The sequence below is a fragment of the Parasteatoda tepidariorum genome, chromosome 7 (assembly GCF_982258835.1).
Source record: "Parasteatoda tepidariorum strain Cologne lab strain chromosome 7, Ptep-v5.0, whole genome shotgun sequence".
NCBI lineage: Eukaryota > Metazoa > Arthropoda > Arachnida > Araneae > Theridiidae > Parasteatoda > Parasteatoda tepidariorum.
This window is the reverse complement of record NC_141761.1, coordinates 92,434,905-92,506,061: the sequence shown is the minus strand read 5'-3', so window position 1 is coordinate 92,506,061 and position 71,157 is coordinate 92,434,905. Positions and strand designations below refer to the sequence as shown.

The 71,157-nt window shown below is 28.8% G+C and overlaps 4 protein-coding genes and 1 long non-coding RNA gene across 8 annotated transcripts; 2 read left to right on the top strand and 3 right to left on the bottom strand.

Annotated features, from left to right (window-relative positions):
- Nucleotides 1-10,607: 10,607 nt before the first annotated feature.
- LOC147807318 (uncharacterized) lies at nt 10,608-15,579 on the top strand. Its single transcript, XM_087168272.1, has 4 exons — nt 10,608-10,721; nt 11,917-11,995; nt 13,091-13,297; nt 15,440-15,579. The coding sequence occupies exons 1-4, from the start codon at nt 10,716-10,718 to the stop codon at nt 15,523-15,525; spliced, it is 378 nt and encodes a 125-aa protein (XP_087024398.1). The 5' UTR covers nt 10,608-10,715; the 3' UTR covers nt 15,526-15,579.
- A 476-nt stretch (nt 15,580-16,055) lies between these two features.
- On the bottom strand, nt 16,056-37,261 carry LOC107442012 (glutathione S-transferase 3, mitochondrial). Its single transcript, XM_087168271.1, has 6 exons — nt 36,924-37,261; nt 26,799-26,932; nt 24,913-24,977; nt 22,209-22,266; nt 18,934-19,006; nt 16,056-17,401 (listed from the first exon to the last, which is right to left on the bottom strand). The coding sequence occupies exons 1-6, from the start codon at nt 36,952-36,954 to the stop codon at nt 17,301-17,303; spliced, it is 462 nt and encodes a 153-aa protein (XP_087024397.1). The 5' UTR covers nt 36,955-37,261; the 3' UTR covers nt 16,056-17,300.
- Nucleotides 37,262-44,801: 7,540 nt separating this feature from the next.
- On the bottom strand, nt 44,802-54,527 carry LOC107442011 (uncharacterized). Of its 4 annotated transcripts, XM_071183147.2 has the most exons (8): nt 54,185-54,523; nt 51,250-51,721; nt 51,025-51,105; nt 50,230-50,329; nt 49,483-49,543; nt 47,286-47,308; nt 46,397-46,475; nt 45,647-45,786 (listed from the first exon to the last, which is right to left on the bottom strand). In XM_071183147.2, the coding sequence occupies exons 2-7, from the start codon at nt 51,677-51,679 to the stop codon at nt 46,430-46,432; spliced, it is 741 nt and encodes a 246-aa protein (XP_071039248.1). In that variant the 5' UTR covers nt 51,680-51,721; nt 54,185-54,523; the 3' UTR covers nt 45,647-45,786; nt 46,397-46,429. The 4 variants fall into 4 exon arrangements, with proteins under 4 accessions (XP_042901161.1, XP_042901162.1, XP_071039248.1 ...); XM_043045227.3 differs by having other exon boundaries at nt 44,802-46,475; nt 54,185-54,527; XM_043045228.3 differs by having other exon boundaries at nt 45,518-46,475; nt 53,462-54,527.
- Nucleotides 54,528-54,654: 127 nt separating this feature from the next.
- On the top strand, nt 54,655-60,033 carry Pfas (phosphoribosylformylglycinamidine synthase). Its single transcript, XM_016055452.5, has one exon. It carries the CDS (start codon nt 54,928-54,930, stop codon nt 58,885-58,887), a length of 3,960 nt encoding a protein of 1,319 aa, XP_015910938.3. The 5' UTR covers nt 54,655-54,927; the 3' UTR covers nt 58,888-60,033.
- Nucleotides 60,034-60,274: 241 nt separating this feature from the next.
- Nucleotides 60,275-61,730, bottom strand: LOC147807317 (uncharacterized). The gene is made up of 2 exons (XR_015435612.1): nt 61,588-61,730; nt 60,275-60,348 (listed from the first exon to the last, which is right to left on the bottom strand). It is a non-coding gene; the product is annotated as an uncharacterized LOC147807317 (long non-coding RNA).
- Between the last annotated feature and the right edge of the window lie 9,427 nt (nt 61,731-71,157).

Genomic DNA, 71,157 nt, shown 5'->3' with positions numbered 1-71,157 from the left:
GAAAAAGGAGTTTCGAAGTTTGAGTAAAACCCATCTCTCATTGACTTATATCTAGTAGTTACTTATGAAACCAATCGTTTTTGCAACTAACAATGCCTCAAGAGGACTTATCTCAAAAACTGTTTTCAAGATACTTTCATTATTAATGTTAGTTGTCTCAGCTTCAGAGCCAAAATTTGATTATACAATTGTTCTTTTTGAAATAAATTCTTCAATATTGAGAAAAGCACAGGCTATTGGATATTTGGGAGATTAAACTTTTCTGTCAATATTCCTTTAAAAATTTGCAACATAACTTGTGAGATTTCCTTCTCAAGCTTCTGAAGAAATAGCGCATCGTTACTCTCGAAGCATGTGTTTTGTTGAAAAGTTGTCTTGCTCATTAACTCTTGGTGTCTGTTTTGCATGCATTTGTTACAGTCAACGTTTTCTACATCGAATGAAAAAATATCGCATTTCATAAAAGCATTTTAACTTCATCAGTTGAAGCCTCAAATCTTATTTAAAAATGGATTTAAAATTTTCTAGACATATTGTTTTACAATTCTTTTGTTTTCAAGATCTAACGAGATTTCCGAGAATTACGTAGAAAACTAAACCAGAAAATTTGTTTTGAGGAACAAAACTTGCTCAGTTTCAAATTGATATGAGATTTATACCTATCCGGAAGAAGCAAAATTAGGAATTTGATTGCATTTTTAATTAGCCATGGGTAGAAACATTTGCAATATATTTGTAAAATGTTGCTGCGGTCATCGTTTCATTTCATGAATAGCTTTTTCCAATGAAATATGTAGCAGGGATTGATTCTGTAATATCTCTACGAATTCTTCTGTAAGGAAAAACTACCAATGGAGGTACTTTTTCTTTTCTAGGTACTTTAGAATATGAATCCTTATAATTTTTAAGGCCGCAGATTTTTCCCGTTTAAGGGCAGTATTCAACTCTTGTTTCATTCGCATTGTAAATGCAATCACTTTATAAAAGGATGCCAGGGCTACTTCCCTCCTAAAGATTCTCTGAAGTTCTTAAAACCAGTATTTCGAATATTATTCTCTAAGGGAAGTTTTGCCTTTTGAAATTATCTTCGCATTGCACTGAGTTATCGGTGGATGTCACCTTAAAAAAACTTCACCCATTTTTCACCTAGATAATTGTCTTTAAATGAATTTTTCCTACCAGTTCCCGTTAGGACATTAAAGACGGCAATAGGATAATAATTTAGCTAATTATTGGCACAAAATCCTGCAAAGATTCCATTCAAGCTTTTATTATTATATTTAGTTGTTATATTTAGTTAATAAACATAGTTTATTAAGGAGTCTAAGGTATGATGTAATAACTAATCACTACATTTATAAAGATAAATAATAAATTAATTATTATTATAATTCTTTAAATAAATTTAGCAATTAAATTTGCATATTTAAATGAAATAGTTATAGGAACTATTCATACAACATTTAACTGAATTTTAGGAGTCCTCTATGTCGCTGAACTACTAATTATCCAAGTAAAATCATATATCTCACATACTATTCATTCACTGGGAAATCTATTCTCAGTGAAGGAACATGTCTGTTCCTTCACTGGTTAGAAGTTGTTTTTTTCTATTTTTAACATAATTTTGATTTATAATATGACAAAAGGTACAAGAAAATTAAAATTTTTCCTTTATTTTCATTAACTTGAAAAAATCCCAGTAAAGGAACACTTGTTTATACATTGGTTTTTCATCGTTCCGTAATCCAGTTAATAAACACCCCCTAATCTCAGTACTTGCTTATGTTATGATGCTTAAAATAAATAAAACGTAACTTCAATGACCATATTTTGAATTCTTTTTTTCACAATGAAAAGAAAAAGCATTATTATATGCAATTAATTGTAGTTTAAACGGATAACAACAAACACTGACCTTATAATTTTGTCAAAGAAACAAGGCGTTGAACAGATACTAACAAATTCAAAACTTTTTCCAGAGAAGACTCAAAGACCAGATAACTAAATGCATTGTTAGAGGACTTCCTATTGTTAGGTAGTAAGCTACTCTTACCAATCAATCTAAATTAAAACGTTTAAAATCTTATTTCTAAGAAATATCTATGAAATGCTCCTTCATTTGTTGGTTTACCCTATATCATCCTAATCTTAAAAGAAATTTCCGGAAGTGTATCGCAGAACTATTTTACCAACTATTTAATAAAATTTTAACATTTTAAAATTCTTATTCTTTTCCATTTTACGTTTATTATTTCTTCATTAATATACTAATAATTTTTTTAGAACTTTAATTTAGGTTTCCTTTTCAAATTATAGCCAAGTTTTTTTTAAAGAATTATTGTCTACTAGCTAAGAATAAAACCTTGTTAAGAAATTAAAAACATTCAGCTGTTTAAAATTATTTAATGCAAAACAGGTGATTATTTACTTAGCATACTATTTTTTTTTTTTTTGAAAAAAGAATATAAATTATTGATTGTCTTTTTTTTGTTTCTTGTGACTTCAACTTAGATTATCTAAAATAGTGTTGATGTTTTATAAGTCACTACAAAGAGGATAAAGATACCGAACATTAAAAGCTGTGGAATACGTAGCCAATTTTTTTAGTGTCTTAAAATATCTCAGTATCTTAAATGTCGTCCTACTATCTTAGTTGTGAAATTAAATTTTTAATTATCTGACCACGTGTGATTCACTAATTATTTCATTATATCTTTTACTCTTTATGATACCAAGTAGATTTTTTTTCTGATAATATACTAAACTATTTAGTTTAATTTTTTTACTTTAGCATGATGTAGTATAATTTGTAATCAGGAAAATGCCTTATTTTGTTAATCAGGAAATACTAAAAATTGAAATTTGTAAGGATTCCGAAGCTGTGCACACAATACACAATTTCCGACCTTATTTTAATAAAAAAAATTTTTAAAAAAAACGTGGCAAGTAGGCTAACATACTTTTTACAGAAACTGTGAAAACTAATTTTTCCTATATTTCGTCAAAAGAGGATAAGAATGATATTGCTCCAAGGGACCTACTCAATAATTTCGCTATTTCCAGAATGAAATCTGGTTGATCGAAACATATTATTCCTTGAAAATTACACGAGGGAAAAATTAACTTTTATTATTTATCTAAGCTTATTCCATTTACTTAATGATAGCGGTATTAAGGTTAAGGATATGCGCCGGAAGCTCCGTTTATTATTATACTATAAATGCATTAAATCATGTAGCTTGAATAATTTATTTTAAGTAAATTATTTAATAATTTTAAGCAAATAAGGGTGTAAAAATAAACTCGATCGAAATACTCCGAAAGTATACCCTGAAATATATGTAGAATAAACTTTGGAATCGATATATAAAAAATACCTTTTCAAACAACTTCGAGTAGGACGGAAACGCAAACTTGTTTAAAAAAGTTGTCTTTGTTACTATTTAATTTCGATTCCTGGTACTAGGGGACATTCTATTCTCACATTCAACTTTTGAAATTTCAATTGTAAACGGAATTTTTTTATGACCTTAATTTTTTTACAAAGTAGTGAATTATTATTTTTTCAATCTAAGAACCTGTGCCTATAACATATGTAAAACTTATTTTAATATCGAGTGAAATAATTTAATATGTTGTGTAACTAAATGGATAATCCCAAGAAACTGAATCGAAAATATTAAAACTTCATTGATTTAAAAAAATAATAGATGATAATAAAAATAGACATGTTTTGAACGTCCAATAATAAAAGTCACAAATTATCCAAGCCTGACAAGTCTTGAGAATGGGCGATTATATTTGAAATCTCGAAATATTTCGACTTTTACTTCCCTCTTCATATGTTTTGAAGCCAGTTGAGTTTTTATCGTCAATTATACTGTTTTACATTTGGGTCTTGATCATTATTTTGATAAGGATTTTACACTCGTTAAAGTAAACATATGCATTTTAATATTTTATCAGGATTCATATGGTCTTTAAAAATGTAAGAACATCAATATTGTAAAAGTTATATTTAACTTAAAAATTAACATTTTAACACCAGATATTTTGAGTTAATGAAATTAAATATTTTATCTCTTAAGTTTTTGTGCCCCCATTTCAGTATCTTAAGGATCTTACGAGCTCTGTTTAAAAAGAGATCATCAGATATATATAAGAAAGCAAAAATAACCATAGTAGCAGTATTTGGTGGTAAATGTAGCTTATCGTAATTGAAGAATATGCTGCGCGACATTTTATGGTGAATTTGCGAACGTATAAGTTTCAGAATGTGTCGAAACATGAGGATGCTATTTGCCAATCATCTTTATCCAAAGGAAACTATGTAACCTAAATATCTAGTAGAATGAAGCGATTTTTTAAAAAATGAATCCTACAATTTGCAACATATTATTTCAATATCTTATTCTTAAACATAACATATTTCAATCTTTTTAAAATGCCACTAAACATTGAGCAATTCCTTGAGTTATAGAAAAAAGAAATATCGTAAATTATAGAAAGCCTTGTGAATGTGCATTAGAATTATTATACAATCTCTATTTTATTTTTCAAGCACTTTTTTTTTCCTTCAAACTTTCTTGCCTAGAAGACTCGATTAAAACTGTAAAAATGATTATCCCTAAAATTTTGTATATAGCTATAATAAGTTATGCTCATTTTATTTTAGTATAAAATCCTCGAATAAATATAGTAAAAACAGTGTAATCTGAATAATATCAGATAAAAAGTTAATGTATTTAAATTCTAAAAACTATCATAAATAATTTATAAATCGATTCAAATTTACTTTTCAAAGGAGATTAAAATAATATTTTTTTTGCTTTTTGGACAGAAATCCCCTAAAAAAATTGTTTATGGCCTGGAAACTTCGAGATATTTTCTATTAACAATAAATTAAGCCCCTCCGAGCAATCACTGAACATTATTTCAATTTTTTTACTATCAGAGTTTGGTTGCGTAGCAACCTAGTAAAATTAAGCACTCCTCTTTTGAATTAGTCAATGGGTTATCTTAAAATATTTATTTACGCAGGCGACTTTTTTTGGCGGTTTTCTGGACTATCGCCAAATATATAAACCTTTATTGCGGCCCAATTTACCACCCAATTTTTTTAAAATTTTTTCTACCCCCACTAATTCAAGGGTCTAGATTCCAAATATGTAAAAAAAATTATATGTTTATTCAGAGAAAGTACGTTTTTGTGTCTGATTTCGTAACTTAATTAATAGTTAGCACTAATTAATTAACATATTTGAGGTCACCCCCAGGAACCATTAAGATTGACACTTAGTTCGTGAAAATCCGATCATTAGAACGAAAGTTATTCAGGGTGATTCGTTTTTTTTTTTGCGGACTGTACTTGATTTATAAATTTAAAATGCTTTAAGAGATAATGCGAAATAAATGTTCCCACGTTACTGTTGTTGCGTATGCCGGTTAAATCAGAGGGGTGCGATTATTCTTGTTTTCCAGTGGCGCCATCTATGGCCAAGAATTCTTCTGCCACACCAATACGTCACGCCCGTTTATAGGGCGGACCCATTCATACAACCATTCATTCATCCGCAGATCATAAATTAGACCTGAATCAGAGAACGATCAATCTCCAATTCAGTACCCCTAGAGATAGTTTTGTTATGGGAACATGGAGGACTTTGCAACTCGACAGATTTAAAGTGCACCAGTCACTTTTTTACTACATGGGAGTCTTCTACCGGCGGGGTTCGAACCCACGAACTCTCGAACATGGGCCCAGTCCCAGTGCCCTACCGACCAGGCTATCCCGGCCTAGTTATTCCTGGGACTTAATCAGTTAGAAAAAAATAAGTTTATTCAGAGAAAGTGCGTTTTTGTGTGTCTGAAATCCTAACTTTATCGTCTAACTAATTAATTAGTATATTTATTTCTCACCCCTCAAACAATTAAGAATGAGTCCTAGATAGAGAAGATTCGATAAATAAACCAAAATTTATTTAGGATGGGGCGTTATTATTTATTTATATAATATTTTTAATTTTTTTTTTGCGCACTCTACAATTCGATTTCAAGGAATGAAAATATAAGTTTCGATTTTTCTTCAGTTTTTAAGTGTATTTTTAAACAATTAATTATGAAAAAAATTTCGTCGTATTTTTTTTTTTAAGCTTCTCATTCCTAGATCTTCGTAATGTATTTACTAACATTTACTTGAGTAAATATTCGAGGATTGTTTTCATGGGAATTATGTTTTCTTTTCACTATGTGCAATAATGTGCCACTTTTTGATATTTTTATGCATTCAGTACAATCCGGTATTTCAAGTCCAGTGGTAGATTTTCAAGGGTTGTGTGATAAACAAATAAGATAGCTTAGATTTCTTACACGTTCTATTGAAGCATGCTGAAAATTGGTATGTTACATTTACAATTAATCAGTAATGTAAAACGGATATTTCGAATGAAATGGAACCTATAGGTTAAAAATTATAAGAAAAATAAATATAAATATTTTATCATATTTTACTTAAAAATTTATACTTAAAACAAATCCGATAAAAAATTTAAAGCTCGAAGCAAATTGAAAGTTGTTTAATGCTATAAAACAAAATAACTTTAAACGATACTAAAATCTTTTGACAGTGACAAAAAACAAACAGGTTTTTAAGAATTATTACATAATGTTAATAGAAAAATTGAAAAAAAATATACATATTGTGCAAAAATTAAGCTAAATAAGTAATAACCACATTTATAAACTATATTAATACTTTTCGATTTACCACATCGAAATCGTTAAATAATGATCGAAAATTTTTTTTAAAAAATCAGGAAATGTTTTTCTAGATACCACTTACGCCAAATAGTGAAAAATCTAGAATTATTCCGCTAAATTATTAAGAAACTAACTACAGATATTACTTTTTGTTTAAATAAAAACAGTTTTTTAGTGTTTTCTTTTAAAGTAATAATTTCAAAAAAATTCTGAAATTTTGAAAAACTATTGAGGGACACGTGACCCCATGTTCTTCCCCCCCGACACTATGCCTATACAAAGAAACCACTCTTTTGTCTCAAACTTTTCTTTTACTGCCCTCTATAATGATTCGTCAAGTTCTTATGACCTTTTTATTTTATATTTAAATATTAATTTGCTATTAATAATGTGTATAGATTTTTAAAACTTCGATTTTTGAAAGCATATTCTAGAAATACATAGAAAAGTATATTTCCTTCCATCATAAAACATTGCAACAATCAGTAGCACATCGGCAGTTATAAAAAAAAAAAAAGAAATGTAACTGAAATCAATTTTGTAGTTTTTTAAAAGTTAAATTCAATTAAATTTCAGAAGTAATTCACTTTTTTTTACTTTCGGCTTTAATTTTTGTTCAAAGAAATAATGAAAACTATTTTGATAAAAATTTTCTAAAATGTTTATTTCTAAAAATTTATAAATTTAAAAGGGAGTGGAATAAATTTTGCTTTTGCTCCTTTTCTAAGAGCTGATTGTAAGTATATGTTATGAGTTTTAAGTAATTAGAATGAATACTAAAATTTCAGTTTGATGAGAGTTAATAGGCAGTAACTATGCTGGCCTTTTCTGCTTAAATAATATTCCAATCCAGCCAAGTATTTCGCTTGAAATAATATTTTGTTTAATGATGCTTTAAAACAAGTCAATTGTCAAGTAAGATGCCAAATTTTGTGGTAACTCTAAATTTTTCCAACACCTTTCGTTAAACATTTGCTGTTTATCTCTCAATATTTGACGTATATGAAATCTGCTGATATGTTTTAATGTTGGAACAGTTCTACTCCTTCTTCGGTTCTTCATAATATCCACAACATCACAAACATTCCACCAAAGTGCGTGGAAATAAGACAAATCCACTAGAAGAACTTCCAACGCTACCACGCAATTCTTTTTACGAGAATAAAATTCTTCCGGGTCCACACATCCCACTGGTATTCTTTTAATAATGCTTAGAACATTTACTAAAGGATGTATTCGATCCGCAGTGCAAGAACAGTAATCTTCGTATGGAATGCGAGCGCTGCAGTTGAGCAGCAAACGCAACACATCGGGTTTATTAAGATATAACGCCACATACAGAGGTCTTCTTGTGCACGGACACAAACTAAAAGCTTTTAAAGGAAAGTCAACCACTTTCTCATTAATAAATCCGCCATTTTGTAAATCTGAAGTCGAATATTCGAGTCGTTTTAAAGAGGAATATTTTAAAATTTCCTGGGCTAAATTGTTAAGTTCATCCGGACTTAATTCCATTTGTTCACGTCTATCATACAGTAAACTTCTCGATTTAGCATTGGAGAACAAGACCATGAACAGTTCATCAAAGGATTTGGAAGTGCAGTACATTGTATCAACGTAATGCTGTATAATTTTATTCTTCATTTTCTGCTTTAAAGTACCAAATAAAGATTGCGAAAGACTATCGATGCACCACAAATGAAAGAAAGTTTCCATGTTTATTTATTTTTTAAGAACTAATTATTGGGAAAACAATATTATACCACACAATTCTCACGTAATCTTCAGATTGATATGACAGACATTTTATCGATTTTCGGATATCTAATTTCATTGACGTGCACTTTTGCGGAGTCTTTTAAGTAATCCCATAACAGGCTTAGTAGTATTTTTATTACAACATTCACCATAAAAAGAATAATTCAATTAAATAAGCCCAGTTGCTTGCATTGTACAGTTGAAAAAAATTAAAAATAGTTGCTGTAGCCCACACTTATACAGAATTATAATATGACATAACATAATAAATAAATATCGATTTAAATGGAAAACTGTATAAAATATTGGGGAATTTTCATTGTATCCATACAAAGTTTCCATTCCTTTTTATGCCCTAATAGATATAACAGTGCAAAAACCAAATTAAAATTTTTTTAATTTTTTTAAAACTTTTTTTAAAACTTTTGAGTTATACTTGAGCAAATGAGCTTGGTTTTTTTAAATATAAAACTTTAAGGAAAGCAAATGTTTAAGATGATTTATAAAATTCTTCTGACTCCTAATTACTCAGCCAATGAAAAAAAAGTCGTTCCAATTACTAGATTTTTGAAATCAAAATATGCTTTTATAGCATAAATGTGATGCAATTAGCATTTAAATTTTTTTAAAATCATGAACTATCTTTTTTGTTGTTAATATGAACATAAGAAAAAATATTTACAGTTTGATTTAAATCAATAAAAATGCTTATGATGATGTTTATTAAATGACTATTTAATTTCATAAATAAATACATAAACTGATAAAAAATTTCAAAATTTGATCAATTATCTAGACTAATTGCAATAGAATTAGTGAAAATAGTTAACTTGATGAGATCATAATTTTAGAAATAATCAAGTTTAAAATTAAATTACAAATCAAAAGCTGAAAAAAAGTAATGATTTTTTAACTACAACAGAATAAAACTAATACAAAAATAAAATAAACTAAATAAAACTAATACAATATAAAATATATTATTATGAAAAATGTACATTATTATAAAAAATATACTTCCATAGGTTCTTTTTTTCTCATTATCATGTGGAACAAAACAATGGATGCATATTTATCTCTGGTTACGCCTAAGCTCCATATGTCACGTAATTTATTCTTTATCAAAGCATAGTTGACCCCTCAGTGATTTTTTCTGATTTCAATCTTTTTAAAGGACAAGGGAAAGTAGATCTCTTTCATAAACTTGAATCAATAGTTCTTCTCTTCCAAATCTACATTTAAGTTTGCTTACAGCTTTTTCATAGCTATCTCTATTTGGAGACAAACTTGTAATCAACCTCTCAGCAATGCTTTCTTTCACCATGGCTTGTGATCGATGCAAAAATTTAGCATGATTATCCAAATTGGGATCTTTATCAATTTTTTGAAAATGTGCCCAGTTTCTGATCTATCCATTAAAAACTGAAATTGAATCTTAGGATGTTATAGGATAACGTAATTGAATTTCTACTTGATTATTTGAAATCTTACGAAATTAACTGGAATTTTAGGATAACGTAACAACGTATTTCTTGACAAAGCATTTTCCCGAAGTACGGAATATTCTTTCTCAGAATTTGCCAATTTTATAAGTTTCTATTCTAAAAGAAGCCACTGATCAGTTTCCGATTCCTCAAACTCAGCGTCACATGTCGCTTCATAAGCTTTAGTAGCATTAAGATTATCTCTGATTTTTATTTCAGTATCTATTAATAAGTACTTTCTCTGATTTTTATTTCAGTATCTATTAATAAGCACTTTCTCTGATTTTTATTTCAGTATCTATTAATAAGTACTTTCTCTGATTTTTATTTCAGTATCTATTAATAAGTGCTTTCTCTGATTTTTATTTCAGTATCTATTAATAAGTACTTTCTCTGATTTTCATTTCAGTATCTATTAATAAGTACTTAATCATAATTTCCTGAAAATACAATGAAATGGTAGATTAGCTCATATGATGCTTCTCAAATAAATTACAATGGGAAATTATTCATTTATCACATTTAACTCAAAAAATAGTTTCACTTGGTCAGCATAAGAATTTTTCTCAGCTAAAAGAACTTAAAAACAAACAATTTAAAATTACGTGTTTCAAAGTATCCTTAGTGGGCATTTATTAGAAAAATAAAAATTTCTTCAATTCGTAGCAAGAAGCATTAACTAAATTTATTAAATTTCCGAAATTAAAAGTTATGGTCGTAAGTACATATATTTATGAAAATTATTTTTTTAGGAACTTAATTCAAGTATAAAAATAATATTATGTTTACATTAGATTCAAAGTTTTCAAAATGAATACAAATATTCAAATTCTATCGATAATATAAGTAAAACATATTATTTGATCGATCTAAAGTTATTAAAACTCATAATAATACTTCATATTAATAACTGTTTTTTTTCGTTTTTGATCTAACAAGAAATTAAAGCAATTTAGATGGTAAAGTAAAGGATTTATTTTATTCGAAAGGGTTTATTTTATCCGACATTAAAAGTTATGGTCGTAAATATAGACATTTATGAAAAGTGTTTTCTTAGGAACTTAAATCAAGTATGAAAGAAAAATATTATGTTTATATTAGATTCGAAGACTTTAAAATGATTAGAAATATTTGAATTTTATCTATAATGTGAATGAATACATTTTTTACGCGATGAAAAGTTATTAAAACTCAAAATAATATTTAATAATAATAACTATTTTTTTTCTTTGTTTTTTGATCTAATAAGAAATTAAAGCAATTTAGATAGTACAACAAAGGGTTCATTTTAGTTTTGGTTACAATTTTTCCATGGCTTTGGCGATCTCTGTTTGGTAAGAGTTAGAAATATAGTTTTTTTTAACAGCATGTCTAAGGAGGTTAAAGTGGGGAATCAAGTGTTTTCTGAATTTTACCCTGGTATTGAGCAAATTAACGGCTCCCGTACTTATCGTTAAAGTTCAAAAGTTTGTTTGGCTCATTCTATCAACTAAATAGCTGATTACTTAAATGGCATTATGTTCACTTCTTTCATTGTAATAATATTTCAAACAGCTTGATTCCTTATTTTATAGTTTTTAAAGTGATCGAATCTATTAACTAATTTGTTGATTGTTTGATTGTAGTAATTTGATTTTTTCGATAGCGAATTAACCAATAAATAAAATATGTTAATTTAAGAACACAGAAACGTTGCTGTTATTTCAGCAAAGATTTTATCTTCACTCTAATAAGTGTCTAGTAGGCAATGTGCAGATTTTCTAGGTAGTTCGCAAATCGCTTTGGCATTTGAAAATTGAAAAAATTTTCGGCACTTCAACAGATCATCTTAGTTAATCAGCATATCAGCTCGATAATCTGTTGAATTAATATCTGATTTCGATGCTTTATTGGTTATATTTCAACTTAATAGGTTGTTCCCCCATACGTTTTATGTCCAGCCTGTGGAAGAAACCACTGCCAAGACTTCTTCTTTGATCAAAAGGAAAAAAGTACGTTTTATTTGGTAATTGTTATAACAAATAATAAAAAACTTTGGTATTTAAGTTTTTTTTATGTTAAAAAAAAAGAAAAGGCTCAGCTCTGTTTTGGAAGACCGTAAAAACATTTCTAAACTATAATTGACGCGAATTGAATTATCGTCAGTTACCAAATTAATTGAATTATTGTCAGCTACCAAATTAATTGTATTATTGTCAGCATTACCAAATAAAAAAAAGACCCTGGTTTTGACAGACTGTCATTAACGCTGTTTTACGTTAGTTACTTTCACAAATGCAAATGTAGAAACTCTTGAAGGAAAAATTATGAAATTCTCACATTTTTTGAGAAATGTCTAAAAAACATACTCAGGCCATTATGTTACTAATACAGATGTTATTTAAGTTACACACTCCAGACACATTAATGTGAGCACCTGTTTAAATAAAGAATCACTACCTTTCGCAGAGGGGACCGTTGCTGGAAGAGAGTCTATTAGGGACTGAATGAAGGGGGATGTTGAGTCACACCAATTCCATTGAGGGGGAAGCTGCGCTGTGTTACGCAATTTAGAATCTATGGCGTGAATAACCCAATCGAGATGGTCCCGTCCCACAGATTCTTGAATGGGTTTAAGTCCGGGGAGTTTGGTGGCCAAGTGAGTACAGTAAACTCATCTTGGTGCTCTTCGAACCCCGCACGCACACTGCGAGCTGTATGACCGATCAAAATAATATTACTATAAAATAAATAAATAAAATGAATTTCAATATTTCTTTTTTCAATTAAAAATATACTGAGTTTCCCAAGTAAGCTTTTCTTCCTATAAAGAACTCAATACAGATCCAAGAAAGCTTATCTCAAATATAAATGATAAGATGATGTTTGCCATTTATAATTGCTTAACACATGATAGGTGTCAAAAATTAAAATTTATCGCAATATGTTAAAAAATATCCTCATGTTCGTTAGTCAATAAATAAATAAAAATTTGACCCTGATGATTGGCAACCTGATTGCCGATTCAGGTATCTTCTCGGCAAGTTAGATTCCACAAACCATTGTTTTATGTAGATTATATTGATTGTTAAAATGACCTGCTTTAGTTGCAGTTCCTGGTGTTTGGCAAATCGAGTGTCCAGCTTGCAAGTATACAGATAACTTGAAGAAATATCTTTTGCGAGACACTGGTAAAGGGCTCACAGATTGCAGATTTCGCGTGCCATTTCCTTTGCCTCACTTTCACCGCAGTATCCCAGGTTATGGTCCAGCATATGACTTCGATCTGCCTGTACACAAATGGAATTGCGCTGGTATGCATCAATTATTGTAAAGTTTATTCGTAATTGATTTGTAAATATTTTTTCAGAGCCTGGTTTTAACTATTAATACAAAGGCAGGCACAAAAATTATGGGATAAATTTTAGTCTGCTATGTTCTAATTCCACAATCAAAATGCTTTTATGTTGTTGTTGCTGTAGTTCATTTACGTCTCACTAGAGCTGCGCAATGGGCTATTGGCAACGGTCTGGGAAACATCCCTGAGGACGATCCAAAGACATGCCATCACAATTTTGATCCTCTGCAGAGGGGATGGCACCCTTGCTTCGGTAGCCCGATGAAATGCACGCGAAGTCGAGCACTTTACGGTAGAACAGTTTAACGAGGACCAATACAGCACACTCTCGGTCCCTACGCAGACTGATCCAAGTGGTCACCCACCCAGCACACTGACCGCAGCCAGTGATGCTTAACTTCAGTGATCTGCTGGGAACCGTGTCTTAACGATCAGTCCACTGCGGGACAAATGTTTTTATGAAACATAAATAATTAACTAGCAAAGTTTTTATGAAACTTGCTATAAAAAAAAGTAACTAGCAAGACTTGATTTTTTTTTGCAGTGACTGCGAGGCATTGTTCCACAACCTTCATTTTTGCATTAAAAAACCAACATTTGTTTAAAAGTTGTAAAAAGAGTTGAAAATTTTATCTTGAGTCTGAGCTCACCCGAGCCTTTTTTCAGTAGATGAGTCCGAGTCCGCTTGAAGCCCCGGCTTGGTCTGAGCCCATTTCATCTCTGCAGCATGATAGTTAGATAGTTTAAGTTCGATGACTAAGATCGGTCGATCTGTTTCTGACCAATCACAAAGCAGATACTCTCTTTTTGAAACCAAGCTTATAGACCAAAGGTAGGGAACATTTTTACCCTGAGATGCCACATTTAAATTAGTCATTGACAAAAGAGGCAGCATTAGTTGATGCATCTGTAAATGCAATTCCCCTTCAGATCTATATATAAATTGAAGAAGTGGCGTCACGAAATAGTGATGGCATGTCTTTGGATCATCCTCGGGGATGCTTCGAAGACCGTCGCCAATAGCTCATTGTGCAGGTCTAGTGCGACGTAAATAAAGTACCTACCAATCTATAAATGCGATTTTTGTGAAATTATTTTACAGTTTTTGTACAGCTTTACCATTTTATTGCATTACATTGAAGTAATACAAAAACCATTAAGCCATTTATTAAAATAAAAATTTCCAGTATAAAAATTCTTGTATTCACAAAAAGCTAATAACTTATCATAACATTTATATTTAATAATTTTGTTATAACAAACAACTACATATATATAAATACTGTTTCAAATAAAAATAATAAAGTAGAAGTATTCTTCAATAAATACTCCTTTTCGAGATTTACTTTCTAATTTAAAATATTTGTATTTTTTATGAGTCAAATATTTTTTTTTATTCTTTAAATAGTCAAAATTGCATAAACGAGCACTTTTATCTTTCTCAGAAGTAAAAAATCCCCTCTACATTAAATAGTCTTCTTCACTTCATTTTCTTTTACAATTTGATACGGTGAAAAAATTATCATCAATGCTATCTTTTACAAAATGTTTATTTACTAAAAATACAACAAAACCAAAGACAATAACCAAATTTTCGCAATGGCAGATATCAATACAACACGAGACTGTTACAAGTATGCACAAATAAATACAAATTATTATCTCCACAACATATAGGGGTGCGAAGCAGAGGGAGAAAATTAAGTACTCACTGTCTCTCAAAACAGTCAACGTCACGGTGTCTGGTAGATGGCAGTTTCTATAGCAATAGAGTTAGTTTATTTCAACTGGGGATGAGACATGGTCAAAAATAAGAACAAAACAGAAGAATTTCTATTGTTGGACTTGGACAAACTGAAAAGTGCGCCAGAATGGCGATAATTTCAGACTAAGAGTAAGAATGACTGCTAGAACTGCAATACAACAGCATTCTAATTCCTGTTATGCTCAATAAATGGCAACAAGTTATTTAATTCTGTTAATTTTCAAATTATCATAATCTATAATATTAATTAATACAAGAGCTAGAGTACCTTTGTTACAGACTTCATAGTTGATAACTTAGATACTATTAATTATGCCAATTTATTGTTTTTAGGGCATTGCCATTGTAAACATGGAACACCACCATTGGTTGGAACAATGATGCGGAATGATTACTCCTGCGAAAATGTAAAAACCTGACCTTTGTTGTGATCAAATGCGAAGTTAGACAAAAATTAACATAGCTATGTCGTTTATGTTTAATAAACTTTATAGCTGTAAAAAATTAAACGAATGAGTTCTAAAAAGTATGTTTGGTTTGGTTTAAACTATTTTTCACGCATTGTTTATTTTATTTAAGCAGAAAAATACAAAAAACTTTTATTTGTGAGATTGTCACGTTAAAAAAAGGATACAAAATTGTTTACAACAAAACTCAGTCGAGCATGGTACGAGCAGGCACTTCATTTAGCCATAACAAAATAAACTTCTTTGGATATTGCAATGAATAACTTCTTTTCAGTGTTAGGCAATTTTTTGAAGGTAATTCAATATGTTCTAACTTCAATTTCAGCAGCATGATTCGTTTATTGCCCGCAACGACGAGAAGAAAAAGACAGAGACAGATGGATTCTATCACGTGATAAGTATAGATAAGTATGCAATAAATAATTCAGAACTTTATGAACTTCTCTTGTGCGTGACATCTAAGAATTTTCATTCTAACCAGTAAAGGAAAAGAAATTTATTAACATGTAAAAATTAAAAACATTACAACGTATATATGAATGGCAGAGCTCAAAATTTCAGTTCTAAAGGGACTAATACCAAACTAAAAGGTTTGCTCGCCACTATTTTCACGAAAAAATGTGAACAATTTTTTAAACACGAACAGATGCAGTATAAAGAACTTTTTAATGACCAAAATTAACATAGCATGTAGAAACTGAGGCTTAAATCTTAGTGTACGTTATGCGGTGTATTTTGCGACATTGGCGATGTTCGGGAGGGCAATTAAGTTTGCAATCTGCAGTTATATTTAGGGAGATTCGGTGGGTTATTGCTTTTTAGCCATTTTGCATTTCTTTTTTTCAATTTGTGGTATGATTTTACGGTTGATAATTCGTGAGGGTGAATATGTAAGCTTAAAGATGCATTACTGACTTGTATAATTTTTCAATATTTGAAATTCAGGAATGCTTGTCTTTTATTGGTTTACGCATTTCTGATTTTTTTACATACTTGTTTCCATGTTATGTTTATGCATTTACCATTTTCAGGATACGACATTCTATGTTTTTACCTACGCCAACTCCTGGACACAATCGTAAAAACGTCATTTCAGGCATTGGCAACAGTTTGACGACAAGCGTCAACGCGTCATTTCGGCGTTGGCGACATTTTTCAAAATCGCGCAACCCTGTAACGTATACTAGTATTTTACCTGACTTAAAAATGGAAACATATAAAATATAATTACAATAATTGCCTAAAATAAGATTGCCATAAGGTTTTAACATCATATACATAGATATTAAAAGTTTTTGAAATAAGAAAACATCTGAAATATTTCGACGCTTTTAACACCTCGTGATTCTATAGCTATGTCTCTTGGCACTAAAATACTAATATTATCTATCGATTGCTGCCTTTGCGTCAAAATCTGTTAAGTCTCAGACCCTGGTATTCTAGAGAAAATTCTGTTACATTAGCGTCAAAATTCAATTACACAAGAGTTAAACTCTATTGCACTGTTACACTAAAGTCAAATTCCGTTACTTTAGAATCAAATTATGTTACGCCAGCTTTTTGGTCGCTAATAGTGAGCTGGCTAATGATAATTTATCGCTTTGCATATGGTAAATGCAATGGAAACACGTAAACATCATATTATAGAAAAAAAACGAAATAAAAATAAATATCAAGTATGAATGAAAGAAAGTTAGATTTTTCTTCACGACTTCGAATGAAATCGCTTAAAGCCACCCCAATAACCTAACTGCAAATTCAAGTGTGCTGTACAGCAGGAAAAGTAGACCGCAGTATGAAAACAGGCCAAACAATCTTTTCTTGGGATCTGAAATGAAACAGGAAAAATTTTATAGTATCAAAGAATAAAACATAGCTGTATATCTTGATAAACCTACTCATATGATTGAAGAATTTAATACAAAGGCTCGTTATATGGAATTTTCGTGATTTCGAAAGAAAAATTTTTTCAGCTATATTTGCAGAGAAACATCAAGTCAACTTTTAAGTCCCATTTAAATAGCATTTCCATATAGCATTGAAACTATCACGCCGGAGCTTGTCTGCCCTTAATATATAACTTTCCATTTTTCATTAATAGTTAACAACACACGATGATTTGAAGTAGAATATCACCCGCGGAATGATTTTGCTATTGATATTTCGTACGAGGACACCATTTTATGTATCCTCAATTTCATTCCTGAATTCTTCAGTTTTAATCTCGTTAGATTTTGCAAGAAAAACTTTCATATTTTTTTTATTAATTCAGTAGCCTTTTTATCTAATATAAAACGAAGTAGTACTTTAATTAAATTTTATAGTGTGTAAGCGTCAAATTAAGTCCCAAATTATAAGTTTAATGAAAAATTAAAAAATAATATAGAATATTAAAAAATATATATATATTTGTCAAAGTATAAAATAAACATTATTTAATGGGACAAAAAAGTTTCGCTGATTTTGATTAATTTCTTAATACTGTTATTTTTTTTCGAAGTTTCGATTTCGATGTTATTTTATTTCATAAACGTCGTTGAACAGCCGACCCAATTTTTCGGGTTTACGACTACTAATGTTGAACTCCGCAGCTTTGTAATTTTGAAATCAATCCAGAAGACAAGGGAACTCCTGGATGAAGTAGTAGGACAAATTCGTCTTCGTGGATGACTTTTTAATTAAATTAGCACGTAATAGCGTTACATGGAAAGGAAAACCACGAAAACCTCCTACGGTTAGCCTGACGGCAAGGTGACTTCAACCCATGATCTGTCTACCACTGAGGATATTTTACGTCAGCACTGTGGTCGGTGCAAGCTGGATACAGGATTCGTATCGATCAGTCATTGCTGGGATTCGAACTTGTTTCACCTCATTAGACGGCGAACGGTCTATCCCCTGAGCCACCACGCCTCTGGATTTCGATGTTGTAAGGAACCGTATTGTGCCTTTGAAATTACATTCAATACATTACAATTATAATTTTTAAATAAAACAATAATAATCTCAAATTTGCTTGATTACTTTGAACGTTTTCATTAATTTTATTATTGTATCAGAGAAGTAAAGGTCCATAAGTGATTATTAAGAAAGTCTCTAACTTATAAAAATATTTATACAGTGTAGGTTTTAAATTCTCCTGCGATTTTTTAAAGCTAAATTGAAGAACTAAATATCTTTAAACGTTATAAATCCCATTTTATATTTTAAAGCAAATATCTCATTTCATAAATTGGTTTTGTCCAGTCTATGGGAGTAAAATGAGACCGCTGATATGTAACAGTTAAGAAACTGATCTAATTAAGCCTTGGTGCAGAAAACAGTTCACGCCAAATAATACACAAAAAAAAATCTTCCTACCTCCAGTACTATAACCAATGGAATAGACAAGCCTTCCAAGTAAATACACAAGGCCAGCAATAGCGCAATAGAACTGAAATAAAAAATTAAAAATTAGAACCCATTAACTATAAAATTAGCATTCTCTAATTATAAAAGGAGCAATATAAATTTATCAGCAAAGAGTGTAAGAGTAGGTAAAGAGCGTTTTAATTTTGAGGGAAAGATTAAAATTATTCTTGAAATACATAAATTGTGATGAAAATCAATAATTATAGTTCTTTATTTTTCGCATAGTTTATGATTATGAGTTATACTTCTTGTAAGTGCTGTTTCAAATTGAAATTCGATTACCAATAATCGTTATTAATTATTTAAAATTTTGCATATTTTAGTAATTCTGAAATTTTTTTAAAACATTTTATATATATTACTAATTTATAATATTAATAAACTTATAAAGAAGTTTTTACATAATTGAGTTTAATACTTAGCATTAATTAGCTATTAAAACTTAGGTGGGCAACTTTAATGTGTAAAATTCTTTTTAATATATTCCTTTAAAGTGTACTTACATCTTTATTCTAAATACATAACTATTTGTTTATCAACAGTGTTATCATACGACTTTAATAATTAAATAAAAATAAAATAATTTATAATTAAATAAAACGAAAGAAAATTATGAACTTTTCGAATTATTGTTTGGAAAGTTTAGTAGCAAATTTCAAGCCAAATTATTAAAATTACTAAAAGGAACTCTCTACGATAAAGTAAATTTAGTCTCAAACACATACGTTGCTTAACTACCGCGGTGAAAAAAAATCGTATAGTTAGTGAAAATTCGAAGTTGCCTAGTAACGGTGCTTTCACTATTTTAAAATAATTTAAGGCCACTTGCCAATTCAGCAAGCCTGCTTGGTGAAACCAAGCGTATTTAAAGCAGAGGGTGCCACTAAAAACAAGATTATTTGTTTTTTAGTGGCACCATCTGTGGCTAAGATCATGACTTTAGCCATAACCACGTCAGAACTCGTTTATAAGACGGACCCAATCATAGGTCCACATATGGTAATTTTGACCTCAACCAGAGAACGATCAATTTCCAATTCAGTACCCTCAGAGATATGATTTTTTTAATTGGGAACATGGAGGACTTTGCGACCCGACAAATTTAATGCACACCATTCCCCATTTACTACATGGAGATTGTGCTCACGACCTCTTGGACATGGGCCCAAAGCCCTACCAACCAGGTTATCCCAGCCAAGAATAATGTTTCTTTGTTAAACGAACATAAGACTGGGGACAGCTTTGTAAAATACAGTAGTAATAATTATAAAAAACACTTCGATACTAACTCTACGTTAACAATATTTCTTCAAGCTGTAAATGTTTTGGATTATTTTATAATTCTGATCGGCAAAATTCGGATAGACCAAAATGATAGGAGGAAGTAAATAACTTCTTTCTAATTTTAATACCAGTAATTTTGAAACTTTTCTATAGGATATCAATATTTATGTGGGGTTTTCGAGGAATGAACAGTTTTTTTTATGATTGAAATTTTTAATGATAAAATTGAAATTAATTTACATGTGTGATGAAATATTTATGAAAAATGTGAACGATTGAAATTTTGAATAATAAAATTGAAATTAATTTACATGTATGATGAAATATGAAATATTTATGAAAAATATGAGCCGTCTGCCCCGTTTTCGCAAGTATAAGCCCCGGCAGGGCTATGAAGTTAATTCTTCCAGCAACAAACGAAAACTGTTTCTTTCGATTAAAAAGGAATGGTGGTGGAGCGGGGGAAGTTGTGGTGCTGGAATGATGGCGGCAGAAGGAGGAATGAAAGGCAGTTCTTTTCCTCATTCTTCATTTATATAAAAATGCGTTTTTTTAATTATAGCGATATTAAAAAAATGATGGAAGCTATCAATTTTTTACGCTCATTTTAATCTATCCAAATTTTGAATGGATAGAAATGGCACAATTTCTAAAAGCACGATCTTTGAAATCGTGCGAACAGCGTTCAAAAAAAGGTGTAAAATAATGGGTTGGCTTTATTAGATTAGGAGAAATAGCGCATAATAATTATAAGAACTTCTGCGAAATTTTTTCTCAAAACAAAGCAATAAAAATAAGCGATTTATGGTATTGAGTTAGCAATTTAAAACTATACACTTGTCAATTTATCGATTTTCTTAAAATTTATTTCATGACAGTTTAAACTGGTGAAAACTTAATCGGATAATGGGAAAAGATTCATAATAGCACAAAACAATGATATTTATATAAAAAAAATCTAAAAGCAGACAAATGTATACTATTTAAATACCTTTCAAGACAAGATTACAGAATTGTAGAGTAGATTGCTATTTGCTTGTCAAATTTTGTCATTTTTTACCCATTGGAAAAATATGTGTTGTTTTGGGTTTGATGGCGTGCGCACCTTATTTGCACGTCATCACACTCTTCAACCGCATTCAAGAGTAATTAGTAAATAGTGCGCATGCGTTGCTATGGCGATCGCTGCTGTTTGATAATATTTTTAGAATTCTTTTTTTCACTTTTAATTTTGTTATGCATTAAGTTGGTGAGTTTTTTTCTTTTCATTTTCACCAGCAGGCATTATTAATGTATTTAAATAATAATAATTTAAAGTATTTTTATTATTAACTAATAATTACTGTCTTTACTGTGATTTTAATATAAATATGAATACTGAAGAAGGAAGGTGACTTCTTGAAATACGGATATAGGTAGGATTTGAAAACCAATCCGACGACAAACATCAATCGAGACAGTTTTTGCAACACATGATTCGAAATGTTGTGGAGTTTATCAGAGTTAACCCCCCAAAAAAGAACAAATATCATTTGAAAGATGGGTAACCAGTGATCGTAATAAATCAATCAAAATTTTTTCTCCTTTATTTTTATTTATTCATTTTTATTTATTTTCATTTTTAAATAGGATATAAAATATCGCAAACTTTATATCTTAAATTCTAATTAGACAGTTTTGTGTTTACATGTATCGGAAGATAATGCCAAATTGAGGAAAATCAACTCTCAGTTTATTTGTAAAAATTAAATGAAGAGGATTAAAATTACCTTTAGAATTTTTCATATGTCTTAAAATCCATGTCTAAAAATTTCGTTACGAAATAAATTTAAAAAAAAACCCTACGTTTTTGTTTATGATTTCAAAATTTATTATTCTAAATAAATTTTATTTAAAGAATAATTAAATAATGTAACATTATCAGAAAAATAAATACTTACAGGATGTGCTAGTCCACCACAAAACAGTAGCCCCAAAAAGGTAGGAAAACTTTCAAGACTAAAACGAAGTTAAAATTAGTACTATTATTGAAATAAATAGTTATTTTAACAGAATTGAATGAAATATGCATGTTGTTTAGCAATCCCCGCTCTTGATTGCATTTTTAGAATCATTAAATAATGTTAAAATAAATAAACACACTGGCAGTTCACAATATTTAACTGAGAAAAAAAAACGATATTGAAATCTTGCGAACTAGGAAACTGGGACTAAAAAGAATCGTTTGAAGAGGAAATTGAGAAGAGTTGATTATTAAAAAACATCTTCAAATTTCATCGATGTTCTTGAAACTTTTCATATCGTCTTCTATCACGCGATTCGATATAAAAAGTAAACGAATTTTTTATAAAATTAATGCTGGATGAATAATTAAAAAAAAAAAAAAAAAAAAATAGTGCGTGGCAGAGCTCGAAAAAACTTAGAAATTTTACCCGTCCCCGAGGACGGCTTGTCCAATAATGTACCCGTCCTCCTTTGAAACTAACCCGTCGCTTCTAAATAAATAAAAATATTATTTTTTCTTATTTATAACAAACATTTATATATATTAGACAATGAATTAGTAGCTACTAGGATTACATTATACAGTAATAAAAGAAATTCTAGATTACTAATAGTAAAACCTAGTATTTCTTTTGTGAAATAATTTATTTCTTTTATGAAATAATTTAAATGACAAAGGTCAAGTTATCTGGAATGTCAATTTATCCGAGGGTACTGCGTTTTTTAAATGAATCAAATATGACGTTTGCCAGTTCCACAATCAAGCCTATGATTTACAGAGGTTTCTACACAGAAATCTGAAAGGGGTTTTCCATTTAGGTGGATGTTAATAATTGCGTTTAACGCTTACGTAATGTGTTTCTTTGTTAGTTCATTGCTGAAAAGTCCCTTTCAACTGCTGCAGTACTCCCAGACGGAAAAAACATCAATCCACCATGCGCTGCTGTACGGGATTCTAGAATTGCTGTACGGAATTTCTATTGCTGTACGGGATTTCTAGAATAGAGGGTCATTTTAGAAGTGAGGCGCTAGACTCTTGTAAGATAACAAAAATTGAAAGTGTATCACGAACATTGACGGGAAAATGGCCGTCCGCGCGGACGTCTGATTCGAGAAATTCGTTGTCCGCCGGAAATTTTTGACCGCCGAGGACGGGCGGACGGGTGGTTTTTCGAGCCCTGGTGCGTGGAGTTAAACTTCGCAACCTGCGACGTTAATTGTAGAAGAATCAGCAGTCGTAGAAGGATCACTAGTTCTATTCAACGACTCTTTTTCCTGCTCCGCTCGCTTCCGTGCTCTGTAATCACGGTAATATTGTGCATTTTTCCCTCGTGGACCTCTTGAACCAGTGGAAGTGCTTGTGGTTGCCTCATCGTCTCGCCCTGGAAAATGTATTTGTATTAATAATGTATGTGAATGCGTCATAATGTAATTTCAAAAGAGAAAACCTAACAATCAATTGATATTCACAAGAGACGTACCTTGACATAACCTTAAATCCGTCGCATTGTCCGTGCGATTGTTTTCACTCATTTTTTACAATTGTTATACACTAAGTTTGAAAATGAAAAATACTACCCTATTAAATTATATGTGTATCAAAACAAACTAAAAAAATATTTATAGAAAAACAATACTTATTTATGACTTTTATTATTTTTATGCTAGTGAGAACCAAAACAATATGGAAATGAATGAGGGAAAACTGAATCCTACCACGTGATTTCCAGGCAATTAAAAATGTAGAGTTAAACGTTTAACGCAACCTTGTTGGAAGTCGCATAAGAAGTATAACTTCAAAAAAAAAATTACTAAAGTTACCTTTTGCGCGAATGTCTCCATTAGAAACTCGCCATACTTAGCGTCAGATTTCAAGGCTTAGCTATTCGCGTGCTCCTCTTAAGTACCTCGAATCATGAAATGAATTCCTTTGCTGTTTCAAATCATGAAATCCAATCTTACGTACCTCAAGCAATGAAAATTGCATTTTGCAGTAAGTAAAAATCTATAGTTAAAAGTTACTTACAGTGTAAATATTTTTTCAAAGAAAATGAATTAAAATAATTTATTACCGGGTTGTATGTGTTTGTACTATTTACACTCTTTGTAAATACAATAGGGGACTAAAATTTACGCGATTTCTACACTCTTTCAATTTTCCTCGTCTCTGTTACCATGGCTTCGGTAAATCTTGTTTTTCCTTCCCTTTCTAACTTCTGAATGAAACGTATTACCGTGAAGAAAAAGAAAAATTGGGGAAAGAGATTCAAAGAAAATTATTCGAAATAATTGAGTATACAGTTGTATTTGTTTGTACTATTTACAATGTTTGTAAATAGGATAGACGCCTCAAAGTCAAACGATTTCTACACTCTCCTCATCCTCCCCTCTCAGCTACCAAGGGTTCGGCAAATCTTACTTTTCTTCCACAGCAGTATATTTGAACTTTTTACTAAAACGCACTACCATGAAGAAAAGGAAAGAATCGCTGAAACTGTGGAAACGGAGAGGGGAAAGGTGTAGAGAGAGGAGAAATTGCACAACCTCGAGCCGCCTACTCTATTTACTAAGAGTGTAATGTAGTTAATACACTTCTTTAAATATTTTTAATTCAAAATTGATAAAAAAAATGTTTCTTACTAATTTCCATGCACTCTCTGCATGCAGTTAAACTTCATATTTGTGTCACTGTACATTGTTGGATACTGAAAAATGTCAAAATTACTCATTAAGGAATTTTCAAAAGTGTAATAAAACTAAGTAGAAATAGCCTATGTCAGTGTTTCCCAAACTTATGACTTTTGTGCACCCTTTCTAAATTTTTTGTAACTCTAATAAGAAAATGAATGTATTTTTTACTATAAAAAAAAATTGCGCAAAAGTTAAAAATCGCAACTGGCTGTTGACACCACTAATTATTAATTGTTAACTCAATAAAAAATAGTCAATAGAAAAATACATAATCGTAAATTTTCATGGCTAGCTTTGTTTTAAAATAATTTTTTTTTGAAATTTTCGTTTGTTGCAAGATATTTTGCATAAGAACGCTTACCCCCGCTAAACTGTTCCCGTACCTCTGGGGTTTCGCGTACCACACTTTGGGAAACACTGGCCTATATGAACGGAATAATTCACTAAAAAACATCGCTATGATATTCTTAATCGTGGTAATTTTATCATTCTTGTTGTTTTCAGTAAAAAATATTATTTTTAAATTAATAATAAGTAATTTTTAAGAAAATTGTAGCCGAAATTCGACCTTTGAGAAATTTTTTTTAAAAAAATGATAGGATTAATATGGAGTTAAAAAATTAACTAATAGTATAATGGATTTCATATATTTATACAGGATTCGTACGCACGAGTAAAAAATTAATAACTGAATCAATTCTGTTATAAAGAAGCTGAACATTTTTTAATATCAAAATAAAAATTCATATCTATATGGTACTTACTTAGAGAAAATATAATATTCTGAGAGCTACAAACATAATATAAAAATATTTATATTAATGTTGCTAACACTTTTTAATTTTTTCCAGGTGTGCATGAACTCTGCTTTATTGACATTAAAACAGGGCCGGATTAACCTATAGGCACACTAGGCACGTGCCTAGGGCCTACGAAAAACTTGGGAGAAAAAAATTTAAAAAAAAAATCAAATGTAGTGGAATCAGAAAAACAGTTTTGTTTTTCTGATTCCACTACGTTTGATTTTTTTTTTCTTTTCACGATAAATTTCGCTCTCAATAAATTCTTTTTATTCATAAATTTTATCATTAGGTTTTTTTTTTTTTTTTTTTTTTTTTTTTTTTTTTTTTTTTTAAATTCCGTTGATCTTGCCTTGTTCCGGGTTTTAATATTTATGCTAGTGCCTTTTTTAACTATCGTTTCGGTTCGATAATTTTCAAGTGTTTTGATTTAGATTAATAAGTTTTCCTTTTATTTTATTGTTTCCCCCCCCCCCGTTTAATTAGGTATGAAATATATTGCGTTATTTAATCATTGGTTTTGTTTATATAAGTTAATTTAGGAATTGTAATTATTTTTAAAAAATAAATATGAGAATTTTGTATTTTTTAAGCTTGTTTTTCTTGTCTAAACTTGTAAATTTTTTTATTCTTTTAAATGTTATATTTCTACCATTTTTTTTTTTCTCTTTAAAGTTAGGAGTACCTTTCTTTTTTCTCTTACTTTATGCATTACACTTGTCGGTATTGCAGATAAAGTTCGATAAACAAATTCGTAAATTAAAATCCATATTAATAAAAATGTAAAAAAAAAAATATGCAAGAAAATTTTAGCATATATTTTGAAAAGAGGGGAGGAGTGGGGGAAGGAGGGGAGGGCCCAAAAACGGCTATGCCTAGGGTCTACGAAAGGTATAATCCGGCTTTGTGCCTAGGGCCTACGAAAGGTATAATCCGGCTCTGCATTAAAATGTTTTATTTCTAAAAAAGTTAATTCTAATGAGTTTTGTTTATTGAGCCTGAATGAACAATATAATCCAACAACTTTTTACTCACTTCGATTTTATACGTTTTTCTTGCCCTGAAGACAACAGCTCCAAGAGCCCAGGAAAATAACATTGAAAGAACACCAACAATAATGACGTATCCATAGTCCTGACTGAGAACAATCATCGCCGTCATTTCACCCGCTAGATATTAAGAAACAAATTATTACTATTTGACAAGTATCGAATTAATACAAACACTGAGTTCAGTTTTCGCTCAGTCAATGTTAAAAAAATATATATATTTATACATAAGCTTGCAAACGCAGTATCGGAAAATTTCAATTAACACGGATTAAGTAGGTATGTCTTTAGAATACACAGTTTTTATCCCTTTGTCACAGATGAGACACAGATGAGACTGAGTTCAGTTTTCGCTCAGTCAATGTTAAAAAAAATATATATATTTATACATAAGCTTGCAAACGCAGTATCGGAAAATTTCAATTAACACGGATTAAGGTATGCCTTTAGAATACACAGTTTTTATCCCTTTGTCACAGATGAGACAACGGTTTACTTTTCCATATTAACGTTCTAATTACAAGTAAAAATATATTTCGGAATCCTTTAATTATAAGAAACAGTCTAATAGTTACTAACAAAAATCTGTATATTTGTATGTATGTTATATTTGTATGTATATACATCTGTATGTTGTCAACTTTTGCATATTTATGTTCGAATTACAAGTAAAAATATATTTCGGACTTTTTTAATTATAAGAAACAGTTTAATAGTTACTAACAAAAATCTGTATATTTGTATATCAGTATGTTGTCAACTTTTCTATATTTAAGTTCTAATTAAAGTAAAAATATATTTCGGAATTTTTTAATTATAAGAAACAGTCTAATAGCTACTAGCAAAAATCTGTATATTTGTACGTATGTTGTATTCGTATGCATATATATCTGTATGTTGTCATCTCTTCTATACTTATTTTCTACTTACAAGTAAAAATATATTTCGGAATTTTTTAATTATAAGAAACAGTCATAAGATACTAGCAAAAATCTGTATATTTGTACGTATGTTGTATTTGTATGCATATATATCTGTATGTTGTCATCTCTTCTATATTTATTTTCTACTTACAAGTAAAAATATATTTCGGAATTTTTTAATTATAAGAAACAGTCATAAGATACTAGCAAAAATCTGTATATTTGTACGTATGTTGTATTTGTATGCATATATATCTGTATGTTGTCATCTCTTCTATATTTATTTTCTACTTACAAGTAAAAATATATTTCGGAATTTTTTAATTATAAGAAACAGTCATAAGATACTAGCAAAAATCTGTATATTTGTACGTATGTTGTATTTGTATGCATATATATCTGTATGTTGTCATCTCTTCTATATTTATTTTCTACTTACAAGTAAAAATATATTTCGGAATTTTTTAATTATAAGAAACAGTCATAAGATACTAGCAAAAATCTGTATATTTGTACGTATGTTGTATTTGTATGCATATATATCTGTATGTTGTCATCTCTTCTATATTTATTTTCTACTTACAAGTAAAAATATATTTCGGAATTTTTTAATTATAAGAAACAGTCATAAGATACTAGCAAAAATCTGTATATTTGTACGTATGTTGTATTTGTATGCATATATATCTGTATGTTGTCATCTCTTCTATATTTATTTTCTACTTACAAGTAAAAATATATTTCGGAATTTTTTAATTATAAGAAACAGTCATAAGATACTAGCAAAAATCTGTATATTTGTACGTATGTTGTATTTGTATGCATATATATCTGTATGTTGTCATCTCTTCTATATTTATTTTCTACTCACAAGTAAAAATATATTTCGGAATTTTTTAATGATAAGAAACAGTCTAATAGTTACAAGCAAAAATCTGAGAGATTATCGGAATTATTTTTGTACTAAAAATATTGAAACCAAAAAGAAAAAAAAAGCAGATTGGAAAAAAAAATTTTTTTTTTAATTCATATTCAAATTCTTTTCATTAATTGTTTTTTTAAATTAAATAAAATTTCAATAATGAATAACTATTACTCTTAGATATAAATAACTGTAAATTTGAAAAATTATTATTTGAAGGTGAGCTGTGTTTGGGAGATTTTATCTTTAACGCAGAAAAAGACACCAGTGTTTTATGTTGTATTTCATAACCATAAATTATTAAAATGCTAAATATAGTATTTTTCATTTAATTTGTCCTAAATTAATACAAGATAATGAAAAAAAAATTATTTCGAGATAATTGAAAACGTGTTTAATACTGTAGAAATGGAAAATATTTGCGATCGCAACGCTCGAATACGCCATTGGGGGAGAAGAGAGACTTTATATATTGACCCTCCTCCCTTCAGTTTTATGGGAATGTACCACAATGTTTTTCTCATCGATAATATTTTTCATATTTAATTGTCAAAAATATCTTTTAAAATTTCTATAACACTTTCTTTTAGAACTAGTTTAATTGAGTTTTCACGTCCTATGTAGTTGCCGAACTTAAAGTTTTTTAATTTATTTGAAAATCAGGACAGAAACTATTATGCTTCCTACCCTTATGACTATCCACGCGCTAATGGTGAAAACATGGCAAACAAGGATAGAGGTATTATTGGTATTCCAGGTATTCTTTGGCCAAGGGTGAAAATATACGAAGTTTTGCCATAGGTAGAGAGTACTACTCTGCCCCACTTGTAGCCCATTTCGATCGCCAATAAGGTGTTCTCGATTCACAATCATTAAAAAATTATTTCTTAGTATCTTCATTAAATAAGAAGCTGTTGTTAATAAGGTTTCAAATTTACCTGTGAATTTTTTAAAGGTCAATTGAAAGATAATAATGAACTTTAAAATTTATAAATCAAATTTTTTATTTTGAAGCAAATATCTAATTTTATAAATTAGCTTTGTCCAGCTATTTAATTAGAAATGAGGACAAAGCGTAGCTTCAACTATTATTTACTAACTTCAACCATTGTTCACATAGAGGGAGTTGTCCGAGAAGAAACACTGCTTTTGTTGTGACAGTTCAGTCTAATATAATGAGACACAGTCTCATATGTAATAGTTAATATACTGATCTAGAGACGGGGTGGCTCAGGGGATAAGAGCGTTCGCGTTCCAAAGAGGTGGATCGGGTTCGAATCCCAGCCATGGCTGGTCGGTACGAAATCCGCGTCCGGTTTGCACGAATCACAAAGCTGACATAAAATATCCTCAGTGGTAGACGGATTATGGGTTAGAGTCCCTTTGCCCTCAGGCTAACCGTGAGAGGTCTTCCTCTCCATGTAACGCAAATGCGGGTTAGTTCCATCAAAAAGTCCTCTACGGAGGCAAATTTCACTAAATGCTTGATCTCACTAAATGCTTGATGCTTGATCTCTCTTGTCTTCTGGATTGGGTTCAAAATTACAAGGGTACGAAGTTGAACATCAACCCAACCCAAAACACGTCGTAAACCCAAAATTGGGTCGGCTGTTCAACGATCTTTATAACATAAAATATGCTGATCTAAGAGCTGTGATGGCTCACTCAGGGGATAGAGCATTCGCCTTCCAATGAGGTGAACTGGGTCCGAATTCTTTGTCCGGCTTGCACCGACCACTTATACTTCAAGTTCTTCTATTTTTTTCTGATAAATAACAGGTACAATCTGTAGCCGAACGGGCTGAGCTATTAATCTCATAACCGGCTTAATGGCAGTTCGAATCTCAGTGTTGCCACCACAATATTTTTGAATCGTGGTGGCTCAAGAGATAGAGGGCTCGCCTCCCTTTGAGATGACCCGGGATCAATCCCAGCAATAGCTGGCTGATTTGAGTTCCACACCCGGTTCGCACCGACCACAGTGCTGACGTAAAATATCCTCGGTGGGAGACGGATCATGATTTAGAGTCCTCTTGCCGTCAGTCTAACCTTGGGAGGTTTTTCGCTCCATGTAACGCGAATGCGATTTAGTTCCATCAAAAAGTCCTCCACGGAGGCAAATTTCTCCCTATACTTGATCCAGGAGTTCCCTTGTCTTCCACATTGGGTTCAAAATTACATGTTACGGAGTTACACATAAGTAGTCGTTAACCAAAAAGTTGGATCGGCTGTTCAACAACGGTTATAAAATAAAATATATTGACCTAGTTATAAGCCTGGTTTAGAGAGTTCAGCTTTCAACTAGAAATCTTGACAAGATCTTGACTAGAAAGCTGACATACAAATTCTAACCTCTTTATGATCGCTATAATCAGAATTTGTCTCCAAATAAAATTAATGATCAACCGAAATTACGACAAGCTAAGTGTTCAAATTTCGATTGGTAACACTTTGCCTGATAGTTAAACAAGGCTGAAGTTCAAAGTGTCAAAGTTTCATTTCTAAAATGTTGCAAGCAAAATTTAGATAAATTTCTGCACTCATCGACATTTTAAAACTTTTATTGCAGAGTGGTTCGGTGTAGAATGGTGCAATGAATAAAAAGGCCATATTTATTGACAATCGAATTTAATAATTATAAACAATAAAAACAAACAATAAAAACTTATCGATATTTGTTAGGTTTCCCAATAAGCCTTTCATTCTAATCTGTTGTCTGCTATCAAGTAATACATATTAATAATTATTATGCCAAACTACAGAGCCTACTGTTGGTTATGCGGAAATTCGTAGAAACCTTTTGTAGAAAAACAAAACAATAAATACAGGACTTAAAAAGAAGAAGAAAGAAAACTATATAAAATAAATTTTTAAAAAAATAGTCTTCTATTTTTTTTTTTTTAAACAAAAAATGTAAGGCGCATCACGCACGTAAAAGATTTCTATCACCATGCCACTTTTGGCGTATTGCGGCATATCTAGAGAATTCATCAAGAGAAACAAAAAGTTTTCGAACACAATTATAAACTTGTTTATCTAAAGATAATTATAAGGATAAAGATCCTAATAAAAATCCTTTTTCACAATTATATATTACTTTTTAGAATTTAATTTATTAATAATAATTGAATTGTTTGGTACGCAAATTTTTATAGCAATTTGATCTGCGTAATTTTAAATGACAAAATCTGAAATTTAAAGGAAATCGATCGAATAGTTCTTGAGAAATAAAAATACAACATCCTTGAGATGGCGAAATAATTGAAATTAGGGTAGAAACGACAAACTTATGACCGCTTTTCTATCTACTGGGACCATATTTTCAAAATTGCGGCTACCTCCCATGTGTTGAAGGTCAAGAATACAAATCCGTTTTAAAAAGTGCATGTTTATCCAGAGAGGATACATTTTTGTGATCTATACGTTTTTGAAGATATGTTTATCTTCTTCTTTTGATTAATTAGCAGATTTCAGGTAAAGGCCACTAGCTATTAAGATTGTGTAAAAATACTTGAAAATTTGATCATTTAAACAAAAGTTATTAAGGTGCTTGCTTTTTTTACTTTTCGCACTGTACGTACACGAAATCTAAAACCAACATCTTTAATATAAAATTATACATGAACGAGTTTAAGCTTATTCGGAATTTTATCTGGTTGTTTTGCAATTTCTATTTACTCTGTAAATGAACAGAACAAAAGTGGTTTAATAATACTTAAGTAAGTGACCACCCTGCTAATAACATGTAGGACCACCTTTAGCCCTCGAAACTGCTAGCACCCGCCGTGGCATTGATTCCACAAGATGCTGATAGGTAGTCTGAGGTATTTGGTACCAAGCGCTCCCCAACTGGACCTGCAATTCCCTCACATTGCGAGGGGGTAGCGTGGCAGCACGAATTTGGTTTTCCAAGTAGGACCACAAATGCTCTATTGGATTGAGGTCAGGTGAATTTGGGGGGCAAGACATGACTTAAAAGTTACTGGAATGTTCCTCGACGATTCGACCCTTATGACATGGTGCATTATCCTGTTGGTAAACACCATCCCCCGCAGGAAAAACTGTTGCCATGAATGGGTGAACCTGGTCTGCAACTATGTCCAAGTAATTTACAGATGTCAGGAATTGTTCTATGAGGATTATGGGTTCAAATGTGCCCCATGAAAATTGTTCCTGGGCGTGAAACCATGAAAACCTGGGCGAGCCCATTGTTACAGATGGTGGGTGGTCATAATGTAATGGCTCTTCGGTCTATATTTTTAAAAGGACATTTGTAGTCTATTTGTTGTCGAAATGTACAAGTTTAAAAACGTTATATATAACAGGGAGTCACGCAAATGTTGCGACAAAGTTCTGGGGGAGTTAGGGCACATCAACAGAATTAAAACTGCATGGGAACCCATATTCGGAAATGTCATCATGCGCGGCTAGGGGCTCTTACAGTTTATAACAGGACAGCATATGACATTTCTGGGCGTAGGCTTCTATGCAATTTTTTTCCTGATGATGTCCCCATAACTGCCCTAGATAACATTTATGCAACCCCTTGCTTTATATAATGTTTTTAAATTTGGCATTTGTTTTTTTTTAATGGCATTTTGATAAAAAAAAAAGCCATTAGAAAAGCTGTAGCTGTGAAAGGAAAACAGATAGTAAATTTGAAATCAGAGATACGAAAATATCTAAGATCTGCCAGAAAAATCACACACAAAAGGAAAAAAAAATGTGTAATTCATCTATAATTATACTTAAAAATGAAATATAAATATAAATTTTCAAATTGCTCTTGCGACAGCAATTTATTTAGAGGAAACTTTTTCTTTTATTCCTCATGAAATTATTAAGAAAAATGATAAACAATCTTTTGTAATGAAACAATAAAATTTTTTTATCATTTCGCGATATTATATAAAATTCAACTTTTTCTTCTTTAAATAATTTCGTGACCTTCTGGCATCTTCGTATATTTCTAATTTTAGAATGTTATTTTAGTTATATAGATTCAAAATAATGCTGAGTGTTAATAAAAGCTTTGCTATATAAAGAGTAAACTCGAAGCGATTATGAAAATCGCTGTTAGAAATAATTTAATAAGGAGGAAAAAATAAAATGGAAGAGTAGTAGAGTTCAATTATTTTGCTGTAGTAAATGCTTTTCCTCATTTTATTTTCCTATTTATTTTAATAGCTTTACTGAGTTTTAGTTATGAGGAACTATAGTTTTTAGCAACAGTATTTCGCTGTGGTTATGAAAAACGTTGTTAAGAGAATAATAAATAAAAAGGAAAAAAATAGAATAGAAAATAGTTGAATTAAATAATTTTGTTATAGTAAGTGATTTTCCTCATTTTATTTTCCTATTTATTTTAATAGCTTTACTGAGTTTTAGTTATGAGGAACTATAGTTTTTAGCAACAGTATTTCGCTGTGGTTATGAAAATCGTTGTTAAAAGAATAATTAACAAAAAGGAAAAAAAATAGAATGGAAAATAGTTGAATTAAATAGTTTTGTTGTAGTAAATGCTTTTCCTCATTTTATTTTCCTATTTATTTTAATAGCTTTACTGAGTTTGAGTTACGAGGAACTATAGTTTTTAGCAACAGTATTTTGTTGTGGTTATGCAAATCGCTGTTAAACTAATAATAAATAAAAAGGAAAAAAATAGAATGGAAAATAGTTGAATTAAATAATTTTGTTGTAGTAAGTGATTTTCCTCATTTTATTTTCCTATTTATTTTAATAGCTTTACTGAGTTTTAGTTAAGAGGAACTATAGTTTTTAGCAACAGTATTTTGTTGTGGTTATGCAAATCGCTGTTAAACTAATAATAAATAAAAAGGAAAAAAATAGAATGGAAAATAGTTGAATTAAATAATTTTGTTGTAGTAAGTGATTTTCCTCATTTTATTTTCCTATTTATTTTAATAGCTTTACTGAGTTTTAGTTAAGAGGAACTATAGTTTTTAGCAACAGTATTTCGTTGTGATTATGCAAATCGATGTTAAACTAATAATAAATAAAAAGGAAAAAAATAGAATGGAAAATAGTTGAATTAAATAATTTTGTTGTAGTAAATGATTTTCCTCATTTTATTTTCCTATTTATTTTTAAAGCTTTACTGAGTTTTAGTTATGAGGAACTATAATATTAGCAACAGTATTTCGTTGTGGTTATGAAAATCGCTGCTAAAATAATAATAAATAAAAAGGAAAAAAATAGAATGGAAAATAGTTGAATTAAATTATTTTGTTATAGTAAGTGATTTTCCTCATTTTATATTCCTATTTATTTTAATAGCTTTACTGAGTTTTAGTTATGAGGAACTATAATATTAGCAACAGTATTTCGTTGTGGTAATGAAAATCGCTGTTAAAATAATAATAAATAAAAAGGAAAAAATAGAATGGAAAATAGTTGAATTAAATAATTTTGTTATAGTAAGTGATTTTCCTATTTATTTTAATAGCTTTACTGAGTTTTAGTTAAGAGGAACTATAGTTTTTAGCAACAGTATTTTGTTGTGGTTATGCAAATCGCTGTTAAAATAATAATAAATTAAAAGGCAAAAAATATAATGGAAAATAGTTGAATTAAATAATTTTGTTGTAGTAAGTGATTTTCCTCATTTTATTTTCCTATTTATTTTAATAGCTTTACTGAGTTTTAGTTAAGAGGAACTATAGTTTTTAGCAACAGTATTTTGTTGTGATTATGCAAATCGATGTTAAACTAATAATAAATAAAAAGGAAAAAAATAGAATGGAAAATAGTTGAATTAAATAATTTTGTTGTAGTAAATGATTTTCCTCATTTTATTTTCCTATTTATTTTTAAAGCTTTACTGAGTTTTAGTTATGAGGAACTATAATATTAGCAACAGTATTTCGTTGTGGTTATGAAAATCGCTGCTAAAATAATAATAAATAAAAAGGAAAAAAATAGAATGGAAAATAGTTGAATTAAATTATTTTGTTATAGTAAGTGATTTTCCTCATTTTATATTCCTATTTATTTTAATAGCTTTACTGAGTTTTAGTTATGAGGAACTATAATATTAGCAACAGTATTTCGTTGTGGTAATGAAAATCGCTGTTAAAATAATAATAAATAAAAAGGAAAAAATAGAATGGAAAATAGTTGAATTAAATAATTTTGTTGTAGTAAATGCTTTTCCTCATTTTATTTTCCTATTTATTTTAATAGCTTTACTGAGGAACTATAGTTTTTAGCAACAGTATTTCGCTGTGGTTTTTGAAAATCGTTGTTAAGAGAATAATAAATAAAAAGGAAAAAAAAATAAAATGAAAAATATTTGAATTAAATAATTTTGTTGTAGTAAGTGATTTTCCTATTTATTTTAATAGCTTTACTGAGTTTTAGTTATGAGGAACTATAGTTTTTAGCAACAGTATTTCGCTGTGGTTATGAAAATCGCTGTTAAAATAATAATAAATTAAAAGGCAAAAAATATAATGGAAAATAGTTGAATTAAATAATTTTGTTGTAGTAAATGATTTTCCTCATTTTATTTTCCGATTTATTTTAATAGCTTCACTGAGTTTTAGTAATGGGGGACTATAGTTTTTAGCTACAGTATTTCGTTGTGATTATGAAATCACAGCTAAAAGAATAAAAATAAAATGAAAAACTATCAAGTTAAATTATTTTGCTTTAGTAAAGGCTTTTCCTCATTTTATATTCATATTTATTTTAATAGCTTTACTGAGTTTTAGCTATGAAGAACTATATTATTTTGCATCAGTATTCCGCAGTGATTATGAAAATCGCCATCAAAAGAATGAAATATTAAAGTGGAAAAGTAGTGAGAGTTAAATTACTTTGCTGTAGTAAATGCTATTCCTCACTTTATTTCCATATTTATTTTAATAGTTTTACTGATTTTTAGTTATGATTAGAAACTAGTTTTAATAACAAAATTTCATAATTTTAAATGGAAAAGTAACAGATATAAATGATAAAGTTTTACTGATCGTGAAATCCTATCTTCAAAACATTGTACAATCATTCAGTGTAGTCATATTTAGAAGGGTTTTACATTAACTCATTTTTGGCTAAGTCGTAGTGCTTAAACAATATTATTTTTTATATTAACTAGTGAAATTCACTGAAAATTTTTTAAAATTAAATTCTATTTGGAAACAAATTTTATAAGAAAATGTCGAAAAATATGGAATGCAATGCAGAAATTTATCTGAAAGACTGAAAAACTTTTCTTCGGATAATAGTAGAATTAAAAATAACTTACTTTGGTTTTGTGTGAATTTAATGTTATCCATCTTGAAAACTTTAAAGATAAGTTTGAATCAACAAAATTTTTAAAAAAAAAATAGGAATTCAAAACTTAGAACATGTCAATATACGCTTGAATCCGTTATTCTCCAATTCAAACGATAAATTTGGCTTTCATTCCTATTCTGTTCTGTGTCAGTTCAGCTGGTTTTTCACTTTCAGTGCTCTGCAACCTTCACTTAGAAGCGAAGTGGTGAAGGACATGACATAAAACCTGTAATTCTTAATTACATAACATAAATAATAGAGATGCAAAAAAACTTTGTGTTCTATCATTATACGTAAACATTAATACTTTTTATATCATTTCTTTTACGTTAGTTTGTAACTGTTGTCTTTGACACGGAATAGTCACGGGTATTTGTGCGGTCATGGAAATATAATATCGCGCTCATTTTTTTTTTTTAACGTGAACGGGTTATGTGACATTTTTAAAAAAAGGCTTAATTATAACTTTCTAATGTTTCTATATATTCTAAAAATGATTTTCCGAAATTTAATAAAATACCATTTAACATTCATTTTAATTGTCTTTAATATAATTTAAACTTATTTACCCTCATGGACGATTAATTCTCTCAAAAGTTCTGAGCTTATTTATTCTCATAAAATGGTAGAATAATTCCCACAAAAGTTCTGTGCTCATATATTTTCAAAAAACGGTCTAATAATTCTCTTAAAAAAATTCACTTTATTCTCACAAAATGGTCGAATAATTCCCACAAAAGCTCCTTATACTCATAAAACGCTCACAAATGCTGAGCCTCTTTACTTGCACAAAATGGTAGAATATTTCTCACTAAAATATGGAGCTCTTTTACTCTCACAAAATGATTGAATAATTCTCACTGAAGTATTGAGCTACTATTTCATCACAAAATGGTCGAATAATTCTCACAGAAGTGTATGATTGTCTTAACAGCATTATATTAAATTTGAAGTTTATTTGGTTTTTATAGTAAATACTGGATCATGAATATTTTAATGTATTTATGTAAGAGAAAAAACTGCCATTTCCTGATCAGAGAGAACGTTACACATTTGATATGGAAAATTAACTTAGGAATGGAGAATAAAACTGACTTTTGCATCGGGAGAATAATCAATTTTCAACACCACGTCATCAATTTTTCTACACCAAATGAAATTACTATCATTCCACTCTTTGAAAGAAAACTTAAAAATTTTTGCACGTTTTATTTAATACTTATTTCTAGATTAGATGTAATTATTTAACATATATTAGTTAAGTTGGTGACATTTTAGAACATGTTAATAGGGGTTATTCTGAGAAAACATCCTAGTTGGATTCAGATATCCTATTAATTGAATTTCTTTTAGATAAAATTTTGTATTTGAAAATAAGCTTGGAATTCATTTTAAATTATTATTTTACTATATTAGATTATTCGTGTTTACAACTTGTTTGAATTGAATAAATAAAATATTAATAACAAAATATTTCAATGTTAAAGTTTTTTAAAAAAAAATGATTTATATTTTTTTTGCGTGAAGTAAAATTGAAATAAATGGGAAAGGTCAAAATAAAAATTTTCAATCTTAAAATTACAAAAGAAAGGAAAAAAAAAAAAAACGCGATTGCTATAATTGCGTTTTAAAACAAATTCTACAAAATTCCTGAAAACGAATTCCATAGAATTTGTTTTCTAGCAGACACTTCTTCAGTTTGCAGTTCTTAACACAAGAGAAAAAAATTATTTCTGATATAAACAAACATTTTCCTCAATCAACACACAATATCGATGATAATGAATCTATCGAACCTTGAACACAACAGGTTAAAAAGAAAATATTTGTAAACATTAAGTAATTATTTCTTTTTGAAACGTATTGTTTGTAAATGCAAGATCATAGATACGATTTTAAAGTATAAGGTGGAAAATAAAATTGTAAAAGCATAATTTATGTAAGCTTCTTTTAGTAGGATCAACATGATGGGGAAAGGTGGGTGTGAGCCACTTGAACGGGGAGAAAGAGTAAAACAATTGACTCACAAAAGTTTTCTTTTTTCCATTAAATATTTCAATACATTTCAGAAATTAAGACATGTTTTTTAATCTAAGGTGCAGTTAATACTGAAAATTTCTTCTCGCAAAAATTATTATTTTTTATTAGGTACTTGCAACTAATCACATGGTTGTGCATGGTGCGTTAACGTTAAAACTCTAAGGCCTTGGTTTGTTATCACGCTGAATCAATTTTCGGATAAGATTTAATTGGATACCTGCCTTGGTTCGAACCTGATTGGCTGACTCACGCTTGAAATATATTGCTGTTTGGGGTGAAATATACCTCGATAAAAAAAGCCATGAATAATCTGTTGAATCACTTATGAGGAAGGTGGTATGAAAACTATAGAAATTAGTTTGATGGCCTGTTAAACATGAAGATGAAGTTTTTTTTTTTTAATAGTAGCCTTTCAACTCCTCCGGCAATCAAACAGGTTTCCGTGTAATCGGCTCCATCTTTTTTAGCAGCGAGCATTTAGACTTGAAATTGTTTTGATTTAAATATTATTTTTTGAGCACAATTTTTTTCATTTTTGACAAGGATTCAAAAACTACATGGTAAGATCAGTGATTATGGAGCACCCTGCTTTTCATAATCAGCGATGATTAACTGAGTCACTTAGCGGGTTAAAAGCTTTTATTGTAAAAATGATGACAAAAAAAAAGGGGGGGGGGGCAGGGGAATTAAAAAGATTGCATATTTAAGGAGAGCACAATTGTTCAAACAGTTAAAAAAAGCACCCGAAATAGAAAGGTGCTTTTTCTTTATATATAAATTTTCACCAAAAACTCTAGTCAATGTTTTTGGGTGACCATATTAACATTCTTGATGTTATTTTTGAAAAATATTATAATTACAGAAAGTATATCCCATTTTCTTTTATCAACTAACAAGCAAGACGTGCTTGAGGCAATTCATACCACGAATACCAAATTTCATTGCTACCTTGTACGTGGACTGTAACACCAATTTCAAACTTACTAAAAAACTTGATAACTTGTCATGCAGCAGCAAGAACCAATCTGACAACCCAACCAAGCACTTATCTTATTTAGTGTAACTCTGATTGGTTGCATACCCCGGATAATTGCACACAACTGTCTATACCAGTTTTTTTCGGCTTTCCAGTATATACGAGCAATTCAGTATATAATATATCCATTCAATCCAGTATATAATAATGAATGGAATATCGTTAAGAAAAAATCTAGAAGAAATAAAATTAAGGTACCTAGGTGATGAAATTTTCTCAAAATATTTTTACTTTTTATTAAATATTTTAGATTAAAAACATAGAAAATGAGACAACATTTACAATTAGTTAAAGCTAATTTGATTAAGTAGAAACATTTTACTAGAAAAATAATTTAAAAGTATGAACTTATACTAAATTAGGAAATTAGTTCCCTTATTTTTTCTGAAAATTATTCTAAATAAATAAAATTATATATATTTGCAGATATAATCGTGTGAGCTGATGAGACATATACATATATATATCAGGGTTGCCACAGAAAAAAAAATGAACAAAATAGTTGCTTTCAGTAGCCAAAAGCGTGAAAATAGTTGCCTAAATAAGAACAAAAATTCAGCAAAAATAAGACTAAAATTTTATTAAATGACTTAATTGTCATATACCATGATCCATTTAGTCAAGTTGGTGGCAAATATGATAATTTTTATATAAACGTTAGTGTTCTACCACTAAATTTTTATATAAAAAAAATTAGTATATCTGCAGAAAATTAAGTACTTTTAATTACTAGAATTCATTCAAAAAATACTTTTTCATTGAAAAAAAAACACACTTTTTCTAAGAAATTTTCCCTTTTATCATTAATTGATTTAGCAAATATATATATATTCGAAATTCATGCATCGTAATATCGTATTAAAAATTGTTTTGTTATCATGCAGAATTTCGTAGCAATAACCATTGAAAAGGGGATAGAAAAACGAAATAGACTTACGATAGAATCTGTGCAAATTGAATGCATTAAAAAGTGATGACTCTAATTTGCAATCCAAATTTTTTTAGTTCCTTATTTAATTTTTTTAAATTTTATTATTTTTATTATAAATTTTTTATTTTTTGAGAAAAAAATTCAGTGTGTTCAGAAGATTTCGCTGGCTGCTGGTTTTCAACCCAATTTATGTTAAAAAAAACATTGCTAGGAGTACAGAAAAGTCTCCTTTTCATGAAAATAGTTCCTTTTTTAGCCTTTTCAGGCAAAAAAAGTTGCCATAGTCGCCTCATGCTTAAAAGAGTTGCAAATCCTTGCATTTTAGTCGCCTGTGGCAACCCTGATATATATATAAGTTAAAAATACAGAGAAAACATGGAAAAATAAAGATTAATTAAAAGAGATGAAGAAAAATAATTAAAATAAAATATTTTGTAATAAAATAAAAATTATAATAAAAATAAAAGATTTTAATATAAAATAAATAATTTTTTCCCATGTTTTCTCTATGTTTTTAATTTATTTTGTGAGTTCTATACACTTGTTGATCTGAAAAGCAGAACAGAGAAATTTGAAAAGCTTCACAAAAGAAAACACACAGAAAAGAAATAGCTCTAAAATGCACTAATGGATAACCGATGTGGGGACACTCGCAAAGGCTCATCCATTTCACTTTATATTTTAGTGTTATTTCTTTTACGTGTTTTTTTTTTTTTTTTTTTGTCAAGCTTTGGATGCTATTTCCTTTTCTGTTTTTCCGATTTCACCTGTCGTGGTAATCTTTACAGTTTCATGTCAGGTAATTATATATATATATATATATAACAAAAAAAATTTATACACCATATCGTTTATTCACAGTTCAAGAAAACTATATTCATCATAATAAAATTTATTTTACAAGCAAAAAAGAGGTATTAAAATTTTAAATATCACAAATTTTGCTCAATATAATAGAGAAAAATACATTCCAAAATTAACAATGTTAAAAAAAATCCATTAGAAAAACACAGTAAATGTTATGTTCCATTGTAGTAAAAATTGTTAACACAGATTTTAAAAAACAACTAATGTTTATTCTCACAGAATAAATTAAAAATGCAAAAAATTATTTTTTGAAAATTTCTATCAACTAAAATTTATTCCGGCTTAAAGACCACTCAAATTTTTTTTAAATAAATTAAGTACATTTTCTCACTTTAATCAAAATTAAACAGCATTTTTTCACAAATACACTTTAACATAAACATGAATAAAGTAGTAATAAATAATAATTTTTATGGAAAAGCATACCTATAAAATTCACAGAACTACAGATCAAAAAATATCACACTTTTGAAAATTTATAAATATACTACATTATTAATAAATATACTACATCATTAAATAAATACTACATATTTATAAATTTTAAATAATATAAAACACCAAGTACCTAAGAAATGAATATTATAGCAAGCTTGCTACTAGATATAATAATAAAACTGAGACCACATATCAAACTATTTATCACTTAGTAAAAAGACTAGAAAAAAATTATAAATAAATACTAGTCAAAAGAATATTTGAATTACGTAACTCTATAATTCTAATATATCTTATATTCAATAACAGAACTTAATGAAAAAAAAAATAAGTCAACAGATTGTTTATCAGCACATTTTCATTGTATAAAGATAAAGTCAATAAAATAACAACAATATATATCATAACATCTACTGTCACCACATTGAAAAAAGAGCAACTATAAAACAAATCTATCAACATTTTTATTAACTATTTTTAAATATAACTTTATTTTTAAAATAATCCTAAATAGAATCCGTAATTAAAAATTTTAATAAATTGATTTGAAAACTTACAGATAATTCCTTGAAGTAATATCTGAAAATATTGTCAAGAATACTTCAAAAGTTGCATTAAAAATAATTAAAAATGAGAAACTTATAATTAAATTCCAATATTATATATTTTTTATAGTACATATTGTATTGTACAACTATTGTCAATTATTATTTGAATTTTGGAATAACTATTAGCAAAATTCGATACTTTTTGTATTATAATAAGAAAAAATATTTTTTACATCAAGCAGTAATAAAATATTATGAAAAATATTTTAAATTTGCATAAATAAGTTAAGACCTTTTGGAATTAATAAGAAAAATTTTTTCAAATCAATTCAGTTTTGAGCAACTATTTTAAATATTTCTTTTCACAAAAATACACTTTTGTTCATAGCATTGTGCACAAGTTCATGATATAAATGGAAAATTTTGGTATGCTTGCTAGATTAGTGCATTTAAATTTGAATACAACACATAGAAAATATTAATTATCTTTTTTTAAAAAGAATATTAAAATTATTACAAAAGTTTCACAAGCAAACAATTTTTTTTCATTCATTTTTTTGAGAGCTAGTATTATAAACATACAAATATTTGATAATTTTTTTTCTTTTAGTTTGTATGAAAATATTTAGAATAACAATTACTACAAAAATAATTAACAGTTAAAAAAAATAATAAATAAAAAAAAATAATAAATAAAAAAAAATAATAAATAAATGTTTAAAAAACAAAACCCATATTTATAGTTAAAAATATTTACTTTCTTATTAACAAATAATTTAGATTTTATATAGTATTTTTTTAATACTTTCGTAAGTTTCAAACTGGTAAAAAGATAAAATGACAATTTAACAAAAATTAAGTCCAAAAATTTTAAATTAATATAAATTTTTGGTTGTTAAATACAAAATGATATTCTTAATTTTTATTTGACCCATGTTATATGGGGAAAAAAAAAATTAAGATCCTTGTCTCTTAATAGTCCTAAACCACGTAACACAGTTTTTTCTCAATGTGCATTTGTTAAATTATATACAATCAAGAAACAAAAATGCCATTAAAAGAGTAAAAAGACTTCAAAAATGCAAAAAAATTGGGTCTTAGTAATTACCCATCTTAATTGTATACTACAGAAATTATAAAAGACAGAAATCCTGAGGGGAAATAATACAGCAGGTAAGTTTTTTATTAAACTTGCTGAGAGTATGGCTATTAGATCAAGTGTTTTTACGATCCAAAACTTTCAAAATAAGAAAACCTATAAACTAAAATTGTATTAATTTTTAGTATTTCTCTTCAAAACCTTGTGTTGAGAGTCTACAATGTGTTCTAATTATTACTTTTAAAGTCTGTATATTTTTTAAATGATCTAAATGCTTTAAAAATGAGAAAAAGAACTTAGAATAAGAATTATTTCAAAATATTTAGTAGGATTTAACTACAACAAAGAACAATTTTATATCAAACAATTTATATGATATATTATATATATTTTTCGCTATTTTATATAAACAGTAAACACTTCAAAACACACACGTAATTTGAATGTTTATAATTATTTGATCTACACTACCTTTAACAGAATTTTTTTTAAACTAAATGGTGTGTTCATATATTGCACATTAAAAGCTCATTTGTAAACTTGAGCAGTGTAATTTTTACGAAGAATAAGTTGGCAAAATGTATACATACAAATTAATACATGATAAAACAACATGAGGAAGAAATAAATAACTACTGCCTGGTAATCTCGAGATAAGATCTCAGTTAAGTTGCTTTTAACTCCTTCGCAACGGGAATTACAAACGTGTGCTTATTGCTGGGGCCTGGAGTCTTTTTTGCAAGCACCAGTCCGGGACTGGAGAGTTTTTTGCTGCTAGGTCTAAATCTAGGAAATTACTAAAATATGAACACATTCTTTAATAGCGTAAAGTAGATAAACGACTTATACTTCATATATTTTTTATTTACATACTTTATTTACTTAAGTTTTTCTTCTTTTTAAATAATTTTTTCAATATTTATTTACTATGTAATAACTTTTAACAATACTGACTTTGATTTTTTTCAATGTTTTAAAATTACCATGAAATTTGCAGATTTCACTCATTAAATTTGTTATTTTATAAAAGCAAAAACAAAAGATTCATTATTGTCGAATTTTTTAATTATTCTAATAATTTGAATCAAAGTTGTTGTAAGTACTCATTTTAAAGAGTCATCATAACATTGGATTGGGAAACATGCCTTTCACATCATGTTTATATAATCAAAAACCATGTGCATGGGAGTCATATATTTCTCATTTCGAGTAGAAGGTCAAATCTACTTGTATCTAAAATATCATGGAGAAGAAATTCCATCTTGTGTTTAAAATAATAGCTTTTAAAACATTTAAAAACACTCTTAGAAATGCATAGCAGAAGTGAGTGAACGAAAAAGCGCTCTGACACACCGGTGTGTCGGCTGGGATGTCAGAGAGTTTCATGCTGGCGTGCAACCTTTATGCACTCTCTGCTGCAACAGTCAGGGCGAAAGGGTTAATGAAGTCAGGGATTCATCTCATAAATGACAGACAGTAGATAATTACAGCGGTGGCATAACAACAAATTTCATTTCTACAAAAATTTGTTGATTAGTTTTGTATTTTAAAATAAATGCATCCAATTTTTGCCCCATTACTTAAACATTTTTTTTCTTCTTCATTTTGAGACACAGCAAAGTTAACTGCTAAACCAATCTTAAAGTCAAAACATAAATGTTTGCCTTAATCTTGTTCAGCATCAAAAGTATTCACTTTTTATCCTTGGATCAGGTTGTGATTTTCATTCTGACACATGAAGATACAGAATTTATTAGGCATAAGAACTGGTCAACCTCTTCCTTGGCTATCAAGGTTGAAACCAGTATTCACATTGTAAATGAAACAGTCTAGAGGCTTTGATCATTATGTGTTGTCAGTAAAAAGTGCAGGCTGGAAGGATCATTATAAGTGTGAAAAACAAAACAAAATTGGATAATAACAAAAAGCCAATACCTCTTCTTTTCTCTTAAAAATGGAGAGAGAAAAAGATGTTTGAAAGTATGCAATTAATTTTTTTTTATATATTTTAACAATGTGTGAAAACACTTCTAAAACAGTAATATTAAACATATCTTTAATCTTTAAGTCAAACTTTTAAAGGGCACACTTGATTTGACTGAATTAACAAAATTATGAGGAAAATTATTAAAAGTAGAATTGTAAAAAGAAAAATGACTTTTATGATATAATTTCTATTTTTTTCCCCAACACTTTGCAAAATTTCTTTTTAAATTCATACATTATTTCCTAAAACTTCTTTTAAACACACTAAATTATGTAATTTAAAAAAGTAAAATTTCATACACATAGATATAGATAACAATAAGGATAAAAAAACTCTTTAAGTAAAAAATTTGATTTCGATATAATAAAATTTTGAAAATAGAGAGAGAGAGTCATTTAATGAATATGGTGATAAGTACTGATTTAAAGAATAATAAATTAATAAATATAAAAACAATAGACAGAATCTCAGCATGAGCATTATTTTGAAACTAACATCCAATACCAATATAAGATATACTGAGACATTTCATTTTTCTTCTGCTGTACCACAAGTATCTGTTTGTAATTGTTCACTTCATAAAGTTAAGAAACATAAATAAATATTCAAAGCAAAACAAAAACATTTAAATTTCTAACTAGATTAAAATCTTAGGCATTCAGTTTCTTGGAATTATTTTACATCTAAATTTCTGTTTTCATGACTGAATTTTTTTCTAAAAAAAAAAGAAAAAAAAAAGAAAGAAAGAAAGAAATGTTAATCAACACAATAGAATTATTACATTTTTAACCCTTTTGAGCATTTAGCTCCTGAGAAAGTTCGTAAAAAATTTTCTTTTTAATACACTATTTTACTACGGAATAAAACAGGGGAAAACGTGATTGTTATGATAAGGATAGCGATAAGCTGATATTGCGAGTCAAACCTTCAGAAGGAAACACCATGAACTTAATTAAAGTATAATTCTTTTTTTAAATATTTGAAATAAGAAAGAATTCTATTAAACGATATTCTTTATTCCACATATTTATTTTACAACTAGGAATTTAAAACTACATTTTAGAACAATCGATCTTACTTTACAAAAAACTAACAAATTAACAAGTACATAATTACCTAAAACAATAACTTAATAATACAAATTAACTTTTTCATACTTCAATTTATGCTTTATTTTTAAATTTTTGAAGCATAAACTGTATTGTATTTGAGCTGTATAAAAATGTATATTCTGCACCAATGAAAAACTAAAAAATTTTTTAAAACGAAAAGTAGTAAGTTGTCAATTGTATAAAAATCTGTTAAAATTATTGTTATATATAAAAAAAATAGTATAAATAATATAATGATTTTAAATCTCAATGGAAAAACATTAAAAGGATACATTGACAAGCTAAGCTGTTGAAGCTGAAATAAAAAGAGATAAACTAAATAGACATGATAATAAATAAAATAAATACATCTTCCAAGCACTTTAATTATATTTAAGAAGGTTATTATGAGCAATTATAATACAAGTGAAAATATAAAGAAAGAGAAATTACCATCCACATTTTAAAATATAGTTAACAACTTTAGTGTGATAGGTGATTTTGCAACTAATTGAAAAAATTTTCAAAAGAGTTTTGCTCTTTGGAACAACAATAATCACTGAAAACTTCAATTTGCATAGATATGTCATAGCAAAGAGAACGAACCATAAAAAATACTTCCCTTTAGATAGCAAAATATTATTATATTAAATCCTAAATATAAAACTTGAATTCATGGACACCCCAGCATTCAACACACAAATGTTAGAAAGGGTAGAGGAATGACATTTCCAAATTGGTTCAAGGAAACTGGCTGACAAGGAAGAAGCTAACATTTAAAGAGGATGGCCCATGGAACAAACAACTGCTTTTATTCTTAATTAAAGAGAGTTTTACAAGTATTTAAATTATTCTGTTGTAGTTCAAAAAAATGTGTAGAATTGACGACTGATAATGGAGAGTAGTTCTAAAACGATACAATCCAAAAGGAATCTTATTTTCCTACAAAACTTATTCGATAAAGAGTAAAATCAATATTATTGCAGCTAATCTGGCAGTAATATCCTTAAAAAAGTTTGTCAGAGTCAAATAATGCATGATTAAGCACTATTCACAATATTAAATGTAAGGTTATTAAAAAATAATTTTTTATTACATATGATTCTTTCCCATGTCAAGTATAACATTCGAGAAATAGGAATACAATTTTGTGTTACATTAGGAGCTTCAGATTTATGTTAAAAACAATAATCTAGCACACAGTGATGCAGAGACTGAATATTGAAATTCGCAAATAGCAACATCCACTTTTTTTTATCAAAACATTATCCCCAGAGCAAGAAACATAAAATGGAGTAGAAACAATCTTCTTGGTCTAGAAAATAGCATCACTAAAAACGAATGAAAAAAAAAGTATTCCATTAATCTTCAATGTCTGAGCAATTCAGTTCTACTAAATACGTTTTGGTGGCAAAAGAAAAGACAAGTAAAGCATATATATCGTAAGCTGTAACTTGGTTTCTTCATCTTAGTGTAGTGCTGCCACCATTTGTGCTAAAATGTTGTACAAATTGCATTTAAAATTTATTACTAAGAGGGTAAGATTTTGAAAAAAAAAAAGTTAGTATTGCCCATTGAAAATTTCGAAATTTTGTCATTGCAACTATAATAGCTGAATGATCAACTTTCTGCTCCTGAATCTGCTCATTAAAATACCCGTAAACAAAATTTTATTATGTTCCATACAGTTTAAATGTTGAACCTTGACAAAGTTATTCTTTAATCATATAATCCTCACTTGTAGTTTTGTTCCTTTTTTGCTCATTATTAGCTGGCTAGAATTTGCTATCTTTACAAAGTTCAGCTTTTTCACACGATCTTTTTACAGCTTTTTTCTCCCAATCATGTTAAAAAAGCTTTTTTCAAATGATCAAAAATTGTGGGAAAAATTAAAGGAATTTATACAAGAAAAAGCATTTCATTTTTAAAACATCAGTCCACAAGAAGCTCACTTTTATAAAATAGCAAACATATTTTAAATTAAAATATGGTTTTATTAACATGCTTTGACATGTAATGATTCTGTCCTTGTGGATTTAATTTCTAAGCATGATTGATTTTATAATCCAGTGATTTTATCAAGGGCAATCACTGTCATAGAAATAATTTAAAACTAAAAGAATATAAATATTCAATTATCTTCTTGTTAGGAATTCGGTAAGAATTATATAGCAACTATAAAATTCATTTGAAACTTATATAGTCACAATAAATTTTTATTTGCATAACAAATGAACATTAAAAAAACTATCATAGTAAAATAGTGTACACAAAATTTTTAGCAAACAAAGTTATCAAAATGGTTATTTATAAGTAAAAATATCATTTTTTAAAATTATGTTTTAAATCTTTCAATTAAAAAAATAAAAATAATAACAAAAAGAGTACAGAAGTAAATATTCATATGAACACTTTAACAATATTAAGAAATAAGTAATATTTTGTTTTCATCCAAATGATAGACAATTTATCATAAATTTTAAAACTTACATTATCCATCAGTTTTGAAAGATTTCCTTTGGCCATATTGATCCCTTCAGCAGTATATTGACTGTAAAGTAAATAAAAGCAAAGGGTAAATATGTATATTCTTCATAAAAATTTAAAGCATTTTTCAAGTTTAAAACTAAAAAATGTTTCAGACCTAACCATTACAAATATAATTTCAAGTTCCTTCTTAGAAAAATAGAGCTGAACAAAAGTTCGCACCGTATTCCTGTTTTTTTAAGGAAATTGTTTATGGTTATAACAGTTAAAGAAAAAAACTAAAACTGATACATTTAATTTGCATTTACTTATTTTAACCTTTGCTACATAAAATAATAATTAGAAAACTAGTTTTGAAGAGGGTTAGCAAAGCAAAATAGTCTTATATCTTTAGAGTTATAATAATTTAGGCTTTTGTATTTTTTTTTTAAGACACACAATGTACTCTGAAGAAAAGGTAAGAAGTTTCATATTCATATTTCAAATTAAGCAAAATAGGTATTTATTGAAAAAAACAACAACACAATAATGAGAATAAAGTGTCTTTGCAGTGCAAGATAATTTGATACATCATATATATATATATATAATAAAATAAAACAAGGATTTATAAAGGTTCACAGAAAAATATTCAAATTAACAGGTTGCCAAAACTAATTTTAAGAGCTTAGACATTTTTCTTCTGTGTATTTTCATAGAATAAATTCAACATATTTTTGCAAAACATATACAAAAAATTACCATCCTTACCCATGAATTTCTTGTTGAGCATTTAAGTCAAAATGAAGTCGTGCAAGCTTCTCTTGCTGTTCCCTGACATTTTCCATTTTTTCAAAAGTACAACTGCTACCTATTAAAAACATAATTTTACACATTTTAAATGCTGTTAAAAGAGAATATTTCATTGGTGCTAGACATGAATAGAATGCATAAAAAATTAATGGTAGCTAAAATATTTTTTATTAATATTTACTGATGTATTAGTTTGCTGATGAAAGAAATATTTATCATTTCAACCACCTATTAATAAGTTAGAAACCATATATTTAGGTCTAAACTTTTTAAATGCTCTTTAATTTCATACTGAAAGTGTTGCATAATAGGAAAAGAAATCGTAATAAAAATATTTAAGATTTTTTTTTGTACTCTAAATTAATATTTTGCTCCTTGAATAAAAAAAAATTCTGCTTTGTATAACATTTAATACCGGTTATGTGCACAGATCTGTGCACATAACCGGTATTAAATGTATCTTTTAGTATCTACACTAATACGGGATAAGATACTATGCTGTTCATTATTCATAAGCACAATTTGCATTTGGTTGTTGACTAGATAACAAAACATTTATATGATTTTTATAACCATGCCATATACTTTAAGAAAACACTGATTAGCAAATAATCAACAAAATATAAACCAAGAATGAGTTTCACAAAAAGTTTTATTTATTGATTAAGAATCATTTAAAAAGCACTAAGTAACCATTCAGAGAGAGATGAAAAAGTAGCAAAGAAAAATTTTCATGAGAAAAAACATTTTTACCAAAGCCTGCTAATTTTCCACTGTGAAAATCTTCAAGCAATTGTAATAAGCCTTGTTCCATTTGACGAAAATCAGCAGCATCTAATTTTTTGAAAGAAAAAAAAAGATTAATGACACTGGAATTAAAATAACTAAAATTATCAAACCAAATTTTCTTAAAATTATTGTTGAAATCATGTTTTTTTTTAAAAGGAATATAAAACTACAATATTAAAAGATATTTACCTTTTGCGCTTGAAGACTGAGGTGGTTTTGGTGGTATCCTAACTTCAGCTTTCTTTTTTGAGTGACCATAAAACGTACCAGAGCTTGAAAATGTCATAACACTATTTTTACTAGTTTGACTCACAGATAAAGAATTGGTATGGCATACTTGAATTTCAGATTGAGATTTTGCTAATGTTTTTTCACTTTGGCTAGGTCGATTGCTACGCCCTCCACCATTGCCTAGGCTCGATGATACACCGGGAAATTTGTCTTTAGCCGATGTTTCATAAGAGCCAATGGAATGTCTAGCTTCGTGTGATATTTTTGGCAGCACTTCATCTACATTCTCAATCTGAATGACAGATTCTTCAGTTTTTTTTACTTCTAGGGTTGGTTCTGTCTTTGTATTTGCTGTATGAATTGCTGTTTCTTCAGTAGCAGCACTCATCTTTGAGAGTTTAAGTCAATAAATGATTCCGGTCCATCAAAGCTGTACAATAAGAATACATTAAGATCAATTGACAATGAAAATATTTAAGAAATGAATGTGAAAAAATTGAGTTTTCGAAAACGCAATGTAATCAATAAAGTTTTTGCTTTGCCATTGTATGAAGTGAGAATATGTAAGAAAATCACCTGGTTTAAAAAAACTTTTGGGCGAGAGTAGAAATCTCCGTTGCTATAAAAGCAGATCCAATGTACACTTTCATCAATCGAAACACGTAAAGACAAACGGATTGTAGAAATATCACATACAATGATGTTTGCTTTACGACTTCAATATGGGCTTATCAGCAACTGTATCAAGTCATTAAATATGCCGAGGCATTGTTTTAAAAAATTCAGATCAAAAGCACTCATGAACTTCATTGCACCGAAAAAGGCAATTACACATTGGCAGAAGCTGCTGGATGCCAATGGAGATTACTTTGAAGACTAATAACAGGCTACACTTTCTGTAACTCTTTTTTTTTTTTACCATAAAAAATGGCAAGAACTTTATTGGTTACCTTGTAACAAGAGTTGCTTTGAAACTTGCTGCTAGAAAAACCAAACATGTGAGAAAAAATGAAAATTAGGTTCCTGATGATGAAATAAGTCGTAAAAGCATAGAAATTAAAAAAATAAATACTAAATAAATAAAAAAAATGGAAAGTTTTGCTTCAAAGCATTTTGAATTTGATTTGAGCATTTTGATTGTAGAAGTATCACATTCAATGATGTTTGCTTTACGACTTCAATATGGGCTTATCAGCAACTGTATCAAGTCATTAAATATGCCGAGGCATTGGTTTAAAAAATTCAGATCAAAAGCACTCATGAACTTCATTGCACCGAAAAAGGCAATTACACATTGGCAGAAGCTGCTGGATGCCAATGGAGATTACTTTGAAGACTAATAACAGGCTACACTTTCTGTAACTCTTTTTTTTTTTACCATAAAAAATGGCAAGAACTTTATTGGTTACCTTGTAACAAGAGTTGCTTTGAAACTTGCTGCTAGAAAAACCAAACATGTGAGAAAAATTGAAAATTAGGTTCCTGATGATAAAATAAGTCGTAAAAGCATAGAAATTAAAAAAAAATAAATACTAAATAAATAAATAAAAAAAATGGAAAGTTTTGCTTTAAAGCATTTTGAATTTTTCTTAAAAAATTTTTCCTTAATTTTAGAAATTTGCTTCCTATGGTCTGAAATTAATGTTTGAAATATTAGAAATAAGAAGAAAATTATAACATTTCTTGAATATTGAAAAAATTTCTTTTTCATAGATTTATAATGAGATGATGGATAACATATAAATGTAATAATATAAATGTAGTAAAACACTTAAGAAGCTGAATCGGTTACTTATATAATGAAATGGTGACCAGGTATTAAAATTAATAGAAATTTAAATTTTTATCATAAATAAACTTCGAAAAGTTAAAACTTCCTCACAAAAAAAAAAAAAATTTAAAAGATGGAAAATTAACTCTAATAAATAATATCCTAATAAGAATAAGATATTTTCCTTGGTAAAATAATTTTTAATGTTAATAAACAATTAAAATATTTTTCTTATAAACATCAAAATCATTTAAAAACTCACATTTTAAATATTTGCCTGCTTCTAACCACACTTAAAATATCAAATTATACACAAAAATTTTAATGAAGGTAAAAAGAAACACAATAAGGAAAATATCACAAAATGTAATTTTATTATTTTTAAAAAGGGGGAAATACCTAGGATAATAACTGTCAAATATAGCTACGTGGTTATTGCTAAATTAAAACTCCAAAGGTATGATGTCTTTTTTGTTGATTAAGCGGATATATCAATTTCAGATATATCTTTCTGTTACTACGTCTCCCTTTTTAAATAATTAGACACAGACTAGACAATGTATTCTTAACTCTGTAGTAAGAATCTACAGGCTTATATACCATTGGTGTAAAACTTGGTGAGGTTATAAGTTCATATATTGGTCATGCTCTGATTTAAAAAAAAAATTACAATCTGCGGATTAATGGATGGCGCGTGAATGTGTCTTCACTGTAAAATGTGACCTACGTATGTTGTCTCCGGATAATTCTCAGGGATGTTTTCCAGATTGTCGCCAATAGCCCATTGTGCAGTTTTTGTGCGACATAAATAAAAGTACTATGTAAAACTTAAAAAAAAAAACAATATCATGATTATGATAGAACTACGAAAAACTAAAAAGAAAGATAAAACTAACTTAAAATAAATAGACCTTATATTTTAATTTTCAATATAGGAAGTTTTCTTCAATTAAAACTTATCTGAAATATATCAATCTTTAAAATTTATGCTATAAGATTTAAAGAATGGATGATAAAAATTTTAAAGAAACAAAATTTTATGATTTATGAACGACGGTTATAATGTGAAATTTTATTTAAAATCATCTAATAATTATGAGAAAATTGAAAGTAATAACATACTTCTTAAAACATTTTCTTATTTGAAAAATAATCAGTTATTCGTAGAAGACTGAAAGAAAGCAATTTTTTTCATACTGAAAAAAAAAAAAAAAAAAAAAAGAAGTTTTCTTTTTTGAGTTACATTTTCTAACGCAGTTACAGTAAGTTAAAATCTGGACGATTTTTTAAGCTAATCTAACAAAAATTTAGAATAGTCCGTATGATGTAATCTTTTGGGACACTTTAATTGATTTTTAATTATTAAAATTGCCTTAAAATAATAAAAAAACACAGATTTGCAAAGAACATTTCTTTACATAGCAGACCACTGGTATTTGTTTATTGAATGAATTGCTAACCGCTCAATTATTTATGCTCTATGTAAAATTAAATGCTTGTTTACAGCTTTCATATAGAAACGAAATGAAAATACAATGTAAGCTAAAAGCTGCATTTGCTTAATTAGAAATTTCCAGCAAAGATTTAGATATCAACACTCTTTTTTTTTGTTTTGCAATTTTAAATTTAAATTTTATTTGAATTATAAGAGGGCGCCGCTTTTTTTTTACTTTAATTTTAGCTGTTGAAATTTTCAAAAACTTTTTTGCTTAGTATCCATTTTAATAAACACGTGGTGTTGGTCGGCTGATAAGATAAGATAAGATGAGCCGGCTGAACGATTAACTAAATTGATAAAACAGTTTTTAATGCTGCAGATATTTATCTTACTGTGAGATCAATTCAGATCATCTCAAAGCATTGAAATGCTGCGTTATTATTTAACTCCAGCTTTGTCGGAACATAAATTGCGATCAGTGCAAAATAAATTGAATTTGAAACTATCTGATTTTAAAATAAATGAAATTGAATCAGAATATTGTTATTATGTGAAATCAGATAGAGCTCTTAAGCTTGAAGAAAAATCAAAGTTGACGTGGATTCTAAAATCATCTGACTCTGAAATATCCGAAAGCAGCCGTTTTATTGAATCTGTGAGTAATTCAAGATGTCTTATTATAGAAGTTGGGCCAAGATTGAATTTTTCTACACCTTTCTCCACAAATGCAGTTTCGATATGTGAATCTATCCACCTACCTGTAAGTAGAATCGAGCGATCCATCAGGTATTTCTTACGATTCTCTTCGAGTTATTCAGCTGAGATAAAGAATGCTATTACTGGGCTGCTACATGACAGAATGACTGAATGTGTCTATGAGCATCCACTTACAACTTTTGATATAAAATTTACTCCTGAGCCTTGGTATGAAGTGGATATATTGGGTTCTGGAAGGAAAGCTCTTGAAGAAATTAGTAATTCCCATGGCTTGGCTATGGATGATTGGGATTTGGATTTTTATACTAGGATTTTTCGTGAAGAGTTGAAGAAAAACCCAACTACAGTTGAATGCTTTGATTTAGCTCAATCAAATAGTGAACACAGTCGTCATTGGTTTTTCAAAGGTAAATTAACTATAGATGGTATTCCCATTAAAGAAAATCTATTTGAAATGATTATGAAAACTCAAAATCATTCTAATCAGAATAATGTCATCAAGTTCTCTGACAATAGTAGTGCCATTCAAGGATTTAATGTTTCAGTGTTTTATCCAACAGATTCAGATCAACCTAGTTATTTTAAAACTAAAGGTAGTGTAAGACACATCATATTTACTGCTGAGACGCACAACTTTCCGACTGGAGTTGCACCATTCAGTGGAGCTGCAACTGGTACTGGCGGTAGAATAAGGGATGTCCAAGCTGCTGGTCGAGGTGCTCATGTTATTGCTGGATCTGCAGCTTATAGTTTTGGCAATTTAAATATCCCTGGATATGATTTACCATGGGAAGATAAAAGTTTTGAATATCCTTCTAATTTCGCTCTTCCAGTAGATGTTGCTGTTGAGGCTAGTAATGGTGCATCAGATTATGGTAATAAGTTTGGTGAGCCAATAATATTGGGATTTGCTCGATCATTTGGTATGAAACTTAGCAATGGTGAAAGAAGAGAGTATATTAAGCCTATCATGTTTACTGGTGGTATTGGTAGTATTGATGAAAAACAAATCAAGAAGAAGGATCCTGAGTTAGGTATGCTTGTTGTCAAAATTGGAGGTCCTGTTTATAGAATTGGTCTTGGCGGAGGTGCTGCTTCATCCGTCCATGTCCAAGGGGATCAGAAAGAAGAGTTGGATTTTGGTGCAGTTCAACGAGGTGACCCTGAAATGGAACAAAAGTTAAATAGAATTGTGAGAGCGTGTGTTGAACGTGGTATTGAAAGGTGTGACAGAAATGTAATCGCAAGTATTCATGATCAAGGTGCTGGTGGAAATGGTAATGTTCTTAAGGAAATAGTTGAAGGTGCTGGAGCTGTTATATATGCTGAAAATTTCCAATTAGGTGATCCTACCCTAAATGTGCTTGAACTTTGGGGTGCAGAATATCAAGAAAGCAATGCAATTTTAGTGCATCCTAAGGATAAGAATATTCTTCAAAGCATTGGTAACAGAGAAAAATGTTCTGTAAGTTTTGTTGGAGAAGTTACTGATACTGGTAATGTAGTTTTAGTTGAAAAGAAAGATGTTACAACTTCTCGTCATCCTGTTGATTTGAAACTATCATGCGTATTAGGATCTGTACCTCCAAAGAAGTTTGATTTAAAGCGAGAACAAGTAAAGTCTAAATCCTTAACAATTTCTGAAGATGTAAGTCTGATTTCCGCATTAGAGCGAGTTTTAAGACTGCCTTCTGTGGCTAGCAAGAGATATTTAACAAACAAAGTTGATCGCAGTGTCACAGGGTTGATTGCTCAGCAGCAGTGTGTTGGTCCTCTTCACACTCCTTTAGCAGATGTTGCTGTTATTGCACTTTCTTACTTTGACACAGTTGGAAGTGCTACTTCTATTGGAGAACAGCCTATTAAAGGTCTTCTTAATCCAAGTGCTGGAGCTAGAATGTCTGTAGCAGAAGCTCTGACAAATTTAGTCTTTGCCAAAATATCATCAATAAAGGATGTTAAATGTAGTGGGAATTGGATGTGGGCAGCAAAACTGCCCGGTGAAGGTGCTGCACTTTATGATGCTTGTAGGGCTATGTGTTCTCTAATGACAAAACTTGGAATTGCTATTGATGGTGGAAAAGATTCTTTGAGTATGGCTGCTCGTGTTGGTGGTGAGACTGTTAAAGCTCCAGGAACTCTCGTCATATCTGCATATGCCCCTTGTACTGATGTAAGACTAACTGTTACACCTGATTTAAAATGTCCTGATGACAAGGGTGTTATACTGTATGTTGACTTGTCCAATGGTAAATCTAGACTAGGTGGAACTGCACTGGCTCAATGCTACAATCAATTAGGAGCAGAAAATGAAGTTCCTGATGTAGAAAATCCCAAAGAATTAAAAGATTCTTTTAAAGTTACTCAAGACTTGATTGGGAATAAAAAGATTACTGCTGGTCATGATATTAGTGATGGTGGACCTATTGTTACTCTCCTTGAAATGGCATTTGCTGCAAATTGTGGAGTAAAAGCTAATTTTCAAAATAAAGGATCTATACTGGCCACAATGTTCAATGAAGAACTGGGTTGGATTTTAGAGGTTAGAGAAAAAGATGTAGAATCAGTGATAAGTGCCTATGGAAATCATGGAATTACATGTTTTAATATTGGTTACAGTTACAATCATGGTAAAAATTCAAATGTTGTTGTATCCATCGATGCAGTTGAAGTTCTGAATGAACCAATGGTAACACTGAGAAATCTATGGGAAGAAACCAGCTTTCAATTAGAACTTAGGCAAACTAACAATATTTGTGTTGAAGAAGAGAAACTGAGTCTTTTATCACGCTCTAAGCCTGACTACTCTATATCTTTTGATATATCATCTCTTAAGGTTCGTTCGACATTTAAGTCTGGACCTAGAGTTGCTGTAGTTCGAGAAGAAGGTATTAATGGAGACAGAGAAATGATTGCTTCTCTATTCATGGCTGGGTTTGAAGTATGGGATGTAACCATGACTGATCTCATTACCAAAAGAGTTTCCCTAGGAAAATTTCAAGGTATTATCTTTCCCGGTGGATTCAGCTATGCTGATGTCCTTGGATCAGCTCGAGGATGGGCTGCCAGCTTCCTTTTCCACCCTGAGTTAGAAGCAGAGTTTGCCAATTTCAAAAAGCGTCCAGATACTTTCAGTCTTGGTGTATGCAATGGCTGTCAGTTAATGGCCCATCTTGGCTGGGTTGCGCCTTGCAAAGATGAAAGTAACAACATTTCTCAAGGTCTGACTCTTGCCCAAAACATATCCGAAAGATTTGAGTCCCGTTTTGTCTCAGTGAAAATCATGAAATCTCCTTCAATAATGTTAAAAGATATGGAAAACTCCGTGCTTGGAGTTTGGATTGCTCATGGTGAAGGACGCTTTCAGTTCAAGAATGATGATCTCTCAAATGATATGCTTACACAAAATCTGACTCCGTTACTGTATGTGGATGATAATTCTTCACCAACTATGGAATATCCTCTTAATCCTAATGGAAGTATTGGTGGTATTGCTTCTGTTTGCTCTGCCGATGGCCGACATCTTGCCATGATGCCACATCCAGAGCGTTGTGTTCTACCTTGGCAATGGGCTTGGATGCCTGAAGATTGGAAACAGACTATGGGGGAAGCATCACCTTGGCTAAAGATGTTCACTAATGCATATGACTGGTGTTGCCGAATGAGGTAGTTAATGTAAATTCTAGTTATTTTAAATGAATTTGGTTTGCGTTACATTGAAAGCTTTAAAAATTATTACAACATTTTATTAAATATAGTTTTTGCTCATTGCTTTATGAATGTTAATTTTATTAAGTTATGTAGGTTATAATTTTCAAATTTGTAAATTTTTTTTACGTATCCTTGTTAATTTTTTGCTCAATTCTAAGTGCCATCTTTAAAAAAGTTATGTTTTTTTCTTCGTTATTTTACTTTTCTATACACACATGATTTATACTAACAGTTTTCTGAAAGTCATAAATATTTGCATGGTTACTTTTATTGATGGTGTGAAAAAAATTATGTGATGTGATTTCCGTAACGAATCGAATCAGAATAGGTTTTTGTAGTTGTGCTGATAAATATTAATTGCTGCATCCATTTTTTGTCGAACAAAGAAAACAAAGGATGTAGTTCACCAATCAAACTCAAATTTCACCTGGATTTTAAGAATCTGAAATATCTGGCAATTTTTTTAATATCTACTTTGAAGTCCTAGTTATGAAGTTATATACCGATTTAAATAACTGTTTTTACTGTTAAATATGAAACCTGCATATGCTTGTCAGAAAAGCAAAAACATTTTTGGTTATAAATGGTTGCTATAGTTAATGGATATTATTGATAAAAATCATTTTGGCATGAGATAAATTTGCTTTCATATTTTTATGACACAAAATATTGTTTCAAAACCTTCTCACTCAAAAGCAAACAAACATGGATAAACAAAAACAGCTTATTTTACTAATTTTTTTTTAAATTCAAAAGTAAAAATAGTAAACAATTTTCTTAAAAACAATTCGAGATGTATTTTTTCAATAATTACCTTAATTTATATTTAAAAACAATTTTTAATTTTGTAGCAAAGCTTTAAATAAATTTTGTATTTTAAAGTGTATTTCCTAGTTTAATAAATTACTTAGCACAGTTGATAGAAAATTAAGAACTTTGGTCATTTCAATTCAAATAAATAATCCCTAATTGTTGATTATTATTTTTAAATATAATTCCTCCAGAGAGTTTTTATCTCCAATTTAAAAAAAAAAAAAAAAAACTCATTCCTTTCTATTTTTTGTTAAAACTTACATTTAAAAAAATTTTATTTCCTTAACAACAATTTTTTTCTTCACATTTTGATTCAGAATCTTTAAGTTTTTTTGTGTATTTGCTAAACATTAATGCTTGGTATATTTTACTTGTTGGAAGTAACTAAGAATTGTAAATCAAATGCCTTATTTTATAAGGTTTAGCAAATGTCGTGAAAGAACGTACACTATATCAAATGCCTTAATTACCTAGTGAAATTGTACTCGGTTAACATATAATTAATGTGTATAATTCCTATTGAGCTTCTTTACTTTAATTATGATATTTAGAAGAGAAAAAAGCATTTTAAAATTATTTCCATTTATATATTTTTATAAATATGTAACTGTATGTATGCCAGGGTTGGCAGGTTTTTGACATGTGACAGTTTTTGACAGTTTAAACCATGGTTTAAACCGTCACGTCAAAAACCTCACTGTCGAAAATGTCAAAAACCTATATTCATATGTGAAATTTAATTAATACATAAAATTTATATATTTTTTAAAGGATAGTGTTTCTAAATATGTTCTAGAAAAAATAAATTTAAAATTTTGAAGAAACACTTATATTTTGAATAGTAACCAAAATCTTGTACTTTTGAAAACTCACATCTTTTGTAATATTATGTATTCATTTTCATGTGTTATTGAAAATCTGCAGTGATATTATTAAGAAATTTATTTTTAACCAAATTTAGTGTATAGTATAGATTATACTAAAAATTAGACATTTTTAAAGAATAATACTGTTAAATACACAGAGTAGTTAGTGTCGATTTACAGTATATTCAGCCTATTCATTTACTATGCTGAAAATTTAGTTTATCCAAATACTTGTGAATTTCATTTTGCTGAATACGCTATAGTTTTGTTGAATATCTAAATATTCAGCTGTTGAATAATTACTTCTTGCTTTCACGATATGCATTATTTGTATTCTTAATACAAGTGGAGAAAAAAAAATTTAGAGATAAAAAATTTTTTAAAATGATAAGTGTAATAATTATAAATAAATATAATAAAAAAATATGAATTATATTTATCATTATTCATAAATATAACTACTTTTAAATTCAAATTAACATATTGGATAATAAAGATACTCGGTATAACATTAAAAAAAAATTTTTATACACTTGTATCTTGTATCAAGTTTGTATTTATACAACATAACTTGTAAGTTCCTTATAAATATTAGTTATATGTTCCTTATATGTCAAAAATGCATAGTAATAAACTTTTAATTTTCTTAAGTATCAAAAAGAAAAAAAAAATTTTTAAATATAAATATTTAAACAATTTTTGTGCAAAATTTTTCTGCACATGCATTTGAATTTAAATTTCTGAGATTTTAAATCTGTTATTTTACCTTAATTTTAATTAAAAAATATTTTAAAACCTGCTGATTACCTATAGTATAATTAAATTTTAATATAATGCATGGCAACTGTTGGTAGTTTTGAAGTTTATATATTTTCTTGGCAAACTTCAGTTTTTGACATTTTTGACGGGTTTTTGACGGTTTAAACCAGTATTATACCCTTGTCATGTCAAAAACCACTTTTTGACGTCAAAAACCCAACCCTGATGTATGCTAGTGAAATATCTATCTAAAGGCAGTTAACAGAACTAACTAAGAATTGTTAATGAAATGCCTTATTTTATAAGGTCAAGCAAATGTTGTGAAAGAACATACATATCAAATGCCATAATAACCTAATAAAATTGTACTCTGTTAACATATAATCAATCTGTATAATTCCTATGAGCTTCTTTACTATAATTATGATATTTAAAAACGAAAAAAAACAACAAAAAAAAACAAACAAATGAAATAATTTCCATTTTATATATTTTTATAAATATGTATATGTATTATAAAAATTGTTAGTAAAATTTTATATCTATAGGCAGTCAACGGAAGTTGTGAAAACAAGTGAAAATATCATAATTATCTAATAAAATTGCACACTATTAATGTTAAATTGTTAATAAGATATCTACAATCTTCTTTTAAAGTTTCGATCTGAGAAGAAATGAAATATTTTCAAGAATATATTTACTTTTGTTAAGTATGTTTAGTATAAAAACTGTTAATGAAATTTCATACCTTAATTCACTTAACAGCTCTTTGTTGAAAGTGAAAAAGTTTAGGTGTGTATTAACAATCATAATTACCTTCTGTCGAAATAAACTGTTAAGTGTAAAATAGGTACTTTTGGTTAGTCAGAAGCAAGCTGCACAAGAATGTTAACTTCCGCCACTTTTTCTGCATTATTTACTTTTTTAAGAAACCGAACAAAATGGACATTAACAGAAATATTAAATAAAATGAAAAATAGTTAAATGTCCTTGCACCTGGCTAAACAAAAGGTATATAAAATTATCATATTATTCTTTTTAGACACATTTATTACTTTTATGAAATTTAATTATGTGTAAAATATTTTTTATAATAATATACAAATAATACCATTCCAAGTTCTTTAAAGATATTTTTTTAGTTGTAATTATAGTTTTAAAGAGTTGTGTTATTTTTTGCGAATTAATAAAAATATTTTTTAAACAATTGACATTGTTATGTAAAAGAAAGTTTGTATTTTGAAGGAAATAAATTTTACATTCTTTGAAATCTGTTTTGTTTATTTTTTTATATGAAATATTTATTTTCTGTATCTTCAATGAGGAATATTTTTAGATATTTTATTTTCTCCTCTTTTGAATTTACAGTAAAAAAATTTTAAACTTATTATTAAATGGTCTTTTTTATTTGTTGAAATATATTTCACAAAAGTAATTAAAATAAAATTATTTTATGTTGATAATTTTCTCCAAATTTCATGCAATTTGAAAACTATTGTTGTAAAATAAGTTATAACTTTAAAACCAAGAAATGTCTCTATACATAATTTAAGAGTGCATTTGAAGAGTTAAAAATAGAGTTTAATTTTAAGAAGATGTCGAGAAATCTATTATCAAATCTATAATTAATAATTTATATCATCATTTTTAATTTTAAACTTTTTAAATTAAATATGAAATGATTTTTTTTATTATAATTTGTTTTATAGACAGTTAAATGTATTAAATTTTGTATGCTAATGTTGTGCAAAAAAGTTTACGTATTTCTTCTTGCTGACTTATATCTACTTTATAATTATCAACATCCTAAATAAAATCTTTATATTAAATTATTTTTTAACTAAATATAGTTTCATAGAGAAGGGTAGAGGATTTAAAAATAAGCAAAATTGTTTAAAATACTAAACAATTTATTAAACAAAAAGTGTATAACAGTGAAACCTCCAAGAAGGACCACCTATATGTAGCGGTCTCTAGTAGAGTGCACTTAAGACGATACTAGCAATGATTTATTTTTAGAGTCGAAAGTTAAATTTGAAAAAAAAAAAGTTATTTTAAAAATACTAAGTATCTCAAACAAACAAAACCCTTTTCTAATTTTTTAAAGCTAACTGATTGTTATGATCTGAAGTCCATTGCAAACTTAAACAAAAAACATAATTGGGTATAATATGAAAAAAACACAACTACTTCGATTTAGTAGGAACAACATATGACGCAATGCTAAACGAATGGAATTTAGTTGTTGTTTATTTAGTAGTTGTTGTTATTTGTTTTAGTTGTTGTTGTTTATTTGTATTTAGTTTCAATAACTTTTCTTTATAATGCAATAAAATCTGGCGAGCAGCTATTTAAACGATCGAACACTTCGTTTGTTTATTTGTGGCTTGAAGTTAGGCTCGCAGAAAATGCCGTTCATGGGTTAAATTTAGTAGGAACAACACAACCTGTGACGTAGGCTATATTATACCCAATTGTTCATTTATTTAAAGCAGTACTATCATCCATATTTGGATAAGTTGTTTTTCGCGAATATATCAGTAAGGATCACCTGAAATTGAAATCGTTTGCGAAAAATCGTGTACCTTCGATAACATTTTGGAGTCATGGAGGTAACCTCTAAGAACGACCAACCTTTATTAACGACCATTTTACTGTGGAACAGAGAATAATCCCTCCCGAGAAGTTTCACTGTATTTTACATTGCATTATATATAACATATATTTGATGTATGAAACTAATTTAAAAAATTATAGAGTAAAATTAAATTATCCGGCTATTTAATAATTTGATATCCAAGCTTTAATTAATTATGATGAGTTCTCATTTGTAATATTTTATATTTTGTATAATATTATTTTTCACATTCTTCTTAAATTTCTAAAATAAGAAATTTTTATTAGTTTGACATAATGATATACTGTTTTATGATGCAACAAGTGTTTTTATAAGACTTCTTTTAATACATTTTTTTTGTAATTATTTTTCAATGAAAATGTATAATTTCAATAACCTCTTTAAGCATTAAAAAACAAAAACGTTTGGTTAAAGCAAATTAAAATCAAAACAGGTTTGCTGTGGCCATTTTTAGGCATATACTTATGCAAAGTGCTTAAATGAAAAAAACTAAATACCTTAATAACATACGATCCATTGACTGGATTATCATGTGCACTGGATTATTATTCTATATAGATTCAAGAATTAACCTTAAATATGCTAATTAATTTAAGATGACGATATTTTAAGTAACAAAATCAGACATGAAATCAGAATTAACATAAGTTTTTTTTGTTGTTGCGGATTTGGATTCTTGGCCCTCAAAATGTGCAAGGTAGCCATAATCCGGAAAATATAGCAAATAAGTTAAGAGAGTGGACGAAATTTCGCCTTAATGTTGTGTGCTATTAGTCTGGAACGGTTCAAAAGAATCGAAAGATATTTATTCTTAATTTTAGGAATCGTTTGTTCATAAAATATTCCAAGCAAAAATCTTTTTTAATAACTTTATTTATAATTGTGAAAAAATGTTGAATTGCTACATACACAAATTTCTACGTAATTTTAAACTACAAAATAAAAATTTGATCGAAATCCCTCAAAATTTTCTGTGTTATAAAATTTCATTTTTTTCTCCCTCAAGAACTATTCTTTAAATTAGAACTATTCTTTTAACAGGAACTGTCATTACAAATTACGTTGCTAAAAGTTGTGTAAAAATTTAAATGCCTTACAATTAATTTTTTACCATTATTATATATAATAAAGAATATTCACTAAAAAAATTTTTTTCTGCATGGAATTATCTTCTGACATAAGACGGTGCAAAAAGCGAATAATAAGACAAAGTACGAAAAATTGAAATTAACATTAAGGGTAGTTAATGTAATTTTTTTTTTAGGCCAATAGAATCAAATAACTTCAACCTGCAGATGATTGCAAAAATAAGTTGCATCTGCAACCCTGAACTTTTATACTTTATAACTCTAAGCCTATTTTGAAAGACCCTGGGATGAACCTATTTAGTAATAATTAAAGCTAGTTTTGGATGTGTAGATAAAATTTTTTTAATTATAATAACTTATGTCCTTTTTCAATGTAAGAATATCAAAAATATTTGATGTTCTTACATTCTACTACTAATGATAAAGAATATTTTAAGAAATTCAATCTGAACTTTTATTACCATTTATGAGACTGAGAATTGTTAAAGTTTTTTTTTAATACGGGGGAAAAAAATTCAGATTTTTTCCAAACTATATTTTATTTAGCTGTTAAGAAATAATGCTTAAACTTTCTTTTGCTTTTGCAAATTTTGTTTGAATGTAGATGGTACAATTTCTTAAAGCTTTGGGCATGATTTTTTTAAAAAAAGTGTTGAAAGTTACAAAATATAAAATTAAGCAAATGTTACTTTGAAAAGTGCCGCTATCAATACATTTTCCAAAAAGAAAAATAATTTAAATTTTAATTTAAAGATTATTAAAAATAAATGATTTTTCAGCAAACATGATAAATATGAATCTATAATCTAGCTTAAAATTAATGAATATTTCTCTAGGTGTGATTTGAACTGAAAACTAATCATTTCGTCTACAGGGAGAGGAAAATTCTGTTTTCATAAGTTTTAACACAGCCGTGTTCGTATTTTTTTGTCACTTATCCGTGCTATTATTGCGTGGCAGAATTAGCAGACATCTATTTCTTAGTTATCAAATAATAATTTTTTTAATTGTTTGAAAATTTGTATGAAAATGGATGGACACTTATCCATTTCGCCTATGCTAATAAATTCAGCTATTTTATTTTTTAACAAATTTTTTTATTTAAAAAATTAAGAAATAAATACTTGAATACACTGTTATTTCATTGGCGACGTTATCGTGTGAGCTAGAACTATTGTTTTAAAGCCACATAACAAAAGTATGTCTCACCCACAATGCGTATTTCAAATAAGAATAATTTTAAGCAGAATAGCAATGCAACAATGTTATAAAATAGCATTATTGTATAACTGCTATGGAGTAGAATAGTAGGAAATCTTGCAAAAAATAGCAAATTTTTTACTGTCAATTAATTATGGAAGCAGATATTTCAGTTGAACGAAATTTAGAACTTGCTTATCTGTGAGGTGAGGAGTTTTGTTTCTAAACATAGATTGATAAGAAATTCAATTTTATAAATGATTTTAACATGGAATGAATAAGAACAGTTATTCGCTACATTTGTGTTTTGAAGATTTAAAAATTCTTCAAAGCACTTAATTTAAAAAAAAAAAAATTTATTCATTTCTTTGGAAGGAAAAAAAATTTCTTTATTTACAACATGCATTTGATTATTGTTCTTAGAAAGTTCCATTCTTTATTTCTGTGTTCGTTTCTAATCGATGTGTTCTCATTGTTTGTCCAGGCCTTCCGCGTTAGGCCTAAAGTGGCCCATTGACCTATGAAAGAGAAGGTATTTCGAAAACTGCTTTCATTGAATTTGACAGAAGCGAAGATAGTTTGTCCATAAACCTCGTCTAAATAGATGTTTTTTTCTTCTTCTTCTCAGTCAGTGACCGATTCAGCATGATTTCCGCGTCTTTGTGAATAAGACATCTTTTATACTTAATTATACTAAAATGACCTGCGGGCAATGAGTAAAATGATTACAGAAAAATGAGGCAGTCAAGGAGAGATTTGTTCTAAAATCTAAACACTTATTTTTTTTATTGTATTAAATTTATCAAAAAACAATGGAAATGGCTTGGGGCAATATAGTGATAAGCCACACTTTTTTAACGATGCCCTTTTTTATATTGAACTGTCCTTTAGGTACTTCACAAGTTTTCGGAATTTCCGCAAGATAAGAGCACAATACTCGGAAATACCGTTTCGCCTACATAGAAATTGTGATGTTTTTCATCAAAAACACTCTTTTGGACTATTTGAAAATATGGCTTAGGATTATATTGCTCCGAGCTTTTCAATTTCAACGAATATTCGCCTAAGTGTCAATATTGCTTATCTCAGCTTTTAAGTGATCATCAAACTAAATTTCACTGAACTTATAATGTTTAGTAGGCCAAGTCATCTGATGATAGTACTCATAAAATGAACAATTTGATTATTTTGCAAGATATAAGGTATTTTGCAACTCAAGTCAAAATTCTTGATGGTCTCATCTAAAAAGTTTGATGGTTTATGTTGGTTTCAGTTGGTTGACGGGATTAAAAAATAATTCCAAATAAACATATCAAATGATAAGTTTTGCCTCCAAGCATACAATGTAAGAAGAGATTTTATTACAGCAAAGCTCCGTTATCAGAATTGATTTTATAAATATAATACAAATTCACATCAGAGCTTAGTTCTCAATATTGAAGTGTTATAAATATTGTCAAACGATATTTTGATAACACTACCATTTCTTGATTTTATCTTGAATTGATTTAAAAACATTGTACGTTGTAAAATTTTGCTTTATCCTGCTATAAATAAGATGGCGCAAATGTTGGTTAATTCCATCAAAAAGTTCTTCATGAAGACTATGTTGCTCCAATGCTTGATCCAGGAATTCCCTTATCTTTTGGGTTGAGTTCAAAATTAGAAGGTAATTGATAGTCAACTCAGAAATGGGTCGGCTGTTCGACACAGGTTTTAAAATAAACAAATATCAAAAATATTTTTTTGCTTAAATTTTTTTTAAAACATTTAAACAAATCTTAAACTGGTTGTGGGCTGTGATGGCTCAGCGGTTAAGGTACTGAGCTGACATTGTGAAAGATTGGCGTTCGATCCCGGGAGGTGGCTTGAAGCCCATCCAGCTTCTAATTGATGGGAACTAGCATCTCTGTAAAACAAAAGCGGCTAGTGCGCAATGCTGGCCACATTGCAACCATCATGCAGTTGGTTGCATAATTGTGTAACCTTAATCTCCCTGACCGACAAGGTTGTTCCTAGAATGTTTTATTTTACTTTTTAAACTGATAGGTTGACTTATTCAAATTAGTTTTGTTTATAAAAATTCTTTTACAATAATATCGGTCTACAGGATACATGTTTGTGTTCTCTCCTCTGTGTCAAAAGTTCAAGAAGAAACACTATTAATCTCAAAATAGCTCTTATAAGGATATTTCTTACCTTTGTGTTATTTATATTTGTCTAATTCTAACTTTTTTTTAGATAAGAACAATTAATAAAATATAATTTCTCATGTGGGTTGGCCTTTTTTTGTAGTAAGTTAAACTTTTACAACCAGCCCATTATCGAATATTTAGAGCTTTTGAGATTCGAAGAATTGAAATCGTAAGACATGTTTTTGTCATTAAGCAAATTTTAAAACAAATTTGTTTTATTGGAAGTAAAACGGTAATGCTTGAAAGGGTGAAAAGTAATCTTTCAAATGAGTTTATTCTTATACACGCAGTTCTTAATGAAAATGCAAATGTTATTTTATAATAATTAAAATTTTGAAAATATATATTTTTGTGATTTTCATTCTTTTAATCTTAATTGCTCATAAGATATGAAGTTTAAAGTTGATAAAGTGTAAAAAAGTTCGCTAATATCGACGCCCCTGTATGCTTCACCCTTTTTAGAGGGAAAATGAAGGGGGATAGTACATCATTAATACTAGAAAGTAAGATACTGTTTCTGATGGGACCAATTACGAAACGATTGGACCATTAGTTTAGAAGTTATGAGGGTTTTATATACAAAAAAGTACAATTTTGTTCTCATGCTTATTTATGTATCTGTCATTGTTATCTAAACAAATAAGGCATTTTTTCCGATGGATTTTTAATGGTGAATCGAATGAAACCATACACGAGTTAATAAAATGAATAGTTCAAAAGTTGCAAAAGTTTTTATGTACAAAAAGTTCTTTTTTGACATTCAGTTATGTACGATTTTAACATTGCTATCGAGGGACTACTTGAACATGTAATATATTGTTCCTGATTGTAATTTTTTTATACTGAATTGAAGGATTACAATCATGGGACTGATCAGACTAATTTCTTAGAAGTTAAAAGCGTTTTATGTGCAAAAAATACAATTTTGCACTTACACTTTCCACATTTTACGTTGCTATACAGACAAGTGTAGTATTGTTTCCTATTTTTCGCGCTTAAATGAACGAGATGAAACACGAATCAAAAGGTTATTATTTTGAAAACTGAAATGATTTATTTGTGTAAAATGTACTGTTTTTGAATTGAACTTATTATTATTAAAATCCTTGTAACATTAAAATTATTTGTCCTATCAACTTGAATTTTATCCTTGAAAAATGTACCTCACATGTTCAGATAGATCTTAGATTTAGTAGATAGATCTTAGATGTAAAAAATATACATAAGTCATGTCAAAAATAATACTTTTTATGTATGAAAACGCCAGTAACTTTTGAATTATTTGTTCTGTTGAGTCTTATATAGTTTCATTCGATTTAGTAAAAAAAAATTCTGTATTCATAACCTTTATTAACTTCTAAACTATTCGCCCTTTCATCTCGTGATTCATTTAATTTGATTCAGCTTAAAAAAATATATCAGAAACAATGACTCACTTACAATGTCTCACTAGAAAACAAAATTCAATTTTCCTCCTATAACCTCAAATCACCTTCATATGCCACAAAATAGGGGAAGAGTATATACAGGAGAGATGTTTTAAGTACAGGGTTGCCACAGGCGACTAAATTGCAACTATTTGCAACTATTTTTGGCATAAGGCGACTATGGCAACTTTTTTTGCCTGAAAAGGCTGGGAAAGCAACTATTTTCAGGAAAAGGAGACTATTGGGAGACTTTTCTAAACTCCTAGCAATGTTTTTTTTTAAAGCATAATTTGAGTGGAAAATCTGAACCCCACAAGATAGTTTCTGAACACACTAAACTTTTTTTTTTTTTAAAAAAATAAAAAATTGTGAAAATTTTGAATTGGAAATTTGAGTCTTTACTTTTTAATTGGTTCAATCTGCACAGACTCCATTGTAAGTCTATTTCATTTCTCGACCGCCTTTTCAATGATTATTGCTGCGAAATTCCGCATGATTTTTAAAAAATAAATAAATTTAATGCGATATTACGATGCGTGAATTTCGAATTTGAGTAATCACTTTTCATATATATAAACATTTGCGCTTATATAAAAATCATCATATTTGCCACCAACTTGACTGAATGGATCATGGTATATGACAATTAAGTCATTAACAAAATTTTAGTCATATTTTTGATGAATTTTTGTTCTTCGCTAGGCAACTATTTTCCTAGTTTTTGGCTACTATTTTCATGTTTTAGGCTACTATAAGCGACTATTTTGTTCAATTTTTTCTGTGGCAACCCTGAAGTATCATAAGAGTCTTAAAGTATCATTTATAAGGACATATCAAAACTTTCATTAAAAAATAGTATTAGTTTTTCTGTATAAAAACTCAATAACGATTTTATTAAATTTGTTGATTGTTGAAGAAACATTTTTTTTATCACCAGGAATGATATATTTCAGATAAATGAATAAGAAAAAATACTAAGTTTTGAAAACTTACGTATCTTCTACTTTTTTAAAATTGATCTCTAAATTGCTGTCAGTATTTCCTAGTATAAATATCCCAAGGGCAATTAAGTTTCAGAACGAGTTGGAAAACTATAATGAGTATGGTGTTTTAAATTTGATGTTTAACAATTCTAAAAATCTTTTGGTTTTATTATTTCTTTTGAATTATTTTTGCAGACGATCTTTTTTAGTTATTGTTTGAGGGACTTGCGTGTGACGATTTTTAATAAGATAGATTTTTA

Coding starts and splice junctions, on each gene's coding strand:
- LOC147807318 (XM_087168272.1), top strand. Junction 11,996..13,090: donor CTTTGATCAAAAGGAAAAAA/GTACGTTTTATT, acceptor GACCTGCTTTAG/TTGCAGTTCCTGGTGTTTGG. Junction 13,298..15,439: donor ACACAAATGGAATTGCGCTG/GTATGCATCAAT, acceptor TATTGTTTTTAG/GGCATTGCCATTGTAAACAT.
- LOC107442012 (XM_087168271.1), bottom strand. CDS start 36,954: ATGGATAACATTAAATTCACACAAAACCAAA. Junction 26,933..36,923: donor TAAATTCACACAAAACCAAA/GTAAGTTATTTT, acceptor CTTAATATCTAG/CGGGTGAAATGACGGCGATG. Junction 19,007..22,208: donor GTGGTGGACTAGCACATCCT/GTAAGTATTTAT, acceptor TTTTTATTTCAG/TTCTATTGCGCTATTGCTGG.
- LOC107442011 (XM_043045227.3), bottom strand. CDS start 51,679: ATGAGTGCTGCTACTGAAGAAACAGCAATTCATACAGCAAATACAAAG. Junction 51,106..51,249: donor TCAGTCTTCAAGCGCAAAAG/GTAAATATCTTT, acceptor TCAAAAAATTAG/ATGCTGCTGATTTTCGTCAA. Junction 50,330..51,024: donor TGGAAAATTAGCAGGCTTTG/GTAAAAATGTTT, acceptor TGTTTTTAATAG/GTAGCAGTTGTACTTTTGAA.
- Pfas (XM_016055452.5), top strand. CDS start 54,928: ATGCTGCGTTATTATTTAACTCCAGCTTTGTCGGAACATAAATTGCGA.